Source organism: Gordionus sp. m RMFG-2023, chromosome 4 (assembly GCF_954871325.1).
Source record: "Gordionus sp. m RMFG-2023 chromosome 4, tfGorSpeb1-WG-v2, whole genome shotgun sequence".
Taxonomy (NCBI): Eukaryota; Metazoa; Nematomorpha; class Gordioida; order Chordodea; family Parachordodidae; genus Gordionus; species Gordionus sp. m RMFG-2023.
Genome location: NC_088778.1, coordinates 23,040,967 through 23,113,055, shown reverse-complemented (window position 1 = coordinate 23,113,055; position 72,089 = coordinate 23,040,967). Strand labels below are relative to the sequence as shown.

The following is a 72,089-nucleotide window of genomic DNA, read 5'->3' as shown; positions in this document are numbered from 1 at the left end:
TTTTTAAAGGAAATAGCTAAAAATATATATTCTAAGCATGTTAAATTAAAAATTCAGTGAGAATGTATCATAGATAGGTGACAATTGTCATAATCACTATTTTTGAACTTTTTCAAATTTTTTTAAAGGAAATATCTAAAAATATATATTTTCTAAACATGTTAAATTAAAAATTCAGTGAGGATGTATCATAGATAGGTGACAATTGTCATAATCGCTATTTTTGAACTTTTTAAAATTTTTTAAAGGAAATAACTAAAAATATATATTCTAAACATGTTAAAGTCACCTATCTATGATATATCCTCACTGAATTTTTAATTTAACATGTTTAGAATATATATTTTTAGATATTTCCTTTAAAAAAATTTGAAAAAGTTCAAAAATAGTGATTATGACAATTGTCACCTTTCTATGATACATCCTCACTGAATTTTTTAACAACACTACTCATGCTGAATAAATCCGATAAGCAATACAAGTTTAATAATTTATCTGAGACAAACCAATATAACCAGGTCTTTATTCTACTTCCATTATTACTATATTTAACATATTTAAATTGTGCATTCTTTACCTAGTTAAACTCATTTAATGTTGTTAAAAGTTTCGATTTGAGCTTTTTAAAAACGACAAACCCAATATTTTAGCCAGGAAAATATTCCCCAAGCCTCAAGATTCCATCAATAAATAACACTTACTTTCCTATGAGGCTCTTTTCAGCTGCTAATATATATCGATTATTTTTAAATATAAAAATTATATATATTAGCAACTACTTTATTAATAAAAATAAGCCATAATGGAAAATAATTATAAAAAATTAGTGAAATTTATTGACAATTTAAACAAGAATGGATTAAAATTGCTATAGGATTCAATAGAAAAAAGAAAATTTATGTGGTGACCCAAAAATTTTAAATGCATTTATTAGATAATTGTATAATATAGTTTCTTTCATTTTCTTAAAGTTATGAAGTAGACAATTTAAAATCTTGTAGTTTCATTAATCTTGATTTATATCTTTTTACTATTACATAACCTTAGTTTGTTTCTCCGTAACGGCTAGCAAAGACGGATTTCCATTTAATTTATTAATAATCTCATCATAAAAAAAATCGAGCACATTATTTTCAACGTTCATTTGACAAAAATCAAACGTGTTCACGTTTACGTTCACTTTCAAAAAAACGAACGCGTTCACATTCGTTCAAAATTTAATGATAAATTTTTTTAAAAATATAAATATAAATAAATGTCTTATATTTTTTAACACAATATTAGCCATGTTAAAAAAATAGTTTTAATAATTAATTATAAATACAATATGAAAAGATATTTTTATTTATAAAAAAAAATTTCTTATTAATTTTTAATAGCAATTATTTTTCAAAATTTTCATCTGATAGACAGGAATGTTTGGCAGTTAATAATACATTAGCTATATTAAAAACGGGCTCTACAGGAGTGAGGGGATTGCGTTATTATATACTTAATAAATAACTCTTTTAACGCGGGGAATTTATTAAAAACATTTATTGTTTTACTTCAAAAAATTGAGAAAAATAATCCTCCTCCAATCCATCCTTCGTCAAAAAAAGGATATCTCGAAATTACAGTTCTTGCATTATCATTTCTAGGGTTTTCAATAATTTTTTCAATAACGCTATACTTCAAATTGTGTTCAACAATAAAATATATAACTTTAGAAAGCATGATTGAGGTATTTATTGGATAATAGATTGAAATAGAAACTGAAGAATAATAATCAGAATATATATAAACTTATAAATAAAATAATTTTATTATCACTTTATTACATAATTATAAAATAATAAGACATAAAATTTAAAAGGCAAATGGTTAAAGTTAAATAAAAATTAAGAAAGAATACCTTCCCAAAACCTGTAAAGTTGTATAATATTCACAAAATCTCAATTATATATCTTTTCTTTAATAATAAGCATTTACATAGTCTGTAATCTTAAATAATATAATAATTCTTCTAATTTGAAAATTTTCATTTCATCTAAATATTACAACATCCTTGATTAAAATAATAATGATTAGCTATAATTTCAAAAAAAGACATTAAATAAATACCAAATTATATCAACCATTTTCTATCTTTGTATATAATATATAAAATTTAATGATTTTTACTTAGAACAATCTAAATTAAATTATTAACTGGCTACTTAGTTATATTATATAAAATAATTAATATTACAATCAAATGTCGTTTTAAATTGGAATTTATAAACCGTTATAATACTTTTTGGGCACATTTTGCATTTGGTAAATATAGAAATAGTTCCTTAAATATAGGGTGTTACTGTAAAATATTTATCATATTTGTACCATGGTATTAATTCATCTGATTTTGAATTTTAAGAATCAGATGATGATGATGAAATAATAATTTCCATGCTTATGCTAATCTATTAAATTCAAATATAAACAATAATATTCAAATTAATAAACTATAAAAATGGCGTGTTAAAAAAAATTGAAATGTGAAAAAGGAAAAATAGTAGATTAAAAAAATTTCTTAAAAAAATTCGGATAAATGTTAAATTTTTCAAATAAATTAAAATAAAAAGTGTTTTTACTGAAAGGGGGGATATTTTTTGCCAGATGTTAAAATAAAACAAAATAAAATGATATTATTATATTTTTATTTTAATCATACTTAAACATTAATCTATGCTAAAAAAAATTAAACAACTTTTTAAATAAGTCACACTTAAATAAAATTTATAGTAAAAAATAAATTGATTAATTTTTACAAGTTTTGTCATCACATTTGTTCTTTTGCTAAGTTAAAGATATTTTACTTAGAATAATTCTAAAAATAATGATAAATATTCATCTGTTATTAAATCTTAGTCAAAATCTTTTATTTTTTAAAATTTAATTTTTTTCTCCCACTTTATTTTATCATATTTAAGATATAAATTTGATTCGTACGAGCTGAAAACTCTAAAATTAATAAATACACTTCCCTAACCAATTGCAATCTCTTACTAATTGTATCCGACACAACCGGTTTTTTTGGCAATCATGCCCTAACCTTCTTCAAATCCCTTGGTAAAAAAATTCGCCCCATCACTGGTGACCCACAGGAAGGCTTCTATCTCAGACAGCGCATATCTATTGATATATGCAGATCTAACTGCATTGCCATCCACGGCTCCCTTTCTTGACCTCCTCCCACCCAACATACAATTTATTATACTAATATTTTTTTTATTAAACCGTTTTTTATATAGATTTTAATTTACAAATAATACATGAATATTGATTATATAAAATATGAAATATTGAAATGGTAGTTCACAGGCTCGTACGCAGGAATTTGGTCTGTGGGGGGGGGGGGGGGGGGTAATAAAATTTTTTGAGAAATATTATTGTTTTTTAAAAATAGCAAGCATAAATTTATTAGGACTAAAATATTTCTAATACACAATTTTAAATTAATGTGAATTATAAAAAAATTATATGTATAAACCGGCATATAAAAAACTATGAAATAATGTGAATTAAATAATATTAAACTGATATAACTGGCGGTATATGAAAAACTAAAAAATAAATGTGAATTATAAAATATAAAGTGAATATAACCTGTTACATTATAGGAATTAATAAATTAAAATAAGAATCACTTAAATGTCCCAAAATATAAATTTGAATTGTTTGAGCCTTTAAAATTTATATATAAAGTATAAAAAATTTAAATGTTTGAAGTATAAATTAAATCACAAAAAGTTTCTTAGCAATAATTGTATTTTGTATGTTATATATTTACAATGTAAAATCCAATCTTCGTTGTGATTGAGCTAATTTTTCAATTATCCATCCTTGCTTGTCGTCAAATGCCTATGAATATTCAAAAGATCCAAACCTTTCAATCTACTTTCAGAAGTTGTAATTCTTGGTATGTTTTTCAGAGATCTGCTGGCCCGGCCCCCGGGCCGGATTGTATTTTAATTTATTTAAATATACCCGGGCCAAGCTCAAAAATTTAAAAAAAAACACCCGGGCCGGGCTTGAATTTGTTAAAAAAACACCCAGGGCCTGAAAATTTTTTTAAAAAAAATATCCGGGCCGGGATGTATATTTAAAGCCAATATTTGAAATCGTTATTATTAGCTATAAAAATCAAAAATAGATATAATTTATTTTTAAAAAATCCGGGCCGAGCCTGAAATTTGAAAATTTTTTTAAAAAATAGCGGGCCTGGCCTGAAATTTTTTTTAAAAAAAACCAGGACTGGGCCGAAAATTTTTTAAAACGAAATCCGGGCGTGTCTGCAATTAAAAAAGAGAATGTTCTCTCATTAGTTTACTAATGGGAAGAGTTACTAATATATATAAACTCTTTTAATACATTGGGAATATAATCTAAAATGTGTTTGAAATAATGCAGAGCATCCATAGCATTTTTTGGGACTATATCAACCATAGTTAATCTTATAAACATAGTTATTCAGCTAATAAGGCATCATAAGATGCTTTAACATCTTCATGATAAAAATCTAACAAATATATTTTTTTCTATCACCATCTGAAAAAGATTGGGAAGGCTTTTGTGGAAGTAATATTTGTAGATTGGTAAGTGCTGCATGATGAATTAAAAACCATTCATTTATTTGGGTTATAAATGCATCTGTATCTAAGATATACTCTTCCATTGATCCTATATTAATGTTTTAACGAAGAGCTTGCCTTGCTGCAAGTCGAGGGAGACAAATATGAAACACGTATAGCTCTGCTTTTGCCTCAACAATAACATATAAAATATGAAATTCTTCATCAACATTAATTTTCTTGAGTTCTAATAAAATGCTCTCCGCTATTCTAATCTTCTTAATTAAGTCAATGTCATATTTTTGAAAAGTAATATATAAAATAGTTGTATAATTAACTAATACATTCTAATGAGGAAATAAATTTGGAATATTGAATCCAATAATTTTCTTGCTGAAATATTTCTTTCAGGCCATTTATTTCAGTAATAGCAAATAATCGGCTCTTCTAACTCCATAAAGGCTGTTACTGCTTGATGGCGGAGACTCTATCTCTTGGACAAGGTTGCAATTACTTTCTCTCTGTTGGACAAGAAGTTTCAGAAATAATTATTATATGATTGGATATTTGAAATTGGTAGATAAATATCACGCCACTAAAAATTTGAAAATAATAAGTAAATATTACGCCGGAAAACTTGAAATCAAAAAATTGATAAAATACCTTAGTAGATGAATGTGATAATAAATGTAATTAAATATATATTTAATATGAGATAGGAATAAATATTAACAAATATAAATTAATATCAACAATAATATTTTTGAAAAATATATCCGGCATCTGCATTTTTTGGCTTGGTGGTTTTCCACGATAGCCCAGCTCCAAGTAGTGTTGTATATGATTATAAAAATTTGTAAAATCATGGAATAAATTGATGCATAATTTGATTTATATTGATTATTATATTGTGCTTGGTCTGATGACCTATATTTGGTTTTGAAGACCACGAAAAAATTTCAATGGGTTCAATTGGGTTCAATGGGGGGAAGTACTTAATTCTCTCTTTATAGACATCAATTAGATGACTTTTATGTATTGATGCATTATCCATAACTATAATGGCATCAGGTACACGGGCCAGGCCGTATTTTTATTTTTTAAATAAACCCCGGCCGGCTTAAATTTTTTTAAAAAAAATACCCGAACCGGGCTGTATATTTAAAAATTGAATTTTTTAATCGCCTAAAAATTTAAAATAGGTTTAATATATTAAAAAAATTTTTGGCCGGTCCGAAAACATTTTTTTAATAATACGAGCAGGGCCAGAGAAATTGTTTAACAAATAGTATTAGGCCAAGCCGGATAGTGCAAATGGTCCTCTGCAGGTCTCTGATAATCATTTATATCTTTAACCCTCTTTTATAATTTGAGAAAGTTTTATGAGTATTTATTTTGTCTAGATATTATTTTAAACATTGCTAAACAATACACTTCAATTATGGTAGTTAATATGAAAAAAAAATTTTTTAATATTGGAAAGAAAATTTAATGGCTGGTATTAAGCAGAGTTGTTAAAAGATACTTTCTAAATGGATCTAGATACAGATATATTATTAAAAAGTTATTCTAGACATAGATATAATTTAAAAATGTATCTAGATACAACAATTTTTATTATGCTCTTATATAAGGTTTGCATAAACCTAAATTAGGACTCTATTGTGAAAATTCATGAAACGAGCTAAAAGATTTATTGACTCGATATCACATTTATCAAAATATAACTAAAATAATGATAGATTTTAATATAATATATGAAAATTTATGATTAAATGATTATAAATAATTATTAGATTTCAGTAATAAAATATTTTCAAAATTTTGTAAGGCATCCTAGTTTATCTGTAAAAACATTTTTAGCTACACTAAAAAGTCTTTCTATCGGGGCGTTAAAGGGATTGTGGTGTTATATTATGAATAACAATTTTATAAAAAATACTAAAATCTCGACATTCATTTTTGAAAAAATTATTTAAAATTTATTGAGTATTAAAATTTAAATCATATTAACTATTATATCTGCTGCTGCGGGGTACTGAAAAAAAAATCGGATATTAAATTATTTGTGTATTTTCACAGGTTATTCGTTTGCAATCAGTTGTAGACCTTGATAATTCATCAACTAATATTTGTTGTTTGATGTTTTCCCTTAAAATTTAAAATTACAAATAACATTTATTTTGTATCTATACTCTTAGTTTTACAATGTTGCAAGTTGAGATAATGCTAACTGAAATTTTCGTATTTTGATATGGCAAACATTTTACTAACAGAGATTGTTTTCTTTATTTTGAGATATTATTTTAAAATAAGCTCTCTATAAATTGGCCATGGAAAAACAATGTCTGATCTTGTTGATGCTTCATTGATTATTACTTCTTCCTCTTCGTCACTATTAATATTAATATAAAGTAAATTTTCAAAATCTTAAAATTAGTATAATGAAATAAAATTAACTAATTCCATTGAAAATAAAAATGGCAGATTCCTTGAGATACATTGTAATATCAAAATTTGTCTGGTTTATTGATAAATTCGGACATAATAATATTTAATGAATATTTATATATATATTTTATTATATATAAATTTTAATATTTTAATATTATAGTAGTCTTAATATTTTTTAATATATATTTAAATTATATGCTCATATAAAAAAAAAAAATTTGCATTCAAGTATTTTTATTTATAATAAAAAAAAGGGTTAAACAATATAAAAATGTATCTTAAAAAGTATCTAATAATAGATACATATACCTCTAAAATAATATATAGAAATACAGAAACTTTAAACAAAAATCTATCTAGATTCAGATACCACATTTTATATCTAGATATTTTAACAACGGTATTTAGTATTTATACTAAAAAATCATAATCTTCTTAAGATCCTTATTTTTATATTTCCAAAACTAGTATTTTGTACAAATATTAGGGGTAATGTTGTTAAACCGCTCGATTTGAGCCAATTTTTAAAAACGGCTAACTCAATGTTTTATCCAGAAAATTATTACGCAAGCATAAATATTTTGCTCATAGATTTCAAGATAATGTCTATAAATAAAAACAAAAAATAAAAATTTTTTAAATAGCCATTTCCACTTTTTCGTAATAAGCAGTTATAGAGCTAATTATGGTTTTAGCTTATTCATTTTTTTTGAGATATTTAATATTAAATGAAGTGCATTTTCAAAATTTGGATTTTTAAAGATGGATAGTGTTGTTAAAAATCCAGATTAGGATCAATTTTTTAAAAATGGCCAAATTAAGATTTTAGCAAAAATAATATAAGTAAGCCTCGAGATTTGGCAAAATAGAAATTAATTTGCCATCTATGAGCAAAATCTCCAGGATTACATATTTTGGCTAAAATCTTAAAAGGGACGTTTTAAAAATTCACTAAATCTTGCTTTTAACAACAGTAATGATAGGCATATATCAGAAAGACCGATTTGGAAATTAAAATTTTGAAATTATATTAGTTAGTGAATAATGCAACTACAGGCATGTATATATTTTATCTTGATGCAAGCAATCATTATTGGTATCAAATATCGAAACCAACATTAATACTTAAATTATTGAGGCATCACGACTTATGTTGGCAAAATGCCAAAAATATATAAATATTATGGACAATTTAAAATATATTTATGTAGTTTTTTAGATCCACGGATCAAGAAAACTTTCATACCCTTAATAAAATATCTTACTATGAAAAGTTAATTGTTTTATATGGTATACCGTTATAATCAGTCGGCTGAAGGTTGATAATTTAGAATTGATGTCAACAATTGTTTTTGGTCTGTATATATATTTAATTATAATTATATATTTTTTCATTATACTATAACTATTTCAAGTGTTCTCATATAAAGATATATTAAATTTTAAAAAAAATCATTATCATTTTAGGAACGCATCGTTAGTTCCGATCGTTGACGAGATCGCGGAAATACCTAGCTGACCCAGTCGTCTCAGCCTCGGTTATGTGTTGGATTGGTGGAGAAGTAATTCCGTGCGTTTTCCCTACTTTACCATAATGGCTAAAGATTTTTTATCGCAACTGGTGAGCGTGTCATCTCGAGAGTGGACACTGTAACATTTTGGTATTTTATGGAGACTGAATATGTCCATAGAACATAATGTTTCGGCCCACAAATGTAGTGGTTGAGAGAATTTAAAGCATAAAATAAATAGTATAAATAAACTACTAATACTTTATTTATTAATATAAATACTAATTTCATAATCATAATTAAAATAAGAAATTAAAATTTAAAATTAAAGATTAAAGATTAAAAAAATTAAGTTGGTAAAATCATGATCCCTTTACAATAAAAATATCCTCGATTATATATACTTTTCTCTAATATTCATTTACATAATGTTTAAAAAATAAACTGAAATAATCTTGAACTATATTTAATCTGAATAATAAATCTTTTTTCTTCATTTTTCTTTAACTCATTTGAATATTACAACAGACAGCATTACGAAGAAAAAGAATCTCATGGCCCCAGAAACGGTTAAAAAATGTTGCTTAAATTCATGGAATATGAATATCATGAGTAGGCCTATTCAAAAACGAATTCGAATCGAATAGTGCATTATTCAATTTGAATTCGTACGAATAATAAAATCTACGATTTGTATTCTATTTTAATTTTTTTAATAAAATAAATCATGCTCAAATATATCGATAAATTTTTTTATTACAAATTTGATTTTAAACAGAAAAAATTATAATAATATGTAATCAATAATCTGATAATAAATAATATATAATCAAGTTATAAACAAAATTAAAATATATATTATTAATTTAATTTATAATTTAAGCCAATTTTTAAGGCAAAGAGTTTTTCTTATATTTTCTTCCTTATGTGACATGCGGTTTTTTGACAATAAATTAGTTCCAACTGAGAAAAGCCTTTCACAAGCAGTTGATGTTCCTTGTATAGATAGATAATCCCTTGCCATTTTCGAGAGTATGGGGATCCCATATGCATTTGCCTTCCACCACATTAACGGGTCAGTATCACTCTTTGCTCTTGGTTCACTCAGATAAAAATCTATTTCACACAGTTGAATATTATTTTGTTTAAAAACAATGTCTAGTCTGTTTTGTTGAATTTTATCCTTATTTGTTTGACAGTTATAATTATGAGCTTATAAAATAAAATCATATTTAAATGGTGGTAAATTAAATACCTGTATATCTATTGTAAATCTCTTTAAATTTGTCCATTAACTTGGATATATCAATATCATATTCAACAGATATTGATTTAAAATATTCTACTTTAAGATTGGGATCTAATATTGTGGTTATTATTGCATCATCGGCAATTAAATTATAATAGCCCAACAATTTATCACATGCTATTTGAAACTATTGTTAAAGGATTTATGGAAACCAGGTTTTTCATTTTTTAGATGTTCAAGAATTAAAATATAATAAGGTATAACCAAATTATAAGTAGGATAATTCTCCCCACATACCATATTTTTAGTTTCATATAAAGGCAATAGTATAGCTTTAATTTTTATAAGATCCTCCCATTCTTCCTATATGTTATCAAAGTATTATATTATTACCTAATTATAAATTTTAGTTTACCTCTGATATTTGTTTTTCTTGAAGAATTTTAATGTTAGTTATTACTTCATTAACTAATTTTGTTATAGCAGGCTTTAACAACAAGCCCCTTTCAATCATTTGATAGGTGCTATTCCACCTTATTTCACAATCCAATTGGTTGGATGTAGGAAACTGCATATAATTTTTAATAAATTTAATTTTTGAGGGGAATTACGAATCATTCTAATAATGTTTCTTAGTTTTAGAATTGAAGGGTCTAAAATTTTTAAAATTTCTTTGGATATTAAATTAATTACATGGGCTCGGATGTGCCCTATTTTTATTAAGGGATATTTTAAAGAAAATGTATCAATAAATGTTTTATTATTAGTTGCATTATCTAAAGTTATATAAAAAATTTTATTCTCTAAATTATAATTTTTAATTATTTTGACAAAGGCTTTAAATATATTTTCACCTGAATGTGTTTCATTTATTGAACTGACATCCAAAATTATGTTATTTATTTTAAAATTATCATCTAAAATGGGTTGTTAGCCCTAAAAAAGGAACCTGTGTTGGGCTAGTCCAAATGTCAGATGAAAAATTAATCTGACTTTTATTTTTAGATATTATTTCCTTTACCAATTGTTCTTTTTCTGCAAATGTATTATACATGTGCAATTTAAGAGTATTGGAGCATATTGATTTTACAGAACAATCAAGATCACTTATAAAATTTTTAAAATCATTAGAATTAATAATTTTAAAAGGAATATTATGATTTATAAATTTAATAAATTATCCTTAAAATTAATTTTTTTTGAAGAATTTGGTGTAGACTTTAAAAAAATGTCAATTTTATTATTTTTTTACTAAGGTGTGAATGAACCTATTATAATGATTAATAAGAGGATATGTTGTTTTGCCTTTACATTTTATAATACTCTTGCAATGATTGCAAGCAGCCTTTTCCCTATCTTTAAGGATTTGATATTGATCCCATATGATTGCTCTCTTTTGTGAGGAAATTTTCTCTTCAACAAGCATAATTTCATCAGAAGCACTCTCCTCTAACATAATTAGGCTAGCTAACAATAATTATTGTAGAAATGTAATATATTTTTATGTACTAAATGATTATTCGTATTCAGATAAAACAAATAATTTATTATTCGTATTCGTAATTATTCGATTAGATTCGAATTATTCGAATCGAATATTCGAATTATTTTTGAATAGGCCTAATCATGAGTAATCAATATTGGATATAATTTTTGTTAAATATATATTTTTTTTTGTATAAATAAATATTATAAATAATCTAAATAAAATATTCTACAAGCTTTGGACACTTTAGAAAAATTTTGTAATAAAAAAAAACTCTTTTTATAACTATAAGAAATTTTTAAATTTTTTTCTTTTAAAATAAATTTATTTAAATTTCACACATCAAATTTGAAAATGTGATTAACTTTGAACTAGTTTTGTTGAATTAGTACGCTACTTTTTTCAGTAGCCGTAGCTTTAGCACGTTAAAATAGCTAGAACGGTAGCTTGCTACTATTATAGAGCGTTACTTCTCTATAGTGTTATTAAATGGTTCGATTTGAACCGATACGACTACCTCAATATTTTATCCAGAAGAATATTACGGGAGCCATTTTTCTTATAGATGGTACAATGGACTAGATATATATTAGCGTCATCTATGGCTTAGACATTATTTTTCTCGCTAAATTATTGATATGACCGTTTTTAAAAATCGGCTCAAAACTATCCATATTACAGCATACTTCGCTACATTCAATTTCATATAATAAATACACATACAAGTTATTAAAATATATTTCTAATTAATTCTTAAATCATAATCTTTTTATTTTATTAAATTTTTAAATTAATATTTAGAAATCTGCATAATATTTCGACGATAGAGATTGATATTGAAGATAAATTAAGTACATTATTTCCTTAGAAAATGATGATATGTAATTTAATTTTCATTATATCGCATAAATTTTAATCTCGACAAATATTCAAAGAATTATCTTTATTTTGAAAAATCTGATCATTTTCACGAAGATCTTCATTCATTTCCTCATCAAATTTTTTTTTATCTTTTTCAGAAAATATTCTGGTATGTATGTTGGATAAAGGAATTAAGTTTGCTCTTTCTTTATCAAAATCTTTTCTCAAAAAATAAGTTCTAGCATTCTTCCTTTGTTTCGATCTAATTTTATCCAGAGTCAATCCAATTTAAATAGCAAGTGAATTATTGCGGATAGAATATCATCTTTAGCGATGTGTTTCAATCTATTGAAAATAAAATATAATCAAAATATAAATTGTAAGCAATATTTGAACTGGATACCTTTCATCTATGCCTTCCAGGATTGAATTAATAAGCGGCTTACAAAACTTAAAATTATTTAAAGCCATTTCTTTAAAGTTTTAATATTATATTAGTCATTGTGGGAGTGAGATATCATAAATGTATTCTTTCTTCACTCTCTAAAATTAAAAGAGCCGGAACAATCGGTTCCATAACCTATAAAATCTTATATATACATAACATATTTCATAATTAACACTAACCATACAATATTCATCCATGAACGACTTGTCATTATCTGAAAATCTCTGCAATTTCAATATGTTACAAGAATCGTCAAATTTTTGGCAATTCTCCTTAATAAGACTATCTATTAATTTCAAGGAGTTATAAAAAAAGTTCCATCTTGTTATTAGTTTAATCAGATATCTACCGCTGCACAGTTTGAAGATTGTCCATGTTTATTCCACAAAAGATTACACTTAGAAAATGTAATTTTTGAAATGGTTTTAAAATAAAATCATCACCTGCCTTTTCGATGTCAACACTTGCAATAAAATTTAAAGTGTGGTGCTGAACAGGAATGATGCTTAGGTCAGTATAAAATACTATCATTAGTATTTTGATTTGATCAAATAATGGCAGAGGAACTATTTATCATCCGATTCCTCTCCTACTTAATATACTTTATAAATTTTTAATAAATATATTATAATTTTTTTACTTAAAAGTTTTTATATAATTTCTAGCGTCGGTAATGCCTTTGGTCACTTTATTTTGTATTTTATATGTGGTAAAAATTTCAAAGATTATTTTTGCTAGATAATAAAATGTGTGTTTTTGGTTTAGCCTTTTACAAGCTAAGCTAGCTGAAACCTTCTCAAGAGTGTCTGGTTGTAGCCAGTGTACCGGCACTAAATATGACTTTTTAAAAGACAATATTAATCTATAAAATCTATATTTTATATACCGATGATAAGCTGACAAAGATTCCATAGTTGTACAGACAATTTTTGGGATACACAATAAATCTACTAATTTCTTTGCCATGGTGTCATGTGCTTTGTTAATTTTTAATACGAAGGTAGGCCAAGATATCACATTTTTAGTTGGCTGGAATTTTTCATAATATTAATAAATGCAGTGCTTTCTACAATAGAAAATGGTTGTAATTCTTCAATTACAAATTTAAAACTAATTCATCAACATCTGATTGTACTATCTTTATCTTTGATATAGATGGATTCTGCATCTCATGAGTGTGAGTTGATTGGCTTCAATTTTTTTATAATCTCTTTCATTTTTGAGGAATGTACAGTCTATAATTTTTTAATAAAATTTTTTCCTGAATTTTTTATTAAAAATAACTTAGCTTTTTGATAATTTAAGATAAATCTTTTAAAAATTTAATTGCATTTTTTTAATCCCTCACTAAGCTTATTGTCAAGGAAAACATTAAAAATTGAAATTATGATTGTCAAGGATAATTTTTCAATTCTTATCTTTTTCAGAATTCAGAATCATCATTTAAAAAGGAATCAGGAAAAATATCTAGGTTCAGTTCTCTAAAACAATATTGCCCCATAGTTTTACTCCAGGTATATATTTATTTAAAAATACATATTTATTTAAATAAAGTTTTTTAAAATCCCTATTTTATTCTTTAAATTTTTTATAATTTAAAGTTAAACCAATAGCAAAACTAAAACAAGAAATAGAAGATATTGTTTAAACCCAATATAATATTTTGAACCAATACCGATATTTTGTTAATCTTAGGTTTTTAATGTTGGTTCCCAGCATTATAATTTAATTGCTTATATTTTAATTTCATGATTAAGCTTTTTAAAATATTATGAAAGATACTTCTTTAATGGATATCTTATCCATGTTTTAATATTCTATTAAAAGTAATGATTAAAATAATAATATATCTTATCTTATCTTATCTACGTTGGTCATAGACCTGCCCAAAATGAGCGAACGTGAATTTTATGAAGGCCCACCCTTCATAAAATTATGCCGATTTTTTTCTCAAGGATACCAACAAACCTTGTACCCAGTTGTAGTTTAACTAAATGAGTGGAACTTACCCTTCCCGATATTGTAATTGTAATTTAATAATTAATAATAAAAAGACATATATCTTATCTGTTTTTTTTAGTCTTGAATAGTTAGTTCATGATAAGGAGTGAGTTAAGAATATTTGAATCTATAGACATCAAAATTCCATTTCATTTGTTAGGTTATATTCTTCCAAAAGATGAACCGGAAAATCTTCGCCATTTGGTATAGATAGATTCATATCTGGTTTTCATAATTAAATTTTAATTCATCTTTTTACCATCGTATGCTTTTTTAAGTTTGAACTACAAAGTGTAGATTTTGTACCTTTAATTTTCTTTATTTTCTTTTTAACTTTCACCTTTTCTGTGGTATAAAATATATTTCAAATTGGGGCCAGGGAAGTAAATCATCTTCATCTGAAAAAGTACTATATTCATAATATTCCTAAAATAAATTATATAATAGAATAATAATATTATTATTAACATTTGAATTTTGATTGAATATTAATTAGATTAACATTCGACTGAAAATTTAACAACGAGAATTAAAAAAATAAATAAAGGAATAGTGGTTGATATAAATTAAAAACTCGGCTTAAATCATTTATTAAAAATACATAAAAGTAATTTTATAGTACAAATATGTTTTTAGTTTTTAAATATTTTTTAAGAAAAATTTTAAAGTAGTGGAATAACGTTTTGCGTTACCGCTACTCAAAAAAAAGAAACGCGTTACCATTACTCATTACCTCTAGAAGAAGTTAACGAATGGCGTTCCTCTTCTTCAATAAAGGTAACGAAGTTAGTAACGACTTTACTTCTTTGACGTTACTTTACAGCATTAATAATATTAAATTTTGTTCATGATTGACGTTTTTATTATAAAATGTATATCTTGCATAGAATATACAAAACGAGAACATAAAATCATTCATAGTAATATATTTAAATCATTAACTAATTATTGCCGACAGCTTTTTATCAATTATTTATTTTTTACTTTATCGTATTTACTTTATTATTTCGAAGTTCTTTGATGAATATAGACAGTGGTGTAGCAAAGATTTTTGAGTAGGAGGTGGCCAATATTTCCAATTTTTTTTTTTACATTTGCTTTGGAAACTTTAATTATAATAAATTTCTTATTTAATAACTTTATTTTAATATCTAATATTTATTTGATTAAAATTTGAATAAAAACGCAAGGATTCAACAAAAAATTATAAATTTATTTTATATGAATATTGAGTTTTAATGTGACTTTTATGGCTAAAGAATAGTGCCTGCATGACAAAAAATTATTTAGAAACATACCTCCTCCAAATCATCCACCCAACCCCACCCCCAGACGTGATAAAAAATTTTGACCCCGTAGATATTCTAATTCATGGCGTCATGTTATAACAACTACATGATATTAATTTTAAAAAATATTATAAGAGCCATCATTTATAATCTCCCAACAAATTCTAATTAAAACTATTTCAGGCCTCATCATAATTCTAATTGAAACTATTTCAGGCCTCATAATTCAGGCTAGGGATAACAAAGAATATTTGATGTTGATAATCAACATAGGGGAGACTGTGGTAAAAGAATTGGTGTTTTCCATTTTTACCATAATATTTCGAAAAATTAACAAATTAGTGCAAATTATATATTTTTATATAATCAAATCCCTCATCTACAAAATAAAAAAAGTGCAGCTCTTTCCCTATAATCCTTTAGAAGCTGTGATTAATTATATGAAATTTGATACCATACCCAGAGTAAAGTGGTTAAGCACCATGGTAAAGTGGTTAAAATAAAATTGAACATAACTATATTATTGAACAAAATATTGCAATTTGGACATCTATTCACCACTTTTAATATAAACTAATCAATATAATACCGAATTTACAAGATTATATCAAAAAAATTTTGAATGTTTTTATTTTAGACACATCATGCATTTCAATTATTGTTTTTCTTTGCAACTATTTATAAAATTTTATTCCAAATAACACATAGACTATTTATTAATATTCATTTTTGCACAACAGTATCTTTTTTTATGGTAGACGTTAATATTTAAAAAATTATCTTTTTTTACAGCATAAATCAGAGGGAAAATTTTAACCGTTTTACCCATAGCAACTTTTACCCCAGCTATAAACTTCCGATAAATTTCATTTTATAGCTATAAAAAACATGTATACGAAATAAATATCTATTAATAAATTAGATTCTTTTATCAGATATTTTTATCTTTAATCAACAAATTATGTTTATTTTTACTTTACCCATTCCCCTTTCAAAGAAATTGGCAGACTGCTCCTACATCCTATATCATATAATTGGTGCTAAGGAGTAAAAATGAGAATAATAAAAAGGTGTTTAAATATCACAATATAGATTACACTTGGTAAAAAAATAATATTAATTATATTTAAAAAAAAGGTATTGTATATTAAATAAATAATAATGGTGCTGGTTTAAATATTAGAATTATATCAGAAATAAAGTATTGTGTATAAAAATCTTAAAAAATAAATCAGAATTAGAATGTTTATAAGTAATATCTAAATTTTTAATATTCTCAGCGGGCTTTTAGTCATTTCTGATATAGTTCATATATTTTAGTGTGCCAGCAATGTCTTATTAGCTTATCCATGAAAGATATATTTAAAATAGACTAAATGTCTTAGGGTTTTATATAGTACTTTCAATTTATTAATTAGATTTTTAGAACATTGATGTTGAAATAAGAGCTATAATAGATGAACACCCATGATCTTTCACCATAGAGCCTGTTTCTTAGAAATACCTGTGGATTATGTTTCACACATTAGCCCAAAGGAACTACTTTAACTTTAAAAATTATTTAGATGGCGCGTTGACCTTAGGTAAGAAAAGTTTTTTATGCATATTTATGTCATACATCAATTAGGCGATCAAAGGCGGAGATAAACTTTTGGCAGGCTGCGATAAAAAATGCATTTATAATGTAATAGAAATAAAAAAAAGGATTAACTCTATTAAAAAAAATGATATGACCTCGCGCAAGATCTGAAACATAGGTACCATGCAGTGATTGAATCCGAGTATTGCTGCCTCGGTCCATGCCTATATTCTCTGAGCCATAGCTGACATTAAAAAAAAAATTAAAAAAAAAATACATCATCCATAAAAAATTTGAAAAATTGAATTTATGAAAGATAGGATTTGATAAAAAAAATGGAGAAATATAATTTTTTGCAATATGCATGCAGCATAATTAAAGTAAAATAATTACAATTTAAATAATTTTGCATATAAATATTAAATATTTAAATTTTTATAAAAACAAAATTTTTTTTTGACCCTGACCACTTCTTTAAGAATTAATTTCAAGGTCTGTCTTCATAAAAGTTTATAGGGCTCTTTAGGCCAGATCAGGTCTTTTAACTATCTTTTTTTTGCTATATGTGTTAATAGAATTTTTTCCTTCACCTTTTCCTAATTTTTAAAAAAAAATTAATTATTTATATTTTTTTAGATGAACTCCTTTATTATTTTATTATTTAGTGCACATTTATTTGTCACAGATTTGTCTTATTTTTTTATAAAGAAAAATTTTAATTAATTTTTTCAAAATATAAATTTTATAGATTATTTAAAAAAAATATTTTAAGAAAAAATGATCAGAATAGAAAATATTATCAAGATAATATTGCTTGTATTGCTTTATTTTCATGTGGCTCTAAGTGGAATCTCATCAAAAGTAAAAATATTGAAATAACGCTTAATTTTTGGAAATCAGTTCTTGAAAAATTATTTATTTATTTACCTAAATAAGGATATGATAGTTAGTTATAGAGGATTGATATTATGCTGGAAATTTATTACCTCAAAATTTGGTTTCCAAATTTTTCTTTTTAAATTCACTAGAGCAAATGAGATGGAGAGAAACGAGTAACAAAATTAAATCCAATAAAATAGATAATTTCATTTCAAAATACTCTGCCATTTTGATCACAGTGAAAAAAGCATAAATAATTATGTTTCTTCTAGAAACTAAAAGGCAACTAATTTTTATTTTTTAATATAAAACTTATTCAGATAAATTTATCATTCCAACTTTTGATATCCTTATTATTATTTAAAGAAGTTTCGATATACTTCAACTAGCACAAAAAGATCGTATTTGAATCTCGATATTTCTAAAAATCGCAATGCAAGATAGGAAATATAAAAAATAAATCGCTATCTAGATTCTGCCTTTTTTAAACTACCCCCCCCCCCTCCCCAGATAAAACATTTTTTTTCAATGAGGCATTTTTTATGATGAATCTATGCAAAACATGATTTTACCTTTGATTAGATCACAATGAAATTAATATAGATATTAAAAAAATGAGGAAAATTAAAAATTTTTAAATTTACGTTTCAAAAAAGAATAAAATTTCAATTCAATTTATCAAATATTTAACGCATGTTTAGTAAAAAAACTTGTAAAAGGATCTAAATATGAATCAAGGATTTCCATCATATTCACGATCCTGATTGACGCGCGTATACATGACAGGACTTTTATTAAATGCAACCCTCCTCCCCCTCTCAAAACTATATCTTCCCTTCCCCTAAAAAATTTCACCTCCCATTTACTTTTCATATAACGCTCTATTAGAGTTACTTTTTAGAAAATGAATTCAACTAAAAACCCCCTCATTTACAACAATGCATTATTATATAAATTGTTTGATATGAATATGAATATGAATTTGCTGAGAATGTCTAACCCTTTTAAATTATATTTAAAATGATAGCAGGAAATTTTATTTGGAAAATAATGTCTATGATTGTATGCAATATATAGATAGATTTGTTCAAGGTTTAGCAATATCATTGAATTTTAATAGGTGTATAATAAAAGTATTAATTTTTACAGCAATACATTTTGCCCTATTTCATCTAATTATTTAATAGATAACCTCCCAATAAATTTATCCTAACCCTATCCTACCTCTTAAAGGCCTACCCCCCCCCCCTCAAAAAAATTAAAAGCAAACTGTTCCTACCCTCTCCCCCCCCCCCAGATAACGCAGTTAGTTTTAAGGTATCATCGATCTAATTTGCCGAATCAAATCGTTGTGTCTCACAGGAGAAAATAATTATAATACTTATGTTATATTGGATTTAATTTAGCAACGTGATATTTATTAATATCAAATTAATTTTCCTTACATTGTCGCTGGCATGTAAAAGATATTTTCCAATTGTATCTATAGATACAGATTCATGGACAAAAATATAACCTAGATACAGATACAATTTTTAATCATGTGAAGTTCGGATATTGTCAAAATTGGAAATTTTGTTACAACTTAATTGTGGATAGAATCAAACATATCATTTATTAAGTTTAATATTTTATTAAATAAATATAATATATTATTGTGATTTTAATGATTAAAAGTCTCATATTTTTCACCACTGAAGCATTCCTGTTTAAAAACCTTTTAGCTACACTAAAAATCCATGGTGCACTGGAAGGTAGGGTAGTGTTATACTTTATGAATAACACCGTTTAGGATAATCTTTTAACATAATAAAATCACAACACTTATTTCTATAATCATTCAGTTTGATTGATTAAGATGTATATCCTTATTCATATCCTCATGGTGGAGTGGGGGGGGGGGGGGGGTGTAAAAAGAATAGAAAATTTTTGGATTGTTTTCCCTGCGATTTTCTTGTGCACTTTTAACTGGCCCACTTTGTTAATTCCAAATAAAAATATTAAATTTTATCAATTCAATTATAGATTCATGATAAAGATCGTCTCAATTTGATGTGGGACGAAGATGACGATAGGATAAATGACGAAGACATAGATGGCGGTTTATCGGAAAAGTTAATAATGGAAGTCGAAAAAGGTAACAAGTGTTAATAGTATACACTTAAATTTGTATCTAAAAATTAATTGAATGAGTTTGGAAACGTGGGTTAATTGTTTATATTTATAATATGATAAAATACAATCTAAGCCTTAGAGCTCCCTATAATTATGCCATGTATTTTCGATTTTTTTTTAGTCAAGGTAAAAAATTAATTAATTATTCATTATAATTCTTATAAAACCATATTTCATATTTGCATGAATTTACAATGAATTTTCTATATTTAGGCTATTTAAAAATATCGCGATTTAGAATTTATAAACGTGTCCCATATTAACTTCTCAAGTAAAAAAAAAAGCAAACTATTTCAATATATTAATAATAAATAGCCTGAATCCATATCTAGATACTAACTTTTTGTTTAGAATTAAAATTCGCATATTATATATAAAAAAAATTAAATTAAAATTTAGATATTATAATAAAATCTTTAAATGAGGTCATATGAAAAAATATTATTTTAAAAGGTGTCATAAAAATTGAATAAGACTAGGTTTATAATTGTAATTATGTAATGTAATATTCAAAGATTTATAGCATGATTTTGGTAATATTACCACCGATTTAGACAATGACCTATTTCTAAAAATATTTAGAATAGATATAAATTATATTTATTAAGCATAAGTTTAAAAAAAAAATATGAGCATAATTAGTACATTTATAATGACAATATGATTATTTAAAAATGTTTTTTTTTTGTTTATTCAATAATGATATATTAGCTTCGAAAAATAGCTACGAAAAATATTATTTAGAATAATCCTGCAAGACTTTATATTCAATGATATCTGAGATTCATCCCTTTCATTGGCGTACGCAGCGGGGGGGGGGCAGGGGGACAAATCCTCCCCCAAAGCCAAAAAATGCAGATGCCGGATATATTTTTTAAAAATATTTTTGTTTAGAGTGTTGTGCAGATTTAATTTAAAACATTTCAATATTTTTTAATTCGTTTGTAAATAAGAATTTTAACTTGTAAAAATTGATAAGAATATATCAATATGTTATTTTAACAACTTTTTACAAGTCAAATAATTTTATTTTCAAATAAATTAATAAATATGGAAATGTTTTGAATTAAATTTAAACAGTACTATATTAATTTATATTTGTTAATATTTATTCCTATCTCATATTAAATATATATTTAATTACATTTATTATCACATTCATCACTAAGTTTATCAATTAATTTCGATTTAAAGTTCTCCGGCGTAATATTATCTTATTATTTTCAAATTTTTAGTGACGTAATATTTATCTACCATTTTTAAATTTCTATTCAAATAATAATTATTCTGAAATTGTCCAACAGGGAGAAAGAAATTGCAACCTTGTCCTACGAGATAGAGTCTCCGCCATCAAGCAGTAACAGCTTTTATGGAGTTAGAAAAGCCGATTATTTGCTATTACTGACATATCACAATGGCCTGAAAGAAATTTTTCCTTAGAAGCAAGAAAATTATTGGATTCAATGCTTATTCCAAATTTTTTTTCTCATTAGAATGTACAACTATTTTATGTATTACTTTTCAAAAACATGATGACTTGATTAAGAAGATGAGAATAGCGGAGAGCATTTTATTAGAATTCAAGGAAATTAGGGCTAATGTTTATGAAGAATTTCATATTTTATATTTATTGTTAAGTCAAAAGCAGAGCTCTACGTGTTTAATATTTGTCTCACTTGACTTGCAACAAGGCAAGCTCATAGTTAAAACATTAATATAGGATCAGTAGAAGAGTATATCTTAGATACAAATACATTTATAAACCAAATAAATGAATGGTTTTTAATTCATTATGCTGCACTTACCAATCTGCAAATATTATTTTAATATAGAAAATAAAATATTTGTTGGATTTTTATCATGAAGATGTTAAAGTATCTTATGATGCCTTATTAACTGAATAACTATGTTTATAAGATTAACTATGGTTGATACAGTCCCAAAAAATGCTATGGATGCTCTGCATTATTTCAAACACATTTTAGATTATATTCCCAATGTATTAAAAGGGTTTTAGCAACTCTTCCCAATAGTAAACTAATGAAAGAACATTCTCTTTTTTAAGAAGAATAACAGAGCCCTGCAGAAGTACCATTTGCAGGGCACGACCCGGATTTTTTTTAAAGATTTTGGCTAAGCTCAATTTTCAGGCCCGACCCGGCCTTTTTTAAAATAAAATTTTCAGGCCCGACCAGGATTTTTTAAAAATAAATTATATTTATATTTGATTTTTATAGCTAATAATAACGATTTCAAATATAGGCTGTTTTAAAATATACAGTCCGGCCCGGATATTTTTTTAAAAAAATTTTCAGGCCCGGCCTAGATGTTTTTTTTAAAAAAATTCAGGCTCAGCCCTGGTGTTTTTTTTAAAAAATTTCGGACCCGGCAATACGGTCCGGCCCGGGGCGCGGGCCTGCAGGTCTCTGAAAAACATACCAAGAAGTACAACTTTTGAAAGTAGATTGAAAGGTTTGGATCTTTTGAATATACATAGACATTTGACAACATGCAAGGATGAGATAATTGAAAAAATAGCTCAATCCCAACGAAGATTGGATTTTACATTGTAAATATATAACATACAAAATACAATTATTCCCTAAGCTTTTTGTGAATTTATATTTCTAACATTTAAATTTTTTATACTTTATATATAAATTTTAAAGCTCAAAAAATTCAAATTTCTATTTTGGGTCATTTAAGTGATTCTTTACATATAATTTTTTTATAATTCACATTAATTTAAAATTGTGTATTAGAAATAGTTATTAGTCCTAATAAATGTATGCTTGATATTTTTAAAAACAATAATATTTCTTTATCCCCCCCCCCCCAGACCAAATTCCTGCGCACGCGGCTGATCCCTTTAATTAACATATTTTAATTCATAAAATAAATTTTTAAGCTTCAATTAAATGTGAACTTAGGTAAATATAATATTATTCTAAATTGGTTAAGAAAGAAGGTTCCACAATACATGCTTATAAATGAATTTGTAATGTTTTAAAAGTATATCGAAGATTTATTTTGTCTAAATTAGTTTTTGCCAGAGGGTATACTTTTTTTAAAATCACTGTCTTGTAAATAGATCTGAATGAGTGGAACCTTATAATGATCGCGATATAAATATTCAAGAATAAATTATATCCGTTCAGATGTGTAAGTTTTGTATCATAGATTAACTATATTTATTATCTTCCTTTACCTTTAGAAACTGGGGCATGTCAACCAGGCACGTAGAACCATTTATATCATTAAATTAAAACTTTTTAAAGTGTTAGTTTTTATTAGATCATAAAATTTTATAATTAAGTGTTACCTTTCCAAAAGATTATTAAAATATAATTTTAATTTTTTTTTCAATATGATTTTGTGTGATGTTACTATGTTCAACCTTACCAGTTTTTTTGACCTTTTGAGATATTAGTCAATAAATTTTGTTAATATTAACAGCTTTCATTGGAGTTTTTACAAAATCCGACTAGATGTGCCATCTTCCTATTACAATTTTATAAGCCAGATAGACTTTAGAAAATCTATTATATAGTCATCAATTTGTTAAAATTTATCTTAAATAGGCCAACCTTCTAAAGATATGCGGGACACACTCACAGATACTCTTGTTGATAGTGATGAAGACGATTCTCCTAATATTAACCCATCTGCTTTGTCTAAGCGAGGTATCATTTATACTATATATTCAAGGCAAAGTTTAATACAAATTTTTATTACTGATAAAATAAGAATCAAGAGCAAAAAAATCCGGTTGGTGGAAAGAGCCGACATGGGCACCCAAAACCACGACACGCCCTACATGGACAGAAAGAGTTTGGTACAGCAAGACAACACCCCAACAACCACCAAAATGGCCTCAAAAATGGCAACCTAAGAAATGGGAACCATCTACTAGTCCCCCTTGTCCTTCGTTACCATCATTGTGGATGAGTACCAAAAATCCTTGGGCAGTTAATAGTTGGCCTGCTACAACTACCTCTAATAAGTGGCAACCTGACGAATCATGGAAAACTAAGGCATGTGTTGCTTGGCAAACTAAAAAGTATAAATGGGTTACAACCCAACCTCCAACTACAGAGGACTGGCCTAAGCCGGCATGGACTAAACCAACTTCTTCTAAACCTGTCTGGAACCCCTGGACTGCTCCACCTGCCCCTATTAAATGGCAACCTGATTCATGGAAAGCTGACCCATGGAATGCGTGGAAATCTAAATCCCAACCTCCAACTACAGAAGAAACTTGGCCTAATCAAGTATGGACTAAATCAAATAAAGGGTGGAAACCATCTTCTCCTAAACCTGACTGGAACCCATGGGCTGCTCCACCTGCACCTAATAAATGGCAACCTGATAAATCATGGAAAGCCGAGGAGACTACTGAAGAATCTTGGCCCAAGCAAGTATGGACTAAATCAAGTATGGAGTGGAAACCATCTTCTTCTAAACAGGGTGGGAACCCATGGGCTAATTCACCTACCCCTAATAAATGGCAACCTGATGAGTTATGGAAAGGTAAATCATGGAATACATGGGAGTCTAAAAAGTATAAATGGATTACTACCCAACCTCCAACTACAGAGGAAACTTGGCCCAAACAAGTATGGACTAAACCAAGTATCGTGTGGAAACCATCTCCTTCTAAACCTGATTGGAACCCCTGGGCCACTCCTGCCCCTAATAAATGGCAACCTGAGAACTCATGGAAAGCTGACGCATGGAATGCATGGAAATCCAAAACTCAACCTCCAACTACAGAAGAAACTTGGCCCAGTCAAGTATGGACTAAACCAAGTAAAGGATGGAAGCCACCTCCTACTAAGCCAGACTGGAACCCCTGGGCTGCCCCACCTTCCCCTAATAAATGGCAACCTGATAAATCATGGATGGTTGACGCATGGAATGCATGGAAATCTAAAACTCAACCTCCAACAACAGAAGAAACCTGGCCCAGTCAAGTATGGACTAAACCAAGTAAAGGATGGAAGCCACCTCCCTCTAAGCCAGACTGGAATCCTTGGACTCCTCCCAAACCCCCAAAGCTTGATAACCCATGGCAAAAAAAATCCTGGATTCCGTCAAGTAAAGCACCAGCTCCATGGTGGCCAAAGAGTACCCCTTCAACTGTAGCACCTTGGAGCCCTAATCCATGGAAATATCCTGAAAGTTGGAAATCTAAACCAAGCCCCTCACAACCTGTAAAATCGTGGACTTGGCCAGGATCTTCATCACAAACTTTTGAGCCTGAAGCACCTAAATGGCCTCAAATCCTGCAAATATCAAAATTTTTTTTTAACCACGCTAATTCTAATAAAAAAAAACCATCTTCTGATAAAGTATGGGTAATGTCGGATAGTTGGAACAATGCATGGAAACATCCCCAAACATCTAAAGATGAAGGATCTTCATGGAGTTCTAAGAATAAAAACTGGAAACGAGACTATTTATCATATCTTTTGAATAAAGATAGTAGAAACGAATCGCTTAAAGATGAAGATGATTTTGTAACTCATTTTATAGATCCTGATCTTATACCTTTAGAGGGAGCTTAATTTTTGAATAGCTTTTGTCTTACCATGGATATCAAGTTTTTTTTATTTAATCTTTTTTCTTGGGGGGCGATTAAGAATTTATTAATTATTGTATAAATTAACTGATACCTTAACCATAAAATTTGTTTTCAATACGCAATATATAATACGGTTTGTATACGATATATATATTTATATAAAGAAAATTTATGATGAAAATAATAAATCTTATCATAAACAAAGTGAAATATTTATTCATTTAAATTTATTTCCGGACTTTACCCTGTAACTATGGGACTTGAAATAGGGTACCAGTCTCTTCATTCTGAAATGTTTACATCTCTAATATGTGAAAAAGGAAGGGGAATGTTCAAAATGACTATCTATCCAGTAAATGTGATCTGTATATAAAATAGTTCAAATTATACGATTTAAAATATGAATTTTGTTTTTAAATGCCTAGATAGGATAAGATAAAATTAAAGAAAAATATTTTCTAAAAAAATACAATTCAAAATATTATTTATAAAATAAGAACATGTAAGCATAAAATTATTTATGAATATCTTAGAAATTGAATATTATATAGCTTATCTAGAAGTAAGCCTAGTTATATTAGGGTTTATACTATTTAATTGGTTAATGATAATAAAAATATAACAATTTCTAAACACCGACCAAAATATAATCAATAAGACCATCTATGTTTTAATATATATTAACGGGATGACATGGTAGAGTCCGATCATTTATAGGGGTGTAAAGTAAAGTAAAGAAAGTATCGTCATTAATAAGGGCGTACCTTTTTTGGAGAAAAGGAACGCATTTGTTACCTTCTTCTAGAGGTAACGAGTAACGCGTTATGTGAGTAAAGGTAATACAAAACTTACTTTTACTTTAAATTTTTCTTGAAAAATTGTGTTTAATTTAAATCCCAAATTCATTCATTTTTAATTTAAAATTTCCTTATTAAATTTTCAGTCATGACTTTTAATCTAATTAATATTGAATCAATCAAGATATATTAATTTATATTCTTATTCTCTAATATTAAAATTTATTTTATAAATAATATTATGTCAAACATATTTTTTCATAAGATAATTAAACCCTACCCCGACCCCAATATAAAACATTTTTTACACCAATAAAGAAAATTGTGGGTAAAATGTCTACACTTTGTAAGTGTAAATTGTGTAACAACTCTAATATTTCAACCTCAATGCAGTCTTCAAACTGTACAGCCATTTTTAAGGATGGGAAGATTTCTGATTACATCAATTATAACAAGATGGAACTCTTTTTATGACTCCGTCAAATTAGTAGATAGACTTAATGAGGAGAAACCCACAAATTTGACGAATCTTATGATAAATTCGAATTACAGAGAGCAGATAATAATAAGTCGCTCAAAGATAAAAATTCTATGGCTAGTGTTAATTAGTGCTGTAAACATTTCTAAAAAAAATTGAACGCGTTCGCTCAAAGTTCATTGACAAAAATCGAACGCGTTCAAGTTTACCTTCAAAAAAAAGGAACCGTGCTATAAAATTTTTAAAAAAAATTTCTGTTAATATTTATTAATATTATAAATAAATACCACATATTTTTTTAACACAATATATTAGCCATGTTTAAAATTATTATTTATAGTTACAGTGTGCAAAAAAATATTTTCTTTTTAAAAAATTTTTTTTTATAAATTTTTAATATAAAAATTTATTATATCATATGAAATTTAGTTAAATTTAATATATCATATGAAATTTAGTTATTTATTATATAAATTTATAATACACACATTGCGTTCAACTTTAAAAACTTAATAAAAATTTTAATAATAATAGCGAAATTTCAAATAATCAAAAATAGGTAACTATTATAATATTAAAACTTAAAAAAATAGCTCCATATAATTTAAATTTTTGTAAGCCAATGATTAATGCAACTGCAAGACTTAAATTTTGGCCCTGGATAAAATTAGAGGTCAACGAAGGGAAAAAGCTCGAACATATTTCCAAAATTGAGGAAAGATCTTGGTTTATTTTAAGTTAAAATTCAACAAAACAAACTTGATTCCTTTCTGATATAAAAAAAATAATGAGAATCTGAATGAAGATTCTCTTGAAGATGATCTATTAAGCTATTTTAAAAATAAGGATTATTTTTAATTTTATTAAATTCCTAAAATTAAAATTTTTAATTATTATAATACAATAACAACCACTCATCCTTTGCGCCCAGGTGCGTAGCTAATATCTTCTAAGGGGTGGGGATTAATTTTTTTAATATTGATATGACTTTTTTCGGAGCATTAAAAATTAAAATTTATTAGAACTAATCATCATTAAGAACCAATCATTTCTGAAAATATGATATTCGAAACAAATAATAAAATATTGGATAATACAAAATATTAAAAGCGAATATAATAAAATTAATATTACAGCTATATAAACAGGTATGTAGATCACAATAAAATATAAAATTAAACATTTTAAAATGATTTAAAAAGTTAGTCAAAATATCGTTCATAGAAAATTTAATCTTCTTTGCGTTTGGCCAATTTTTTAATAATATGTTTTGTGTTGTGGATTATTGATAAGTAAAGCTAGTCTGCCGATCAATTTTAAGTAGTCATATTTTGACATTGGTTTTTATTCTCTGTAATAAAGAAAAGATCCTCTCATTTGTGTTTGTACTTAATTTGGTAATCATTGCCAAAACATACAGTAATTTTAATATATTTGAAATAGGTTGTTAAAGGTTCGAATTTTAAAAACTGTCAACCCAATATTTTAGCCAAAAAATGTTATGCAAGTCTCTAGATTTCGCTAATAGATGTCCCAATCTTTCTGCCATCTACGACAAAATCTCCAGGCTTGCATATTATTCTTGGATGAAATATTGGGTTGACAGTTTTTAAAAATCGAACCGTTAACAACACTAATTTAGAAAACTTATAAAATATATTTCATAGTATGCAAGCTTTCATCTATTTCTTGGAGGAATCTACAAAAATGAATCCTTAATACCATTTAAATTCTTAAAATAATTGGCTATCAGATACATTAATATCTAATGAAAGAAATTTAGCTAAATATTTAATTTTTCAATATTAAGATTCGATATATTCTTAAATCAGGAATTATGAGATTTAGTATATTTAAATTGGATAGAGTCACTTGATAAATAACAAATCGTTCTTTGATTTGAGTAAAAATTGAATCCGAAAGTGGAATAATGACCTTCAATAGAATCCACGTTAATATTGGAACGATTTGTTTGTCGGTAAAGTCTAGGCTGGTGGATCTCAAAATCATATAATTTCACTTTCACCTTGACAATTATATAGATCTCGAGAAATTCCGGCCGATATTATCTCTCGGCCTTCTAAGCTGTAAAATATAATAATTTCATGATTCTTATATTTTCAGCCAAATCCATTTTTTAAAAAATTATGCATAAAATTGTAGTGAATAATAAATAATTTATTATTACAATCCATTGAATAAAATAGGCAGTTATATTGAATCTAATAATGTATCAGCTTCAGATAATATATCTGTTTCAGGTGATTCTGATATTCCTCTAAGGGCATACAAGAGAGGCTCTTCCAGATCTAACTTTGTAAAGCTTGATGTCGAAGGCTCCATCTTGTCGTGCAGACTGTTTGCAGTTTATTTTTTCTTGTAGCACAAGAAATCTTAGAATTATATTTAGCTAATTCTGCCTAACATTTTATTCTGGAAATTTTTTAATCACAGTTATTAGTAGTATAAATTAAATAAAATTATTTTTGCTTGATAAATTTTTTTATAATCCGCCAGTATTTAAGGTTTAAAAAATGTAAGAAAATAAACTTTAAATTTTCTTGAGATATATATGCAATAAATATTTAAATTAATTTTACTTTTTGCTAATATTTAGAATAGAATATAACCTATTTGAAATAAAATACTTTGAACTTCACAATTCATAAAGACCTTTTATATTTTGTCAAAAAAATTTGATGGGGTGAGGGGTGGGGGGGGGGGGGTGGTATTTTTCTCTTCTCTCCCCAGCTGGGTACGCGCCTTTCTACGCCAGTTGAACGTGTGTTTATCACGGTAAGCTGTGTTGAGCACTAAGCGCTCTCGTTTATCTGATTATTAAAAATAAATAAGAAATTTTTACAAAATATCTTATCTTATAATATATTATTTTTGTATTATTTTATTTATATTATTTATATAGATAAAATAAAAGATCTTATCTTATATTATTTTTGCATAATTTTATTTATATTATATATTATATAGAGGAATTTTTTTTTTATATAATATTTTATTTTTTAAGTAATAAGTAACGCCTTACTTATTTATATAACCAGTAGCATGCGGTACTTTTTCCGCAAAGTAGCGAATAACGGCAACGCGTTCCTTTTTTCAGACTTATCATAACGCGTTTCTTTTCTGAAGTAACGTTTACAACTATATCATCCCCCAAAGAACGGAATCACCAAATTGGGTTCAGAAAAATAACATGATGTATTCTGGAGTCGAACCCATAACCATCGGATTGGCAAGCGACGAACTTATTGACTAGGCCACAGACGGTTTCCGAAAATTATGATTTTCAAAAATACATCATAGCCATATTTAGCAGTACCTATACAAATGCAAAAGTAAACAAAATAAATAGTTAGGTTTATATTTATAGTTACTCATGATATCGACCTTAGAATGCTTGTAACCATAAAATCTTTCTGTAAATTTATTAGCCAGAACGTTGCTAAAACTGGTTAGATATTGACAGTGACTACTTGAATGTGTAGGATCTATTTGCCTCTATATATCTTTCCGGAGAAAAAAATATTTTAGGATAGACTAAGTATGCTGTCACCATTTATTATCTAGGAAGTTAGCCAAACATATTTATTCCGATTTATTTAATTGTATTCAATAAGTGATCAAGAAATTTTTCTAATAATGTAGTTAGTATCTAGCTAATCCATGATAAATTTTATATTTAGAAAAGTGTTGAAATAACAGTATATTTTTTCCAAACCTACATGCGCTGAGGATAGATTATATTCTACTTAATGAGGGCTAAACTTGTCTTTTGGGAGAGTTTTTATAGAATTTTATTTGCTATTTATGGTTTTATTATAAAATAGATGTTAAATGACCAAATCAGCTTTAGAAAATGAATAGAAATAAGTTATTGATTATCAACCGGCAGGATAAAACCTAGAAAAAATGTAACTATTCTTTCGGGCGAACCGGCTTGAACCCAGGGTAGGTTACCTTATAAGTTGATATATTATTACTCTATATTAATTATATAAGTGTATAAACAAAAACCGTAGAAAACTTAAATATTCATGAATTTATAAGATGAATTTTCTAATGTCTGAATAAACATTAGCACACTAAAGTTTCTTAAGACCAGGTAAATTGGAGCAATGACATATAACCAACCTGACAACAAAATAAAATACAAGGTTAAAATAAGGGGCATTTAGATTAAACTAGGATATTATTTTCTGAGATCTCTCTACTTCTTAAGTGTAAATGAGATCACTGATATGGCTGTGAGAGATAATAGTGAGGAGACGATGAAGATTGATGAAACGATTGGCTTAGAAATTTGAACTACTTTTTATAAAAGAGATGAATAAAGGGGTAATAGGAAAAATCAGACAGATTGTATGTTGATTTTTAGAAAGAAATGCCATTAATATGTCATTCTTTTTTTTTTTAGCTATACGACATAATTTCATCTTCAATTTTAATCAATATCTTCCTACGAGATGATATCAACGTCTCCTTTCTCCCTGTGAATTGATAACATATCAAAATGGTTTCGCTTCAAATGGGCAATGTTATTTTTTAAACTTTAAATTATTTTTTGAGCGGGTTTTAAAATTTGAAAATCTGATCTTACTGAAAATGTATTCCAGATGTTTGGAATAACTATCTTATAAATTGTAGACAATTTTGCCGTTATATTTTAAAAAATTTTCCCAATATTTAGAAACATTGATACTTATTCCTATGGTTAAAGTAGTTAACACATTAAATTTTCATGCCGAATCATTCTTTTAAGCCTATTAGTTTTAGATATTACAACGAAAAAGATCCTGGACATATTACTAATTTTAAGATATTTCAATCAGTATTATGTTATTCGATAGCTTTTTAAGTCGCATAATGTTCTTTTTACAAATAAAATATCATTTTTCAATAAAAAAACATCGATTTAAGCTTTTTTTAAAAAATATATCAAGATCAAGATTTTAGCAGTAGCATCACTAGATATGGGGGGAGGCGCAGAGGCTTGAGTCCCCTGAAAAATTTGAAGAGCCCCCACAAATTTTGAATTTATTTTTATACCACTAAAATAATAAAAAGGGACATCTTGGATAGTGTTCGCAAAAATAAATGGTAATTTAAGATATTAGCTTAATAAGAAGGTAGTTTTAGATAATGTTACCTAAAAAAAGAAGGTAATTTTGAAAATAATTTTTTTGAACCCCGTGAGATTGTAAAGGCTAGTGAGCCCCTGGACTTTAGTTAAAATAATTAATACCTAAGCCCTCAGGTCATTGTTAAATTTGAGAGAAAGGAAGGGAGAAAGGTTTGGCTCAATTCTGGCGAAATCTTATATATTATTATTTTGACCAAAATCTTGATTCAGTCATTTTTTTTAAAAATAAGCTAAATTGATTTTTTTGGCAATAACAAAGTCCTTATTTAAAAACATCTTTATCATAATAACTTAATTAGGACTGAAATATGAAAAGGGCAGATGTTGAAGTTAGGAAAAATATTCTATTTTTTTCAGTATTTCGTTCACAAGCTTCTTTAGTGGGTTGGTTTAGGTTCGGGTAGAAATTCATTTAACGGTACGTTAAAGGTTCGGGTTGGATCCCTGATTTAAACAGTATTTGTACAGTGGAATGGATATTATTTTTAAATTTTGTACACTCGATTAACTAAGTCTATGATAAAAATGCAAGCAAGTGTATGTGACAAAAAATCGGCATCATTATATTTAATGATTTGTCTTTATTTATTATATATAATATAATTGTTTTATAATGGGAAATACATTTTGGTGATATAGGATTGTTGTAATTTTAAGTTTTAAAAAAATTTTGGAATGCTTCATAAATTTATAAATTAAAAATTTTTAAAAAAAATTAAATATAATATTTGAGCGGTTTTAAATGGTTGCAAAATGTAATATAAAACATAAATAAATAAAGGACTCAATTATCTAATCGAAATTATAAAAATAATATGGAATATCAGAACATCCATGTTAATCATAAAATTAGGAAGTATATAAAAAATATATATATAAGGCCTTTAAAAATATGTATAATATTATTTTTTTTAAAAAAATGATTGTTAATTTATTGATTGCAAATATTAAAGTTTTTAAAATTTGATTGAAAAAGAATGATATACTTAGATTGCATATTTGAATTAGTCAATTTTAAATAATCATAAATTATAATCGATAACTTGTGGTAAATCATTTTTAGATTATTATATTTTTTTCCCCCTCAAACATTATACATCAAATCGAAGGACTTGGTCAATATTTCGCTTGATTCTTTTAGTGGATCTACTTCTTCACAAAATACATCAGTAATGCTGGAATCATGATAAAAAGGCATCGGAGCGGATTCGTAAACGCATTGATAATTCTCAATTTTTATTTTCCGTGCAGATATTTGAGAGTCACGAATAAATTTGAGATTCAAATTTTCGTAGATAAAATCTTGATCGTTAGAATTAAAAGAATTATTTTCAGTAGAACCCGAATTACAGTCATCTGCTATAAATCTATTGTCACTATTCGTAATGATTTTGACATTATTCGAAGAAGGGTAAGATGTGGGTGAGTAGTCGTCTTTGTATTCTTGTTTGATTTGAATTGCTGAAGTTTCCACGATAGTGTCAATAGCAGGGAGAGGTGATCCAAACTTTGAGTTGAGGTTATTTAAAGGATATATGGGAACTCTTAGGTTGTTAGTAATTTCGTAAGGAGATATTTTAGCATCGCATTCTGTTTGTGTGTCTAAAGAAGAGAACCTATTAATATTATCAGTTTCCCTGGAACACACCGAACATTCTTCGTTGTAATAATGACTTGAGGTGGTTAGAATGTTGCATAAGATTGAATCTGCTAAATTAATCTTATTACCTAAACTATAATCGTAGTTTTTATTATTGTATTTGGAAAAATTTGAATAATCTTGTGACAAAAATTTGGCGTTGGCACCTGAGCAAAATTGATTTTCAATTAGTGATTTAGAGCTTTCCTGGTAAAAGTTTTGTTGGTGTATAGTATCATGATACAAGATATTATTAGAATTATAGGGTGAATTTTTTATTAGATTTTTGTTAGTGCAATGACCAGAAGAATAAATTTCCATGTAATCACGTAAATTATTGCTGAAATTTTGATCATTTTTGGTTATAGGGATAGATGAGCTGTTATAATATGATGTTTCTAAGTAATTCTGCTTTTTGTGAACTTTCAATTTTGGTAAAGTCATAGTTGGTTTTCCTAAATTATAATAGGAGTTCATATCGAATGACGAATTGACAAGTAATGAATGGTGATACGCAGGATAGTTATCAAAATGATTATCAACTTTATAAAGATCGTTTCCTATGTGATTATTATTATTACCTTTTAGCTTATTGGGCTTAAAGGATTTGTTTTGATTCCCCGAATCCGAATTATTGCATAAGTTGTTGCGTAAATGTAAATTTTTGATCCTATTTTTAGCGAAAGAAGAAGATGCTGATCCAATAAATTTTGAAGGAATGCTAAGAGGCGTTGAACATTTTTGGTTTGTTGAATTAGAAGTATGTACCACGCCATTCAGAGGTTTACGCCTTCTCGGTCTATATTTGTAATCTGGATGCATCACCATATGTAATTGTCTCAATCTTTCGGCTTCGTCGACGAATGGTTTTTTATCGCATGTTGTCAATGACTTCCAAGATTTTCCTTAATAATTATATAGCAATTAATAATATTTTTTAAAAATAGAAGGATTTTTAAAACATTTTATTGATTTAGAAAATATTTTAGGCCTACATTTCGACGTTCTAATTGTAAATGAGTGTGAAAAAGTTCTATTAACCTTCATTTGGCGGCCGAAGTGACTAATACAATAGACTCATGGGCCAATTAAACAAGTCGAATTTGTGTCTGATTAAAATTAAAACTATCCACTCGGAAATTTTTATAGTTTAAAAATATTTTTTATTACATAGTATTAGCCGCTCCTTTCAATAATGTAACGGAGAGAGATGTATTTCATTCATAAAATACAAATGAGAGTATACATTTTAAATTTAAGCGCAATGAAATTTCTCACATTTATTCTTAAGAAAAAAAGTTATTTAATTTTTCCGTATTCAATTCCCCTTTTAGAAATCCTTAATATGATTACAGGTTAATATAATTTCAGATATTTATAGCCGAATCGTCGGTAAAATCAAACTGATAACGTGGGGTCAGGCGCGTAGGCAGGAATTTGGTCTGAGGGGGGGGGGATAATATATTTTTTAAGAAATATTATTGTTTTTTAAAAATATCAAGCATAAATTTATTAGGACTAATAACTATTTCTAATACAAAATTTTAAATTGATGTGAATTATAAAAAAGTTATATGTAAAGAATCACTTAAATGTCCCAAAATAGAAATTTGAATTTTTTGAGCCTTTACACAAAAAGTTTCTTAAGAATAATTGTATTTTGTATGACATATATTTACAATGTAAAATGCAATCTTCGTTGGGATTGAGCTAATTTTTCAATTATCTCATCCTTGCTTGTCGTCAAAAGCCTATGAATATTCAAAAGATCCAAACCTTTCAATCTACTCAGATGTTGTACTTCTTGGTATGTTTTTCAAAGACCTGCAAGCCCGACCCCTGGGCCGGACAGTATTTTAATTTTTTTAAATATAACCGGACCGGGCTTGAAATTTTTTTAAAAAAACACCCAAACCGGGCCTAAATTATTTTTAAAAAACACCCAGGCCGGGCTGTATTTTTTAAAACAGCCTGTATTTGAAATCGTTATTATTAGCTATAAAAATCAAAAATAAATATAATTTATTTTAAAAAAATCCGGGCCGGGCCTGAAAATTTTTTTAAAAAAGCCGAGCCGGGCTTAAAAATTTTATTAAAATAAGCCGGGCCTGGTCTGAAATTTTTTTTAAAAAAACCCAGGCCAGGCCGTAAAAAATCTCTAAAAAAATCCGGGCCTTGCTCTGCAAATGGTACTTCTGCAGGCCTGTTATTCTTCTTAAAAAAGAGAATGTTCTCTCATTAGTTTACTAATGGGAAGAGTTTATAAACCCTTTTAATACATTGAGAATTTAATCTAAAATGTGCTTGAAATAATGCATAGCATCCATAGCATTTTTTGGGACTATATCAACCATAGTTAATCTTATAAACATAGTTATTCAGCTAGTGACATCATAAGATACTTTAACATCTTCATGATAAAAATCTAACAAATATTTTTTTTTCTATCACCATCTGAAAAAGGTTGGGAAGGCTTTTGTGGAAGTAATATTTACAGATTAGTAAGTGCTGCATGATGAATTAAAAATTCATTTATTTGGGTTATAAATGAATCTGTATTTAAGATATACTCTTCTACTGATCCTATATTAATGTTTTAACGATGAGCTTGCCTTGCTACAAGTCGAGGGAGACAAATATTAAACACGTATAGGTCTGCTTTTGACTTAACAATAAAATAAAAAATATGAAATTCTTCACCAACATTAGCCCTAATTTCCTTGAGTTCTGATAAAATGCTCTCCGCTATTCTCATCTTCTTAATCAAGTCAATGTCATCTTTTTGAAAGATAATACTTAAAATAGTTGTATAATTAAATAATACATTCTAATGAGAAATAAAATTTGGAATAAGCATTGAATCCAATAATTTCTTTCAGGTTATTGTGATATTTCAGTAATAGCAAATAATTGGCTCTTCTAACTCCTTAAAAGCTGTTACTGCTTGATGGCAGAGACTCTATCTCGTTGGACAAGGTTGCAATTTCTTTCTCCCTGTTGGTCAAGAAGTTTCAGAAATAATTATTATTTGACTAGAAATTTGAAAATGGTAGATAAATATTAAGCTACTAAAAATTTGAAAATAATAAGTAAATAATCGAAATTAATTGATAAAATAACTTATGAATGTGATAATAAATGTAAAAATATATATTTAATATGAGATACGAATAAATATTAACAAATATAAATTATAAACAATAATATATTTTGAAAAATATATCCGGCATCTGCATTTTTTGGCTTTTGGAAGGGGGGGGGGATTTGTCCCCCTGACCCTTCCACTGCGTACGCACCTGCGTCAGGTTGTGAAGTAGCAATTAGTGTTCAGGTCTAATAACTACCCATAGGCTTATCCAGGATTTTGCTATGGAGAGCGACAATATTATGTGAGGTCTCCCCCCATAAATTTTATTGGAGCTCTCTTTAGGTCCACTTCTTGTAGGTCTTTGGTTATATTATATTTTATAAAAATAATTTCGGGTTTACTTTTTTATAAAAATCTGAATTATAGTCGTTATTTTTAAAACTTATTAACTTTTACCAATATTTCTTTCAAATTCTACTTGATAGTGATATATTGTGTTTTTTTGGGGAGAGAGGGTTGGAGAGGGGGGATATAGGGGGATTTTTATTAGTTAAATGAGATTTTATAGAGAAATAAATGGATATGGATAGTTTAAATTAGGAACGAGGCGCCCAAGAATAGGGGGAGGGACTATATATTAAAAATGAAATGTTAAGGGTTAGCAGGAGTCCCTTTCTATAGATCATGCACATATATAAATATGAAGTGAGCATTACTCTGACGATTGAATTTAATCTGATTAAATAGGATAATTAGTAGAAAATTGAATAGGTACAGATGTGGGCTTAAGAGGCAGAGATTGAAGAAGAACATATGAGACTTAAAGAACAAAACAAAAGTTTCATTGAAAAGAACTAACAAGTGGGATGGATAAAAGACTATATCTCAAATATAATTTCAGAATATATTGAATAATCATGAGACCGAAATTTTAAATATTGGGCTCTCAGCCAAGAATGGTTGGTAATGTTGTTTTTTTTTAAGAAGGGATGTTATCAAAATAAACAGTTTTATTTCCTTGTTAAGACAAAAACGCAACAATTTGGTCTCTAGAATCTAATCGATCATGACTCTTTCAGGTCTATAAAATGGATCTTCGATTTATATATTTTTGATTGTATAGTATACACACCAATATTATAAACAACAAATTTACTGTTAACAATTTAAAGTCAGCTTCAAGTTCCTTGTTAAGTGTCAATTAATATTATAGCATAAAATTTACCTAACTTTTTATAATAACCTTAAGTGGATGTTCATAATTAGAAATAAATTAGGAGGGGTATTAATGCTTCATCGCGTTGTCCCACCCTTCTCAGGTCAATAATTGTTATTGTTGTGCTAGTTATAACCGTGATCTTTATAATAAATTCTTATATAATATAACATACAAGGTTATATAGAAGTAGTGACCACATAAGTAATAATTAATTTTTTAAAAAAATTTATGGAACTTTTAAATTATTTTTTGACATTATGTCAATTTAAAAACTTTTTGCTTTTTTAAAGATTATTTTTTATAATAATAATAATAGCAAATCATTACTTCACCAAAAAGATATAAAATAATGTGAAATAATCATAAATCTAAAAACTGTTAACAGCTTTTTAACGTTTTTATTTTTATTTTTTTTCAAAATGAGGGAATGAATGGCATCACTTTTTCCTTTTAGAACAATGAAGGCAATTTTTTTTTATGAAATGTTATTTTATAATATCGTGATTAATAAACTGCCTGTATTTTTTACAAATGAAAATTAATTATAAAAAAGAGAATTTGCGCAAAATTATGAGATTTTGGTTGAAAGAATTAAGAAATAAATTTTTCAACATAAATACAACATTTTTAATGAGAAAAAAAGGAGAAACACAGAGAGAGAAAGGTGAAACAGAGGCCAAGAAACTGTTAAAGGGTGTTTTAATTTTTTCATAATTTAATAAAAAAATTTATAGTTTTAATTTAAATAATTTATAATATATTTTAAAATAATTAATCATGTTTTCTTTTTTTCAAGCAGCACTCTTGTGTTTAAATGATGAGAAAGAAAAGATTAATAATCAACAAAAACTGTATATTTTTCTTTTTTAAACAAGTTAATAGTATTGCAGTTGCATTTCTATTGTAGATCTCTCTGCCCCCCCCCCCTCCAGCCAATAATATTGATCCCTTCCCTAATAACTAATATACAAGATTATTTAATAATAAAATATAAATTAAATTTGTATACTAAGAGTGTACTCCCTGAGTTACCCACTAAAATTTCAATTATATAATGGCATTGTATTATTATATTATCCTTTTCTAGGAAGGGACAAAAGTGTGCTATTCATGCCAGTTTCAATAATTTAAGATAGTTAAAGCTATATGCCAGGCGCGTACGCAGGAATTTGGTCTGGGGGGGGGGGAGGATAATAAAATTTTTTAAGAAATATTATTGTTTTTAAAAATATCAAGCATAAATTTATTAGGACTAATAACTATTTCTAGGAATAATTTCATTTTGTATGTTATATATTTACCATGTAAAATCCAATCTTCGTTATGATTGAGCTAATTTTTCAATTATCTCATCCTTGCTTGTCGTCAAATACCTATGAATATTCAAAGATCCAAACCTTTTAATCTACTTTCAGATGTTGTACTTCTTGGTATGTTTTTTAGAGACCAGCAAGCCCAACCCCCGGGCCGGACAGTATTTTAATTTTTTTTAAATATACCCAGGCCGGGCCCGAAATTTTTTAAAAAAAACACCCAAGCCGGGCCTGCTTTATATTAAAAAAACACCCAATCCGAGCTGTATTTTTTAAAACAGCCTATATTTGAAATCGTTATTATTAGCTATATAATCAAAAATAAATATAATTTATTTTTAAAAAATCCGGGCGGGCCTGAAAATTTTATTTTAAAAAATGCCGGGCCGGGCCTGAAAATTTTTTAAAAAAAGATGGGCCGGGCTGGAAAATTTTTTAAAAAAAACCCAGGCCGGGCCGTAAGAAATCTTTAAAAAAAATCCAGGCCGTGCCCTGCAAATGGTACTTCTGCAGGTCTCTGTTATTCTTCTTAAAAAAGTTTACTAATGGGAAGAGTTTATAAACTTTTTTAATACATTGGGAATTTAATCTAAAATGTGTTTGAAATAATGCAGAGCATCCATAGCATTTCTTGGGACTATATCAACTATAGTTAATCTTATAAACATAGTTATTCAGCTAGTAAGGCATCATAAGATACTTTAACATCTTCATAATAAAAATCTATCAAATATTTTTTTCTATCACCATCTGAAAAAGGTTAGGAAGGCTTTTGTGGAAGTAATATTTGCAGATTAGTAAGTGCTGCATGATGAATTAAAAATTCATTTACTTGGGTTATAAATGTATCTGTATTTAAGATATACTCTTCTACTGATCCTATATTAATGTTTTAAAGATGAGCTTGCCTTGCTACAAGTCGAGGGAGACAAATATTAAACACATATAGATCTGCTTTTGACTCAACAATAAAATATAAAATATGAAATTCTTCATCAACCCTTGAGTTCTGATAAAATGTTCTCCTCTATTCTCATCTTCTTACAAGTCAATGTCACATTTTTGAAAAGTAATACTTAAAATAGTTGTATAATTAAACAATACATTTTAATGAGAAATAAAATTTGGAATAAGCATTGAATCCAATAATTTTCTTGCTTCTGAGGAAATATTTCTTTCAGGCCATTGTGATATTTCAGTAATAGCAAATAATTGGCTCTTCTAACTCCTTTAAAGCTGTTACTGCTTGATGGCAGAGACTCAATTTTGTTGGACAAAGTTGCAATTTCTTTTTCCCTGTTGGACAAGAAGTTTCAGAAATAATTATTATTTGACTAGAAATTTGAAAATGGTAGATAAATATTACGCCACTAAAAATTTGAAAATAATAAGTAAATATTATGCCGGAAAACTTGAAATCGAAATTAATTGATAAAATAACTTAGTAGATAAATGTGATAATAAATGTAATTAAATATATATTTAATATGAGATACGAATAAATATTAACAAATATAAATTAATATAAACAATAATATTTTTGAAAAATATATCCGGCATCTGCATTTTTTGACTTGAGGGGGGGAGTATGGGGGATTTGTCCCCCTGCCCCCCCCTTCGCTGCGTAGCCAATGAGAGGTAGTAAAATCAGGACTAGTCGGATCAATCAAATTATGCTTACGAATACGATATATTATAATATATTTATTATAATAATATAAAATAAGTATTTATTGGCCATTATTATTTATTAAAATCAATTCTATATGATAAATCAAATTAGTAAAAAATAAAAACTAATTTGTTTAAGGCTTGTTGGCGTAAAAAACACTTTTACTAGAATCAATCCTGAGAAAAAAAGTAAGAACTAATTTAAGTTTATTATTGTATAAGGTTAGGTAGTTGTTTATGCTATATTATGGTATTTTGTAAATTCTAATACAATAATTATTTTCGGACCTATGATAATTTTGACAAAAATTGCTCCCACTCGTCCTTTTCTACCCTTTAGTTGGAGCATTGCACACTTTAGAATATATTTTATAAGTTTTCCAAATATGATAAAATTACTGTATATTTTGGCTATGATACTAGAGATCTGCAAAGTTAGCCCCGGCCCGAGTCCGATCCGGCCTGAACGGGCTTCGGGCCGGGCCTTATATTTTAAAAAATTTTAGGCCGGGCCGGGCTTAATATTTTTAAAAAAATTTCGGGCCGGATCGGGTCGGACCTTGGAAATTTTATTAAACATATCTAAATTTATCAATTTTATATTGAATTTTTTATGTAAAATAAAAATTTTTTGATTTAATTTATTGAAACTAAACGCTATATAACATATGTCTTCTATTTTAAGTAATTATAAAAATTAATTTCTATATTTAAATAAATTCAGGCCTGGCCGGGCCGGTAAATTTTAAAAATAAATTTCGGGTTCGGGCCGGATCGGCAAAACTTTTAAAAATTCGCACCGGGCCGGGCATGAAAAATTAGGCCCGATGCAGATCACTAAATGATACCAATTAGTACAAGCACAAATGAGAGGACCATTTCTTCATTACAGAGATTAAAAACCTTTAACAAAATTATGATATCTTAAAAATGATTGAACAGATTAGCTTTACTCATCATGATCTAGTCTACAATACAGAATAAATTATTAAAAAATTGGCCCAATCGCAGAAGATTAATCTTTATTTATGAATGATATTTTGATTAACTTTTTAAATCATTATAAAAAAAAAATTATTTTATTTTTTATTGTGATTTACATATACTGGTTTATATAGATATAATATTTTTTAACCTTTTTATATTGGCTCTTAATATTTTGATTTTCCAATATAAATTTTTATGATTATTAGTTCTAATAAATTTTTAATGTTCCAAAAAAAATTAATATAAAAAAAATTACCCCCCCCCCCCCCCCCCGTAGAAAATTCCTGGTGATGTCCTATAATTTATATATTAATATTTCTTCTGTTTTTAACATCATTAAATCCATGAATAGGTTTTTATTCCATCTTATTCCCAGCTTTTGCTTCACCAAATATATATTTGTGGGGTTTTTATTTGCGCTAGAATCCCTAGCGTTCTCAAATAAAAGGATGGGCATTTAGCCATGATATTTTGCCCTATTTATACTTTAATATAATAGAAGAATCAGCAAAATTATCATATAAAAATGTGATTATATGACTCATAATTTTTCTATTACAATATATATAAAGAAGACCACCATTGCTTTTCAGCGTCTTCTAGACCCCTCCCCCCTTCCTAATAAAGCTGTTGCCCCATAATTAAATATAAAATGATTAAATAGATAAAAATGTTTTTTTAATTTTCTTAAAATATTATTATATCATATAAGTATGTATGTTGGCTAAAAGGTTATGATTACCCCCTAATATTCAAAACTTTAATGGCATAGTTGCGTCACCCCCCTCCATGTTATAAGGTTCGGTAGCGTCTAATTTATTAATTTTGAACTTTGGGGGTTGATTTAATTAAAAACTCGGTTTAAATTATTAATGAAATTTCAAAATATATATATGCGTTACCCTTATTCAAAAAAAGAAATAAACGTCACTCGTTATCTTTTGGAACAATAACGAATAGCCATCATTTTCCTCAAAAAGGGAAACGATTACTTCATCAATTTATTAAAGTAAACTTTATTTATGCATCATCAGGAAATAACATTATATACGTCAATCATATATATGATATTATTTTCCAAATAAACTGAAATATAAAATGTATGAAATATAATAATATCTTACATAACATTTGTCACATTTCCCCACATCTTAAAACTCCTCAATCAGACCATGTGTAGGCTTAATCCATCGTTGTGATTTCTGCCTCATTGTTGTTTCTAGTCCTCGAGGTAATAAAGATATATCTTGTGGACCCAAATTTTTATCAGTCTTTTCCGTTTAGCGTTCTCTCTCTAAAGGTAGCCCTTCTACATTTCCCAAATTTTCAACTATTTCCGACTCCATATTTTCTCTCCTTTCCCTTACTTCTCCATTTCTTTCGCTATAGCCTGTTTTCGCAGTTGATCAGCATGCTTTCGTATCGTTCTCTCTTTACTTTCTACCGAATAGGAATATCTACCAGTTTTGAATTTTATAATTCCTTCCCCTGAAATAATTTCATTATGTACCCATGATTATGAAACCTCGAATTCCCTCATTTGAATGTTCGTCATGAGCTGCCTTCTGTCGCATAATAGATCGGTCCATCTCATCCTTAACATTTGGATGTAACTAATCTAATCCGGTTGCCGGTAAACGTTCAGTTGATAAGTGCTTGCCCATTCTGTAGATATCTTTTCTAGTGACAAAATATCGACTCTTAAGTGTTCGTATTGCTGTTTCAGCTAACCCATTCTTCTTGGGATGGTAAGGTGTTGAATGTATTAATTAAATACTTTTTTCTAAACAGAATCTTCAAAATTCTCCAGAGACAAAATTTGTCTTGGCGTTTCAAAACGTGAGAACTATTTCCTTAGCACCCTGATCATTATTATAGACGTGGTCTCTCTCATCAACTCGACCTCAAACCATTACTAATACATATGTCCCTCGAAATCTAGATTAATGCCTTCCCATAGCGTATTAGAGATGTTCTACGAATATAAAGGAACTATAATTATATTCTACCGGTTACTTTGACATGGAATACATTGGCGAACATGTTGTTCAATGCCTTTATCGCAATTAGGCCTTAACTGTGCTGAGGAAATCAATATGTGGTCTCTCTCATCAACTCGACCTCAAACCATTACTAATACATAGGTCCCTTGAAATCTAGATTAATGCCTTCCCATAGCGTATTAGAGATGTTCTACGAATATAAAGGAACTATAATTATATTCTACCGGTTACTTTGACATGGAATACATTGGCGAACATGTTGTTCTATGCCTTTATCGCAATTAGGCCTTAACTGTGCTGAGGAAATCAATATTAATTAGAGATCCTAGAGATCTGCAAAAGTAGGCCCAGCCCGTCAGGCATAATATTTTTTAAGAAAATTCGGGCAGGGTCGGGTCGGGCCTTAGAAATATTTTAAAATATATCTAAATTTTTCAATTTTATGTTGAATATTTTATGTAAAATAAACATATATGATTTAATTTATAGAAAGTAGACGCCATATAACATATATCGTTTATTTTGAGTAATTATAAAAATTAATTTCTATATTTAAATAAATTCGGGCCGGGCTGGGCAGGCAATTTTTTTTAGGCCGGGCCAAGCAAAACTTTATAAAAGAAATTTCGGGCCGGGCCGGGCCGGGCTTGAAAAATTAGGCCCGATGCAGATCACTAATATAAACTATCAGGGCAAAATATAAATGGTGTGAAATATAATAATATCGCATTTATTACAGTTTTTTACAGCACTAGTATTTATATTTTCAAAATAAATACTCTTTTAATATCTTCAATCATTTAAATGGTTTCTTACTCGCGTTTTATTAAAAAACAAAGTAAATCGTAAGATTTTTGACTTGATTAGAATTTATTTCATATTAATTATGCCTATATATGTTATGGGCAAAGTGTGGAATCACGCAATATGTGTAATGCTTTTTTTTTCATTAATACGTGAATGGCCAGTATATAAATTATAACCCAAATTTTCATGAAGATTATTTTAAACTTACAGAATAGGTATATTACACATACTTATATACATTTTAGGCAATAATTAGAACTGCAAATTAAAAAAGCACTCATCAAATGATTTCTTTCTTAACTTTAAATAATGTATTTAAAGTTTTTTAAATTTGATTGCTAGAAAACGTTTTTTAAAGTTGAAAAATATTATCTTGCTAGAAAAAGTTTTTAAAAAAATATTATCTTGCTAGAAAGGTATTCCAGTATGTATAGAATAGCACCCTATAAATTTCAAACAATTTTGTAAAATGTTACGTATCCTTGACAATGCACGTATTGCTTAGTTTGTAACATATATAAGCGATGTTATTACCCATATAGACTTTCATATATTTAAATGCTTATAATGTCATATTGAATACAATTTGTAATAATTGTAATTGTTAGCATAAGCGTATAAGGACTAAAGCAAGGGGGTTCTGTTTTACAAATTATTTTTTTTAGCTTATTAAGTTAAATGATATTATTTTTAGAAAGAAAGTGTTCATGTGGCTTTTTTAAAAAAACTGTGTTCTTCAATTCTGATAGATGAGATAAAAATTTTAAGAAAAAATATTTTAGTCGCCGTTATGTTGCTATTTAAAAATAATATATCATTTACCCCCTTTCTCATCTTGTAAGTTTAATTTATTCTTAACTGGATATATTAAGCTTGTTGATATATAAAATTCTAGTACAAAAGCATATAGCATTGGCGTACGCAGCGGGGGAGGGGATAGGGGGACAAATCCCCCCCCCCAAGCCAAAAAATGCAGATGCCGGTTATATTTTTCAAAAATAATATTGTTTATATTAATTTATATTTGTTAATATTTATTCGTATCTCATATTAAATATATATATTTAATTACATTTATTATCACATTAATCTACTAAGTTATTTTATCAGTTAATTTCGATTTCAAGTTTTCCGGCGTAATATTTACTTATTAAAATTTTTAGTGGCGTAATATTTATCTACCATTTTCAAATTTCTAGTCAAATAATTATTATTTCTGAAACTTCTTGTCCAACAGGGAAAAAGAAATTGCAACCTTGTCCAACGAGATAGAGTCTCTGCCATCAAGCAGTAACAGCTTTTAAGGAGTTAGAAGAGCCAATTATTTGCTATTACTGAAATATCACAATAGCCTGAAAGAAATTATTGGATTCAATGCTTATTCCAAATTTTATTTCTCATTAGAATGTATTATTTAATTATACAACTATTTTAAGTATTACCTATCAAAAACATGACATTGACTTGATTAAGAAGATGAGAATAGCGGAGAGCATTTTATCATAACTCAAGGAAATTAGGGCTAATGTTCATGAAGAATTTCATATTTTATTGTTGAGTCAAAAGCAGAGCTATACGTGTTTAATATTTGTCTCCCTCGACTTGTAGCAAGGCAAACTCATCGTTAAAATATTAATATAATATAAGTAGAAGAGTATATCTTAAATACAGATACATTTATAACCCAAATAAATAAATTTTTAATTCATCATGCAGCACTTACTAATCTGCAAATATTACTTCCACAAAATCATTCCCAACCTTTTTCAGATGGTGATAGAAAAAAAAATATTTGTTAGATTTTTATTATGAAGATTTTAAAGTATCTTATGATTCCTTACTAGCTGAATAACTAAGTTTATAAGATTAACAATGGTTGATATAGTCCCAAAAAATGCTATGGATGCTCTGCATTATTTCAAACACATTTTAGATTAAATTCCCAATGTATTAAATAGGTTTATAAACTCTTCCCATTAGTAAACTAATGAGAAAACATTCTCTTTTTTAAGAAGAATAACAGAGGCCTGCAGAAGTACCATTTGCAGGGCACGGCTCGGATTTTTTTTAAAGATTTTTTACAGCCAGGCCTGGGTTTTTTTTAAAAATTTTCAGGCCCGACCTGGCTTTTTTTAAAAAATTTTTAGACCCGACTCTGCTTTTTTTAAAAAAATTTCAAGCCCGGCCCGGCTTTTTTTAAAATAAAATTTTCAGGCCCGGCTTGGGTGTATTTTTTAAAAAAACTCGGGCCCGGCCTGGGTATATTTAAAAAAATTAAAATACTGTCCAGCCCGGGGGCCGGGCCTGCAGGTCTCTGAAAAATATACCAAGAAATACAACATCTGAAAATAGATTGAAAGGTTTGGATCTTTTGAATATTCATAGGCATTTGACGACAAGCAAGGATGAAACTAGATTTTAAAAATGCCTTCAATAGCCTACATCGTACCTCATTTTTAAAATTCTTCTATGAAACATTTCCCTGTTATTCTAAATTTATTGAATCCTCATATGGTTTTCAGACGCCTTTGACATATGGATCTTATCAGATTTTATCCCAAGAGGGCATCCAACAAGGGGATCCATTAGGACCTCTTCTTTTTTGTTTTGGAATCCATCATCTCATCTACCAAATTAAACAAAATTTTAACCTAGATCTTAATCTATGGTATTTAGACGATGGGACCATATGTGGCCCTTCAGCTAATGTACTAAGCGCCTTAAAACACCTGGAAATCAATTCCCAAGCTATCGGCCTGGTATTCAACATAAATAAAACAGAATTATGTTTCTTAAACAATAAGCCACAAAAGTTGGAAGGCTATAAAATCATTGCTCCTGACAGATTAACCTTACTTGGGTCCCCATTAGCTAATGCGACCAAATCGGAAGATTTTCTCAACAAGATTTTTAAAAGCTTTTACAGTATGTAGCACATTCTTAGTCTCCTACCAGCTCATCAATCTTTATTTTTAATTCGCAAATGCCTGTACATACCTAAATTTATGCATATTTTCCGATCATCATCTTTTTTCAAAAACAATGAATTCATATCTAAAATTCAGGATAAATTTAAAATATTTCTGGAAAAAATTTTAAACATAAATTTAAACTCATTCAATTGGTCACTTGCTCAGCTACCTTCTAAACTAGGAGGTTTAGATTTTTTTCCGCTCAATCTTTTATCCTTATCATCATTCGTATCATCTAGATTATCTAACAATTCTATTATTTCTGGCTTCATATGCCCTACCGATCGTTTATTAGACGACGCTATTGACAAATGGAAGGCAAACACACCCATTAACACCGTATTACCATCAATCATCACACACAAAAATTTTTTCACACCTTTAATCTCTAAATACCAGACAGATATATCAGTCAATCCACCTTTAGATTGCATTCAACTCCTTCAATTATCTGACAGACTTGGTGGTCATGAATGGTTAGAATCACTCCCTAGTAGCAACGTTGGTAATCTCTTATCAGATGAACAACTGAGAGTAACCATTGGTCTACGTCTAGGTTGCGATATAGTACAGCCTCATGCCTGCGTCAAATGCAAATCACCCGTTGATTCAAAGGGTAGACATGGCTTAAATTGCATTTTTAGTCAAGGGCGACATCAACGCCACTCAGCTGTAAACCATATAATAAATAGAAGCTTAACAGCTGCACACATTCCTAACAATCTCGAACCATCAAATTTATCTCAAGTAGATGGTTTAAGACCTGATGGTATGACAACCATACCTTGGGCCCTCGGCAAATCACTCATATGGGACTACACGTGTGTTTCATCATTCCCTTCAAACATAAATTTCAATTTAATAACACAGGCTGAAATTAAAAAGATAAACAAATACAAAAATTTTAAAAACTTTTTATTCACTCCAGTTGTGACTTCTACTAACGGGCATTTTTCGCCTTCAACATTTTTGTTTTTAAAAAATCTTGCTAATAAAATACGAATTTTCACAAATGAACCAAGAGAATTCCTTTTTATTCGACAAAAAATTCAAATAGAAATTTTTAGACACAATTATGGTTCCTTTTTGGGGACTCAATTATAGAATTTTATTTTTAATTATATAATTATAATTTATAAATTATAATATTTTTAATTAGGTGTTATGTGAAATGCAAAAATAGGGTTTTAAATTTTATAAAAAATGCCAATTTTATTATTTTTGAATTCTTCATATTTTAATACCATTTAATATTGTGGTATATTTGATTATTACCTAAAAAACACATTTTATCACTAAAAATTTTTAATCAAATATTCATATTATACAATGTTATTACACATAATTAAATTTGAATTTCTAAACCTGTATGGTGTTTAAATAAAACGGCTCAACCGATAAGCCTCTAAGGCCGACGAGCCCTTGTCTCCTCTACAAAAATGAATGTTTCATACCATTTAAATTCTAAAATCAATTGGACTTGAGGGGGCGAGGGAATTTTTTCTCTCTCCCAACCCCCGCTGGATATGCGCCTGAGTTGAGTTTATATTTTTCAAAAAAAAATTATTACGCACCCCCCCCCACCCCACCTGGCTACGCGCCTGATAAATTATCATAAGTTGTTAGGATGTTAATTATGCAAGAGCCAAAACAAAAAAATATAAAGATATGAGTGGTGAGAGTAGTAAGGGTAGATTTATAGTATTTGATTATATAAATAATCGTTTGAATTATATAGAGAAAAAATATAAATAGTAATGATATAACGGAAATAAGCTTCATTTTAGGATAAAGATTGGAACAATATGAAGGAAACATCTGGATAAGATAAAAAAATTTTATAATATATTTCAGAATGAGAAGCATTAAATAAAAATAAATCTAAATACTGATTCAGATTGCCAGAATAGTTGGAATCTAAATACTGATTCAGATTCATACTTATTCAGATTCAGATTGCCAGAATAGTTGGAATTACAAAGGTTGACATCTGATTTAAAAAAACTTCAAAATTTAAGCGTTAGAAGAGCCTTGCGATAAGAAAATTATAGTTAAATAAAAATATTTATTTTTGGTTATATACACTAAGAGATGTTACCAATAATAAGATTTTCCATTCTGATTAGTCTAATTACTAGTGAAGGTCAACGGTCCGGTCCTATCGGTAGGCCGATTGTCGGACCGATCTTTTTCTTGAGGACCATGGTCCGGACCGGTCTTTTTATTTTTTACGGTCCAGACCGCGGTCCGGACCGGTCTTTTATTATTGTTTAAGTTTGCTTTACTATACAATTAATATAATTTTTTTGTATATTTTATTTTATGATATTTTTCTAGAGGACTCATTTTAGATTTTGTTAATTTTTATTTTACAATATGAAAACCATAAGTTTGTCCAAGAAACATTTTACTTATAGTCCCAATAAAAACATAGAGTATGTGTTCACTGCAGTACCAAATTCAATGTATCGTCTGCACCTAGTAACAAAATAATTGTTTATAATTTTTTAAGCAATAAATTAATCAAAATAAGCAATAATATTATTAAAATATTTTAGTTATTATATAGTTCTATTTTTTTTAAAGAAACTGTCTGTATAATTTATTGTAAAAATTACTTAACCTTATTCTTAATAAAATAATTAGGTACCTTAAGCAGACATCTGATAAAACATAAAATATATACTTCTAATGATGAAAATGAAAATATCTCAAAAAACACAATCTACTCTTAATTTAAATATGCCCTCTACAAGCACAAAATCCTTTTTTTCAATACCATTGGATAAATTTTATTGTTTATATAATACTCTTATATTTAATAAAATGATAAAACAAATCAAATTAGGTTAAAAAATATGTTTTTTAAACAAATAAAAAGACCGGTCCTGGACCGGTCTTTTTATTTAGGACCACGGTCTGGATCGATCTTTTTCTCAAGGGCCGTGGTCCGGTCCGGTCCGAGGGTATCGGTCCAGTCCGGACCAAAGACCGGACCGTGACCTTCACTACTAATTACAAACGTAAATTATTCAAAATTCGTTGAATACGAAATAATTCATTATTCGTTTCCTATTCGTTTTCCATTTCGAATTTTAATTTTACCGTGAAATTTTAAATGAATTTTTATTTTTATAAAAAGATATATTTTTTAATATGAATTTTAAAAAAACACAAAAATTTATGGCGAAATCATATGGAATTTACAGGGTAAATTAGTACATCTATGAGATGGTTGCGATTCTGGCAAAGCGCTCAATAAATTATGTATAAAAAATTTGCTAAAAACCCCAAATGAATGAAGCATAGTCCTTAATTGTTAAACCCCTGCAACTATTATATATTAAACACTTAAACTTTATGTCCGTTAATTTTAAATCATGCAATTCGTAATAAATAATTAAAAATTTTATAACTGATTTTAATCTTGAAAACTTATCATTTTTTTTCAAGAAAATATTATGGTCTCTGTCCAAATAATATGATATATTTTCCCGTTTAAATTAAAAGGAACACATATGAAAAATTAAATTAAAAAAAATGACACTTCTGAGAAATGTATCTGAAATTATTTAAAATTTCTCTTTAAAAGTAAATAAAAATAAAATTATATTTTGCAAAATTAAAATGATCTCATTATGAAATATTTTGATTTCTGTGATGTTTATATGTTTAAAATTTATTATTTAGAGATAGAAAAGGATGTGTATATACTACTATATTGGCGATTTATTCATCAAATGACTTAAATATAGATAGGAATCAACTGTACCGCAATTTTATGATTTGCACGCCGATTAAATGACATTGTGCATTAATATAATGACGAATAAGACAATTAGTTGAAGCGTAAACTTCAAAATGATTTGACCCATGTATGTACAAATTAATGAATCTCCAATCTAGTAGTATACCTATATATACATAATTGAAGATAGATCAGTTAATCATGAATTGCAAGCGAACGAAACCTATGTTAAAATTTGTCATATACAAATATTCTACGGTAGGGGTCGTATAACTTTCTATTGTTTTACAAGTTTTGCTTAAATTTTTAAGTTTCTGGTCTAGGAGACAGATTATAAGCTAATTTTTTCATATTTTATTCAATTTCAAATGTGAACATTTTTTTAAAATGAGCAATCTTTCATATTTAATATACCTAATATTTTTTAATTACTAGTCCATGAATATGTAATTTTTTTTTAAAAAATCACATTTTCTACCATATCATTGATTTTTATTTGAATCAAAACCAATAGACCCAACCTGCAAATACAACTCGACTCTAGTCCAGAACGAATCATAAAATGGGAGGATAACGAGGTAGTGGTTAAGAAATAAGGAATGGTGGTCGGGCTAGGTCTAAATTTTGTTCAAAGTCCGTGAGGACTATTTCCCGTTAAAACAATTTACTCTAAATATTACCTAAATTTTAAGAAACTAGATTATAAAAATATAAAAACTGGGTCGGGCAAAATATTTTTTTAAATATCCGCCGGGTTTCGAAATAACAAAAATAAATTAAATCCTGACCTGATCTAAAAATTTGACTTCTACAGGTCTATAATTTATTTTATTTTACTTCGAAAAGTAACTTTTAAATTAATATTATCCTGAATAACAAATTGATGTAATCTGGTTTTAATAATTGGGGAAATTATTTTAATTTGTAAAAAATTTCTACAAATTTTTACCTTGATTTACACTTTAAAAATAGGTTGAAGCCCGGCCATATCGGGGAGGGGGGATTTAATAAGAATAATAAATTCAAGTTTATGTCAATTGATGAGTTGAAAAATGTTGGAAAATAATATAATAGAACTTTTAATATTATTAATTTATATTTAAAACGAAGCCAAAATTATTTTTTTTAAAAAAATACCGTAACCGGATTTGAAAATGACTTTGATATAAAATAAATTTTAGATTTACTTTCACTTTAAATGGATTTATAAAATACTCGTTCATTCTTGAACTTTCTAAATATTTTTTTTACCACTGACTTTCTATTTTATATATGAAAATTTTTAGTAGACATAGTTGAAGCCAAGAACATGTTAGAACAGACAAATTAACTTAGTTATAGATGTTATTTAAATGTTGGGATTTATAAGATAGAGTTTATTTTCAAAATCTTAAGCCTGTGCCTTTTATTCAATATAGTGTTGTTAAACGGCTCTATATGAGCCGATTATTAAAAAAGGTAACTCAATATTTTAGCCAGAAAAATATTCCCTAGACCTCGAGATTTTGATAATATATGTCTAGACTATTGTTCCTTCTAGGAACAAAATAATCAGGCTCGCGTAATATTTTTCTGCGTAATGAGTTAGTCGTTTTTGAAAATCGGCTCAAAACGAGCCGTTTAACAACACTAATTAAATAAAACAAAAAATGATACCAAATAGAACTAAATATTATATTGGATCGATTGAGGGCTTATAAAATAATTAGTATAAATAAAAGGGGAGTATCCTTATTAACATAAATTATACATTTTATAACTATATTATTACTTATTATACTATTATTGATCAATGTCATCACTTTGTAATAAATATGTTGGGAAGTTATATGATATAATTAATAATGGTTTGTTTAGTAAAGTTATTCAAATAAATTGACAATCTAAATGAGGAGAGGGAAATAGATTCGAATATAGATATTTAAATTATGAGAATTACAAGCCAAAAATGAGGTCAGATATTCCTATTAGTTGTGATAAATGTTTGGTGCTATTTTAAATTTCATATATAGGCTATCTCTGACGATGATAATTTAATACTTTCCATACCTCTATCGTCTAACATAACATCGAGATCGAAGGTCCCAAGTCAAAATCCAGAAAATGCCTTCATTTTAAATAGGAAATGCATGAAGATTTTGAATGTTACAGCTAGAGATGCCTGATGATTTTGACCTTCACAGCTATAAATTCGCTATCCTTAGAATGAGATTGGCGTTGATTAATTCTTTGATAATTTAGATTCCTATAGAATCATTCCTTGATGAGGGAAAATACATAAGGGGGGGGGGGGCAAGGCGTGGTAATTCCACCCCCAATTGAAAAGGATGTATTCAAGAATTTAAAACTACTAATTTTTATTGAACATTTATCACAACTGTTAAGAAACCAAAGTTATTCATTATGGAATCTTCATTTAATATATTTAGTATTATGGTGATTAGGAAAGATACTTCTTTTCAAAAGATAAGTATAAGTTTTAGAAATATGTAAAGCTCGGCCCTTCCGGGAAAATTTTTAAAAAACTAAACGGGCAGTGCCGGACTGGAATTTTTTTTTTTTAAATTGTTCATAAAAAAATTTGGGCCGTGTTGCGTGATAACGGTTGAGAGATAAATAAATTTTTAAACGTGGTTATGGAATTGGTAGTTTTATGATAAAATTTGCAATTTATTTAAATCTTTTGATGCAATATTTAGAGAAAACTGCTTTTTTTTTATAAAAGGTGTCATTATAAATAAATAAAAAAGGACTCTATCGCACTAAGATTAAATTTGCCGAGTATGGGAATTAGGATGCTTAGGCGCTTTTTTTTACAAATGCAATGAGGATTCAGTTCATAAAATTAATTATCTTTATAATGTCTGTATAGCTTAAAAAATTTTTTAAATAATATCTTTACCAAATACAAAGTGTGCGTCAATTAAAGTTTTAAATTTTTAACGATTGCTAAGTGTAGGAATGGGGAGTCGCTGAAATTTATTATAACTAACAATAATTAGGGAAAAGGGACAAATATTGTTTGGTCTAATATGAGGCGTCCTAGATTAATATAGCCATTTCAGGCGCTGAGGCGTAAATAAATTACGATATTTGTTTGGTTGGGAGTTTGGATGGAAATTAATTTTGATGTTTTCGAATATAGCATCAAATTATCATAGTTACAACAAAATAAGATAAATTGGCGAGTATTTTCTTTCTCTCATCTAAATGATCAAAAATATGATCTATTTTTTCAATAGCTTTTAATATAGCATGCATAATAGATTTTTTGAGTTTAATATAATAAATTCTCGGTAACCTGAAATATACTAGAGATCTGCACAGACCTATCCGAGTTCGACCCGATTGCTGACATTTTCTTGGATTTGATTGGGCAGAACCTAAATCTTACATATTTTATTCGAGCCGGGTGTCAATCTAGGAATTTTTCTCTCAATGCTTTTTATAATAAATATTTAAAAAAATGATCCATTTTTTTCTATATTTTTTTTTTCAAACTCAGACTTATTTTTGATGAATATCGGATTAGACGTTCAAGGAAGTAGGCAAATTGGTTTGACAAATTTTTTTTTCTCGAATCAGGCTGGGCTTAAAAAAATAAATATGAAGCAGGGCTCAAATAATGGGATGAGCAAGGATCCCATCAGAAAAAATAATAAGGCTGGAGATTGCGACACGAAATAAAATAAAATTAAACACTAAACTGGGGTAAGACATAGAATTATAGTTTTTAACATTTAGTTGAGTTTATATTAAATTCTTAATATTTTCGAATATGTATTAATTTTTTTTTTCAACGAGTGCTGCTCGCTCCTTTTATCAATCTACTCAAATAATAAAAAAAAAATTTAGTCGCGTTCAAATTATATTAAGATTGCAGGAAACTATCTCTTCTTCGGGTTTCAATTAAATTTTGATAGGATGGCAAATTAATAATTATTTCGTCACAAACGGTTAGGAGCGAGGAAAACTTTTTCATCTGATATTATCTATTTCAGTTTTGAATCATAGCAGATCAAAAGCTATGTAGTCCCCCCCCCACCCTCAGAGATAATTAAGTAATGTAATTTAATTACAAAGTTATAGGGTCCTGAGCAGACCTTCTTAAATATTAGATCTTATTGTAAAGAAAAATAAATAATTTATTTAGATTAAATCAATTTTAAAAAGATATATAAAAGATAACAAAAACTATATAAATAAGAATTGTATTGTTTTAGTAATCTCTATATACATTGTAAATTGTACATTAAATAATATATATTAATATTAGTATAAAACATAAAATAATAAATAGTTTAAATTTAAATTTTAGATATCTTATTTATGATTATTTATAGTCCATTAGTCTGCCGGAGTCCTCAATCAATATCATATTATTTATGATGGATTATTTAATAAAGAAATCAGCTAGAAAACCGAATGTAACCTAATAAAGTATCAGGTGCATACGCAAATGTTAACGTTACTCGTTTGTTCTACCTAATTAAGCATGGTAGAAAATTAAATTTTTTAAATGTAATAAGCGTTCTCAGAAGACGCTTTTGGAAGAAATTTTTTATCAAAACTAAACATAAGTGTTCTAAAAAGAACTTTACCTTGCAACGCTACTTACATAAATACTTTGTTTAAAACACTAAAAAAATAAACTCAAAAAAAATTACCCTCAATTTACAAATTATTTTTTTACCGAGCTTAAATTTAAAATTTTGTTTAAACTAATGATGTTAAAAACTCCAATTTAATTTACCTAAATCTCGAAATTTTTTTAAAAAAAGGATTAACTTTTCTACCATCTTTGGCAAATCATGAAGCTTAGGTAGTATTTTTTTTGATAAAAATCTTGAATTAACGTTTTTTAAAAATAGGCAAAATTGAGATTTTTAAAATACATGAATCTAATCTTAACTGGAGCCCTGGAAATTAAAATTTTTTTGGGTCAAGTCCCGTCCAAAATTTGCATTTTTAAACCCCATGTATGACCTGAATTTTTATTTTAGACCAGGATCTGACCTAAATTTTTATCCTATGCCAGCTCCAGGTCCATAATTTTAATTAAAAAATATAAATAAAGAGCATTTTTATGAAGTAAAAATCACGAATTGCTTTGTTCTTATCATAAATAAGTTCATATAATTATTTTCGATCCCGACCCAGTTCAAATAATTTTAAAATTTTTAGGTCTGAGACCGGCTTCGGGCCGAGTTTTAGATTGGCTTGGAGGGCACCATTGTCAAAACTTTGATTTAGACGCTTTTCAGCTAAATCAAGATTTTAATTAAAAAAAATTATATTACCTTAGCCTCAAGATTTTCTCAAAAGAGGGCTAAACCTTTCTTTGCCATCTATATGCAAAATCTCGAGACTTAAGTAGTCTCTTATTTGCTAAAAATCTTGATCTAGTCAATTTTTTAGCCTAAATTGATGGTTTCGAAAATAAAATCTAAATGAAATATTTTTTATCATATATTTGGACTGCCAAGAAAAATACCAAAAATGTTTTAGAAAGAAATCCAAATTCATACCATTTTATTAAGAAAAAAAAAATTTGTTTAAAATTTAAAAAAAAAATTAATACCCAAGATTTTGCTGAGATCGGCATTGTGCAAGTCGGGATTCGCATCGGCCAATACTCGTCGCTCAGTCTTAGCCCATACCATAAAAGCATTCATTGGTCTGCGAATTCTAGTTTCCTTGCTACTACTGATACTAGCTGTGACAGCATGATTATTCGCATTATTGCTAGCAAACGAGGGTCTTGCAATATTATTTAACTTTTTGTTTTTGTCATTGACATGATGAAAAGTATTTTTGCTCCAGTTTGAATGGTTATTGGTTTTGATTTTATCTTCTTCTATGTTATAATAGTTTGCTGTGGCGTGATTGGCGAAATGAACATCGACCAACTTCGACGTGTCTTCCACTCTATTATTCTTGCTATTATCCAAAGTAGAGGAGACTGGCTCATAATCATAGCCATTAAAGTAATTAAAAAGACCCTTATTGAGTTGATCACCTGTGAATGAATCAGATGAGTTTAAGGAAATTATCAGCGGTTTCGATATAAGCTGATTTTCGAAAGTGCAAAATTGAGATGTCATTATCCAAAAATGGAAACTTTTAAAGAAACTGACGATGACCTCAAAATAAAAGATGATACAAGAAGGAATTTGAAGATGGAAGTTGATAGGAAATTATCTTTTATTTTGTGAGGATATTTTTTGTTTTTTTTATACAAATAGGGTAGATATTTTTTTTAATTATAGCATTTAATTTGAATTTATAAAGTTTAAAGTTTAAAATTTATTAAATAAAAATTAGAAATAAATTTTTGTGATTGATATATACTTATTTTATATTTCAATTTTTAGTGGCATTTTATGGAAAAAAATATGTTGTACTTAATAAGAACATAAATATTTAAATAAATTTATTTACTCAAAAAATAAAAAAAAAATTAAAAATTAAAACAAGATTAATGTTGTTTAAATTTTTTTTTTTTAAAAAAAAAAAAATCTCAAAAATATAATTATAAAATTTTTTTTAACAAAAAATAATAATTTTTTACGAAGTGAAAATTTTTTTATTCCCATCTGTGAGAAAAAAGTGAAACTGAAACTATAATTTGATTTTTCAAAAAATTTAAGAGTGGAGGAATCCAGGGGTAGCAATTCATTTAGTAATAAGAAAACTGTATGATGGTTCTGTTTCGATGGTTCTGTTTCTGATATGTTTTTTCAAAGATTTTGAAATTTTGAAATAAATTGCCAAATATGATAATTTCGCATGCACACTTCCTTTGAAGGTCAATTTAGATAACAATTTTTGTTTTAAAAATTTATTTTAAGTAGTTAGATATAATTTAAATCTAAGAGAATAATACCATATTCTTTTATCATCGATATCTTTTATGCCCTCTTATTTCCAGCACCACCACTATACTTCTCCATTAAACAAAACGATGGGGGTGGGGGGTCATTTGAGTGGGGTAAAGATATTTTAATTTGCAAAATTCTGCTTTATTAGCCTAATAAAACTAACATAAAATGTGCGACACCCCTCTTCAAACTCTCTTCTTTTCGTATATTATTTTCCCGAACCCCCCGCCCCCCCCCCTATCCAGTCTCTACATAATTGTATCAACATGTCAAAGCAATAATTTAAAAGCAAAATTTGTTGATAAATTTTTTAAAATTATGACTATAATTCAAAATTTTCAGAAAACCAATATTTTTCATAAACAGTTATAAAACCCCCACAAAAAAAATTAAATAGTAAGATGAAAGTTTGATGAAGGCTGGATTTTATGTTATTTTTTCAATTTAATTAATTTATTTAAAGCGTGTTTTTTTTAATTAAAAAAAACAGATTTTGCCGGAAATGCATTTCAATTTCTACAATGCCGTCTCTAGACGCTCTGCACTTTAGCAAAAATTTAATTTCCACCTCTTATAAGACTCTAGAAATATTTTTTTAGTTATAATTAAGTTCCTGTTCGAAAACTTGAAATGCATAAAATCGAAAAAGATTTCATATTCTCGAAAATAATATTGATATATTATAGGAAAGGAATAATTGTTATTTTTTAAAAATATCTCTAAAAATAGAGATTGTTTAGATAATCTTAATCCTAATAAATATTCTTGATTTCAAACGAATTTTAAAAAAAACTCAATTGAAATATAAAATTTTACCTTTTCTAACATCTATCAAAATCCTTATCAATATTATTTTCGAAATTTCTACAAAATATAAATAATGTTCCCGATTTTTGGCCTTTTTTGGATTTTATGTTTTCAATCTCATATGGCACAAGTAGTGTTGCTAAAAAGGTTCGACTAAGATTTTAGCCAAAATAATATTATGTAATCCTAGAGATTTTGTTCATAGATGGCAGACAGGTTTGGACCTCTATTTGCAAACTCGAGGCTTATATAATATCAATTTAATTAAATCTTAATTGGACCGTATTTAAAAATAGGATAGTTTAACAACACAAGGCACAATTCATTTTATCAAAAAAAAATAATTTTTACTTATTCTATTCCAAATTTATAAATTTTCTTAACTTACATATATATTTTTTATAAATATCTTTTTTGTGTCACCGCAATTTTTGTGTTATTTTTTGCCATCTATAGGCAATATCTAACTAGGGTAAGGCGTGGGGGCAGCATTGTATTTATAAAATACCTACCATAAAGATTTCAAATAAATTTATAATGAACTTTTAGAGAAATCCTAATTTATATTAATTTCTTCCCAAAATATCTTTCAATATAAATTAATATTTCTCCAAAGTTTAGTTACTGAATTAAGTTGTTTAAAATTTATTAACAATTCACCTAATTGGAAATCTGAAAATATTATAAAATCTCAATTAAATTATTAATATTTTTTACAATTATACAAATATCTTATATGATTTTAAACAATACACTGAGCTCGGTTGAACCCTGGTTCAAATAATATTCCGGGTTTGGTTCAGGGTTTTGAAATTTTCTTAAACGGGGTTCAGGTTCGGTTCAGATTTTTTTCCCCAAAACTCGGATTTTCTTCACCGGGTTCGGTTCGAATCCCTGAAGTGGTAAAATATTTCTCGTCTTTATGTCCCTGGGTGTTTGTTTTTAGGACAATTCTGTCCGGGTTTTTAATTCCTTTTCACATAAATGTATGCCTCATCCCTCTCTCAAGGTCCGTGAAGTTGCCCCCCCCCCCCCGACTTTTAAATTTTCAATGATTTATCAGGATAAAAATTAATTTGAAGCATCATAAGGAAGAGAAAAAGATTCTCTATCTTTGTACGCTAAGAATTTTTTTTTGTCTATGCAAGCAATGAATGTGCTGAAAAGGAAAAAAATATTATTAATTATTAACGACCAAATATTTAATACATCATTTTTTATCAGGTTTTGCTACAAAAAAAAAGATTTTGATTTATAGTGAAACTAAAATGGTTTAATTTTCAATAAAAATGAAATAAAATGTCTAGAAAAAAAAGTTTAATTTCCAAACTCAATCATATTCAAAATAAAGTGAAAGCCTGGGTGGCAAGGGTATACCGTAAAAATTTTGGGACTCCTCGAAAAAAAATAAAAAAATTTATGAGGCTATTCTTCATAATTTAAGGCTTGGTAAAAGTTTTAAATCCACTCCCCGCGTTGCAGGGGTGGCAGGGATTTCTGTTGCGGCTCTTTTAGGTATGAGGTTACTGATTAATGGTTATGCTTCATTGAAAGAGAGTCAATATCATTTTGATAAGAACTTAATATAATTTTGATAATTGGACAGACAAAGGGCAAAATAGGATGGTTGCGATTACTATGAGGAGTCTTCTTAGATGTTTAACCGCAAACATAATATTTTGGTAAGCAGTTAGTAGATTTTGAGCTACAGTGGCGTAACAATTTTTCTGAGCACTCCTACAAAATTTTTCTTTGGTGTTATTTTATTTTTATTGCATATATCAATAACATTAAATATGTTTTTGTATTATATATTTTCACTTATTTAATAAATATTTATAAAAATCTTGCCATAAAAAGATTTGAAATTAAATAGTGCGCTATAATTTTGCTTTTATAGATTCCACTGATATTCTATTCCTCTCATTTGTCCATTGACTATTGATTAAAGGAAATATTCCTTCAACATTAGCATTATGAGCTGGTATAGCAAAAATAAAGCTTGCTATAATTATCAGTTCACTGTGTTGCTCAAAAATTGGAAAAGAAATATTAAACCCATTTCTGGTGGAGAAAAAGTTTTATATACTTTCACATTTTATTTTAGCGGTAATAAATAATTTAAAGTTGCAGAATTGATCAAATTACTTTGATTCATTTAACTAAATATTTTTATTTTTCAAGAAATTGATAGAGTTCTCCCACTTTGGAACATTTTTTGGATTTTTTACCCCATTTTAATATTTGACTCAAATATTGATTTTACTTTTAATCGGAAAAATTTTTATTTTTTCTTTCAGCTAACAAATATTTTAATGAGTATCTATATCTGCGTCAAAATTTATTTTAGATGATGCAATTGTATATAGATCCATTGGAAAAATATCTTTTAATAAGTATGCTATATGAATAGATGGTTTATATATTTTTCCGAATAAAAATTTTATTAATTCGCAGTTTTGTGTTTGAGAAGGCGTAGGTTTAAAATTTAAAAATATGCCATATTTTGAAATAAAGATTTAATTTTTGATAAATTATAAAATTTTTAAATGTTTTCAAAAACGAGAAAAAGATTAAAATTTTGTAATAAATGATTAATGTAGAAATGAACAGTTACATTGACGAGAACATATTGAATTCTTACGAATAATTGCGAATAACACAAATACGAATAATTTCTAATATTTTCGAATAATCTTGAATATTATAATTTGGAATATTTTTGAAAATTTCGAGTAATTAAAGATAAACTACTAATAATTCGATGGAATATAAATGGTGGCGACTATTCTATGATTTTTTCCCCATCATACTGAATTTTCGAAATGATTATTTATAAAGTATACCAGAGCGAAAAATTATTCTTAAACCCTAAATACTAAATATGTTTATTTTTAAAAGCAATTTGAGCCTCAGATTCCTCAGTATACATTCCTTTATAGGTTGGTGGCTTGACAAATTGGAATGGGATTATGATAGGGCAAAGCATTTCTGGATTTTTATAATTTTATTCCTTTAAATTATAAAAATTTTCAAATCTTAAAAACTCTAAACATAAAACATTCGAGCCAGAGTTGAGCCACCTAAAAATAAAATAATAAAATGGGTTCAGGGTTCTAACTTCCACCAGAATCTAAATAAAAAGGAAGTTAATTGTAATTAAAAAATTAAGGAATTCTACATAAATAAGTTCATTTCATTTACAGCCATACATTTATAATTTATCATCTACTATTTTTATTAATTCATATTTTAAATTTGAATTAGGCGTATTTATTGCCTTAGTCAAATAGTGCAATATTAAAATTGTGCAAAATAATTTAAAGGATAGGTATTCTACAGTGTATTTCCGGAAAAATTAGAAAATTTAAATTTAAAAACATGCTAAATAAATGATTTAAAGTTGGCAAACAGCACATTCATTTGTTTAAAAAGTTTTAATAATCTCATTCTGCCAAAAATATTTTCCGGTATGTGTAACATATGATATAATAAACTTCTGAATCATTTTTTCATTTATACACTCCCATACGAGAATTGACTCTAAGATCTAAATCGATTAGAAAATTGGCCACGGAAGATTAACACTCGGAAAAATTTAGCTCCAGGAAGATCGACTTCCCCAGGAATAATGCCCACTACTGCAAAGGCACCTGTTATACTAGCCTTCAAAAAGTTTAAACTCAATCCGCCCTCCCCTTTCAAAAAAATAATTTAAAAGTCTTCGTTTTTTAATTTTATTAAATTAATAAAAATTAGAACAATTAAACCACCGCCAAGTAGTGTTGTTAAACAACTCGTTTTGAGCCGATTTTTAAAAATGGCTAACTCAATATTTTATCCAGAAAAATATTACGCAAGCCTGAAGATTTTGCTCATAGATGGAACAATGGTCTAGACATATATTTTCGAAATTTCGAAGGTTAGGCAATATTTTTCTGGCTAAATAATTGAGTTAGCCGTTTTAAAAAATCGGTTCAAAACGAGCCATTTAACAACACTACCGCCAAGAGATTGATATTTTTATACATCATATTACAACTCTCATTCATATAACTAATTTATTCACATAATATTCCTTTTTCTATCAAGCTAAAACTAACATGATCCATATGATTTCTAAAATAAGTCACATGTTGCTGAAAAAGGACTGATTTTAAGAAAGGATGCTATAATATAAACTTTGTATATTATCATATAATTTAATTAATATTAAAACCAATGGCCTGCAGAGGTCAAAATTTTAAGCCCGATCTTCAAGAAACTTATCATATTTGACCCCCAGCTCGGATTTTTAAAAGTGTTCCTTATTTATTATAGCTGTATTTTATAAAAATTTTAAAGAGAAATTAAAAATATAAGCTCAAAATGAATGTTAGACCATTCTTTATATTTGGCCCCACCTCGAGTTTGTTATCTTTAAATCCAGCCCTGAATTTTAAAATTTTAATTTTACGGCGCACTTCGGGCTGGGTCAGAATATTGTCGGAACTTACAGATCTCAGATTGAAATGAAAGTTTCATCTATAATTTTCTCTCACAGTTTAATTTTCAATATATTTTCTGGTTATTATTATTTATTTCTTTATGCCAAATCATCATGTATATACATCCCATCGTTCCAACATGGTTTGCTCACTCTGATTTAACATATTGTATTAAGAATGAGGCCCTAGTTAGATAGATGTTTGAATCTCACGATTGGAAAACAGATTGTCTCAATCTTAACGCCAACTATTTGTCATTTCTTCAAATATCTTGACATAATACCAGGTGCAATAGATTGAAATCTAGCATTCTCCTTTTAATTAATTAATTGCATTATTTGGCCAAAATAACTAAAATATTATTATTCTATTTTGACTGCACCTATCGCAATCCATATTTGAAGGATCTTAAACTATATTTTATGACCTTTTGCTTAAATAATTTTTGCGTTTTTTTTGAAATTTTGGGTTTTTATTATTCTTTCCCCAAAAATCAAGAAATTTTCACCTACATAATAAAATATGGCTACGTATAAAAATTTTAAAGATTTGTCTTTTCCAAAATATATAATTCTTCCTTCAAGCAAAAACTATTATCTGAGAGAAGAGAAAATATAGAATTTTCTGATCCGCAATTTTAATATTATAAATTAATTTCAAATCGTCCATAAATTTTGCAAATGATCAGGAATTAATTAATGTAGTTTTATAAATTTTCAGTTATTTTAATTTTCCAACTCCCTTCCCTCGTTTAGAGAAGAAAAATAGAATAGATTAGGTCAGACCGGAAAAACGGGTTTAATTCAGAGCATAGATTGTAATGGTCATATAATATATTTTTTTAAATAAACAAAAAAAAATATTAAAAAGAGCTGTAGTTGACCTTGCCTTGTTTCTAATTTGGCCTGACATTAATCAACATATTTTTTTCTTATGTATAGATGCACCCTCATTGCTTCATATATCAATATTAAAAAACCCTCTACAAAAAATCAATCTTCTGAACAAATTGAGATCTCACGATAAAAAATTATGTGCAGATGTTTTTTTTATAAGAATTTTATTTTAAAATAAAATTGACAAATGGTTCTTTAAAATATATAAATTTCCATTTATGTTTTAGGAAGTGAAATTTTTTTTATATCTAACTTATCCTTCTAAGATTTAAAATTTTTTTTGATCGTCTAGAGATGATAAAGAAGGGCAAAAATTCTAAATTCTTGAGGTAAAATAAATTTTTAAAAATTTGTAGAGGATTAGATAGTGATAGGGGCCTTGCTGGATATATTTTATGAGCCTTCAGCATTCCCATTTTATTTATATACACAAGCGTTACGTTTAATTTTATTCCTTTATTTCGCCTCAACTCTGTTAATAATTCTTTAGCTCTAGATATGTAGAATTATTTATTGGTGGTTGCATAAGAGAATTAGCAAATTTTAAAATTTTTATAAATATTATTTTAATTTAATAATATTCCCCAACATTCCGCTCTCCTCCACAAAAAATGAATATACAATATAGTTCCAAGTATTCAGCGAAACGTTTATCGTAAACACTTTTTTTTTTGCTAAACTTTTATCGCTTATGTTTCTTATAGCGAATGAATTTTACAGCCAAGCTATCGAGTCCACATTGGTAAATACTAATCCGCGAAGTCTATATCGCCACTAATCAAATATCTCAATAGTGGAATCTTATCGCGAACTCTTTCAAGCGAATGCATAATAGCAAAACTTTTGTCGCGAATCCAATAATAAAAAAAATTATATCGAAGTTACTCTCGCGAAACCCAAATTGCCAAGACAATATAGCGATTTATTACAGCGAAATCTATATCGCGAAAGCAATAGCGTGAAAGCAATATCGTGAAAGCAATAGCGTGAAAGCAATAGCGTGAAAGCAATAGCGTGAAAGCAATAGCGTGAAAGCAATAGCGTGAAAGCAATAGCGTGAAAGCAATAGCGTGAAAGCAATAGCGTGAAAGCAATAGCGTGAAAGCAATACCGTGTACTTCGGTATATTTTATTTTAAAACATTTATTTTTAAGATAATATTAATTAAATAATATTTTTAAAAAATAGAATAGATTCGATAATATTTTAATATTTTTTCACTTTAATAAATAAAAATTTATCATTGAATATAATTTCTTAGGCTTTTACTGTCTAAGCCTTTTCCTGGGAGTCTACGCATTAAGAGCCCAGATTAAGAATATATAATCATTAGTTAACCTAGCTCCCTACTAATAAAAATGATACCTGGGTTAGAGGTCTGAAATGGCGCGTTTTAGCCAACAAGCCTGCCAACTTTGTTTTAACAGTTTTAATCCGCCTTCCCGCCCTCCAACCCAATGTTTAAAAATTATTTTAATGGATGGTTGGCTCCTTATTTATTTATCTTAATACATTTTTAAATTAAATATATAAAATATGTAATATCTTGAAATAAAAAATGTTAATAAATAAGAGTCTGTTCAATGTTTATTGCTTATTTATTGATTCTCCTGTCTTGGGTCAGTAAACAAAAATCGAGTTTTATTTATAAAGCATAAATATTATAATACATATATTTGGCACTATTGGGGAATAAATATCATCAAATAACATCAATTTACTTTGAAAACAAAAAATTAAAACAATTATAAACTGGAATACAAATGATTTATTTCCAAGATATCCCTAACTCTCTCTCTATACAGAAACAGTTACAAATTTATTTTAAATTTTTTTTAATCGCAACTTTGCCTATTTTTAATTATTGAAATAAGGAAAGAAAATGGGAGTGGTCAAAATTATATCAATGTGTATTATATGAAAAAAAATATTTGGAAGGCATGCAATGTTTCAAATATATCATATTAGAAGTTATTATATAATTTACATTTTAGGTTTATATTTTTCGGAAGAAATTTATAAGTAATTTTTCCATCACATCAAATATTGGTAACATTTAATTAAGCCAACACTTGTTTATATAATAAACAAAACTTATGATTTAAGAACTTATGTTGGTAGATATATATTGAATAGCAAATATATTCGCGATAAAATACTCACTATAAAGGGTTCGCAATAAATGTTTCTCTATAGTGGGTGCGAGATCAAAGTTTTGAGCATTTCACTCAAAAGTGTCTCAGTTAAGGTTTCGTGGGAATATATTTGGGATAGTGGGTTCGCGATATTGTTTTCGCTGTATATGTATCTTTAAAAAAATTCGCGTAATAGGTTTCACGATATTATTTTTACTTTAAAATTTCTTCACGATAAACATTCACCGCAAAAGTTTTACTAAAATGTGTTTCGCGACAAAAATTTCGCGAATTGACCTAATACAATACAATATGTCATTATAATAAAAAAAAATTTTAAAAGATAATTGAAAGTTAATAATTTTTTTAAAACAATGGAAAACATTTTTTTGTTTCAAGCGTAAACCAAATTATTAAAATTTTAGATAAGCCAAACCGGCTAAAGGCTTCCCAATAAAATTTATTCGGGAAGAGTTATCCAAAAGTTCTAACTCCTTTATCAGTTATGTAAATTAATGATTAAAAATTAAAAACTTGCAGAGCAGACTATTTTGTAAAGGATTTATTCGAATAGCTTAAAATATTTATTTAGCTAAGATATTTATTTTTTAAAATTAAAAAAAAATGTTAAATTTGATAATAAAAGTTATTCTAATATATAAAAAATAAATTATACTTAATAATTAATATTTTTTTATTACTAGTAGTAGTAAGATACTGTTTTAATTCAAACTAAATTGGCAATTTTTTTTAAATATATTAACCAATATTTCGCCATGTTCTGATTTACAACAGATTCCTCGCAATTTATCTTTTCTTTTAAATTCTAAAATAAAAATAATAAATTCAATTTGTTAGATAATATAAATTATAAGATATATGAATAACATAGGGTTAGCCAAAGACAACTGTGTCAAAGATATGGATGTTTTATATATTTAACTTGTTCATTTAAACAATACCAGAGATATGGGAAGGTTGAAATTTCAGGCCAAACCCGCATTTTTTTTTAAAAAAAAAAAATATATTTTGAATAATTTTTATCCAAATTGTTTTAACTGGAATATTGAAAATATGAGCAGTATAAATGAATATTAAATGGGTTTTCCAACTGTTTAGATGGATATAATTTAAAAATTTTTTTTTTAGATAGTCCTGGCTCCCATAAGTTTATATCAGACCTGAAGTTATTCGAAAAAATAAATCGTTTAGATCAGAAAAATATTTTAGTTATTATAATATTATATGTTTACAATTAAATTTGAAAAAGTATTGAAAAGGCCTTTGCCCTTCCACAGCGACGCCAGTGGTTATGTAAGTACTAAAATATGAAATTATCTTTTATACATTTATATTAATTATTTTTGCTATTTCTATTAATTAACAAGTGTATTTAATCTTATAAGATTATGGCCGTCAGAAATTTTAGCCATTTTTTAAAAAATTCCTTTTTGTAAATCAATTTTTAATTTCTCAATTTTTTTAACAACATTTTAAAGTTATAATGAACTCATACTATCATGGGGAAAGCTCAATTTTTTAATACTAACAAGTTTAAAATATACCTTTTTAAAAAAACCTCCCTATTTTTGTAAAATAAAATTATAAAAAATGTAATAAATTATATAAAAATGATCAATTTAAAAAAAAAAATTTTTAAAAAATGATCATTAAATTTTAATAAAATTTTCAATTTATAAGTCAATAAAAACTTTATCGCCAAGTTGGGTTGTAACTATAAATTTATAATTTCCTAAAAAATATAATAGTAAAGTAACTTCGTTTATTTAAAAAGTAACGAATAAAGCGTTTTTGAGTAATAAGGGAAAACGTAACTTTAAAAAAATTTCTTAAATATGGTAAAAAATGTATTTTAGAATTTTACTTTTATTATAATTTAAGTTGTGTTTTATATTTCTTTTAACCTATCGTAATCTTGGTAGGTAACTGCGACATTTTAAATCAAATAGCGCTTGCTTTGAAATAATCAGGATTTCTTACCACACTAGAACCTTCTAATTATTTTCCTTAAAATCATAATATCGATACAAATTTATCATCATTGCTAAATATTCAGCAGACTCATAAAACCGACCCTTATTAAATACCCTAATTTAGCGAAGAATCTTTTAACAGATATAGCTCCTCTCATTAAAAAGAACCTGAGAGAGCGATTATAGGCTTTTATTTTAATACAAAGAATAGCAATCTTCAGGATAAATCACTTATGCGTTTTCATCGATTACTGCAGATAACTTGACCATTTTGTCCTTTCTTTTCTTGTTAAATTGCTAATATCTGATTCTTACTTTTTAAAATTTTTAAAATTTTTAAGATTGAGTTTTAGAAAAATTTATCAATAATGATAAACAATTATATAATAAATAATTGATTGTCGAGAAAAAAAAATTCATATCGGATGCTATATTACATATAATTAATAGATTCAATGAAAGGTTTTATTGCTAAAAAATGAATGAGAATAAAAATAAACGTTTTAATTTGAAAACTCCCATTCGATACCATATAAACATATTTGCTAATTACATCGAAAGTTCGAGAGAAAAATCTTTCAAATTCGCCGATCTGGTCATAACAACTGCATCTGGTCCATACTTTTGCCACAAATTGGTTTTAGCATGTTTTAGTAAATTATTCTACGAATACCTGTCACAAAATGCAGATATAGATATATCCCTCATTGATATGGATACGCCTGGGTTCAATTATATACGAGGAGCTTTGTTCGAAAAAATTCTAGATTTTTTGTATACCGGAAAATTGGAAATACATAACTCATTGACAGAAGATTTGGGAAAATTGGGTCGGAATCTATGTATAGAACTTTTAGATAAATATTTAACGAGCCCCAACACATATGCAACCAAACCTTCGACAAATTTTATGATACTGGGGTGAAAAAAGAATATTGTTAATTTTTATTAAAAGTTTATATACAAATGATATATATTATAAAGACATTAAAAATTATTAAAACAAATTAACAATTTAAGATTGTTTGGTTTGATTCATTTTATTTGATATTTATTGGTCTTAAAGAAATTATATATTTGTTATTATATCTAATGTTATAAAATGATAATTCATAAGAGAATATATAGTATATACATAAAGCATTATTCAAATTTTATAGTATATTGATTTGGTTTTCAGGTTTGCAATTGTCGGCCTGCATGCAGCATTTAACCATAATATTTTCGAACCATGTTTTGTGCACTTGTTTTATTTTTGCCACCCATTCTTTCTAAAATGAATAAAAATATTAATAATTTTATTGTCTCATGTTCCTTCTGTAGAATGTTAGTATTAATGTGTTTTTCGACAATTTGTTATACTTTTAACTTTAAAAAGAATTAGAAAATTAAATATTACAGTAAATGTTATTTGTAGGATCTCTAATTCTGTAAATTAAAAATTTTGTCATTAAGATTACCCATAATTCATTTTTAATTTATAAACATTTATGGAATAATTTATATAAATTAAAAATGATTCAAAATTATATTGCAAAATTGTTTGAAATTCATATAGTAGATATTATTTTACCCATGCCTGAATATATTTTCAATTAAGTTAGATTTTTAAGTTAAAGAATTCAATCAGGAAATGAGAAAAAGTTTAAAAATTAACAAAGTGGGAAAAAAATAACTGCTCACTTAATTTTATCCAGAAAAATATTTAGCAAACCTTAAAAGATTTTGCTCATAGATGGTACAAAGGTATGAACATCTATTAACAAAATCTCGTGGCTCAGGCAATATTTTTCTGGCTAAAATAATGAGTTAGCCGTTTTTAAACTGCCACTCAATTCGAGCGGTTTAACACCGGAAAAAATGCATTGATGCCAACTATATAAAACAATACAAACACATTACATTAAATAATTTATGTTATTAAATGATCATGCCTTGCTTTCCCCATTTTCAGCTTGAAGTAAATAGGAGGCTACGATTTCATTATGTTTTGATAGATGTGTTATTATGAAGATGTTTCTGATTCCTATAACTTAATTAAAAAATATATTATAGTGTATAAAATTATATTTGATAAGAAAATCCGAATAATGGTATTTGTCCAATTGCCTTCGAGATAACTATAACTTTATGGCAAATTCATCTATTTTAAAGATGGCACCATTTTATCGTTTGATTAATTTAAGTTTGGTATCAGTGTCACACTACATTCTACCAAATTGACCCTTCAATGCCTTTATTTCATTTGACGACTTATTCTTCCCAAAATTATGATATCCATATTCTATTCAAAATTATAAGATTAACTAATTTACTATTTGTATTTGTATGATCGGGACAATTGCACTATTCGCATTAGCATGAAACTAATTATATTCATGTTAATCAGATAATTATTTTAATAAGATTAGTTAAAAATAAATTTAACTAAATCTTTTTAGGATAGATAGTTTTATTTAATATAGTTTTGTTATAACTAACTGATATAATCAAAGAAAATTACGAAAAATGGTTAAATTCAAATGAGATGAACAATTAATTTTTTTTGACTCTTTATGCTGCGATTGATTAAATAAATTTTCGGAACGGTTCCTGATTTAAAAAATTATTGATGGGCACAACAAAATGTTTTACACATTGCACCCCCTAAAGTGCTTTTGAAAATTTTCTATCATTGAGTCATAAATACTAGTAAAGATAAAAATATATATATACATTTCAGGGCCCTCTATTAATTGCATCATTAAAATATAGAGGGGGAGGGGTAACAACTAAGAAGTAGTGTTGTTAAACAGCCCGATTTGGGTCGATTTTTAAAAAGGGATTAAAATTTTAACCAAATAATATTATGTAATCCAGGAGATTTTACTCATAGGTGGTGGCAGAAAGGTTTGGACTTCT

At 27.3% G+C, this 72,089-nt stretch overlaps 4 protein-coding genes across 6 annotated transcripts in view; 1 reads left to right on the top strand and 3 right to left on the bottom strand.

Moving 5' to 3' along the window:
* Positions 1 to 9,428: 9,428 nt before the first annotated feature.
* LOC135928735 (uncharacterized) lies at positions 9,429 to 11,262 on the bottom strand. The gene is made up of 6 exons (XM_065465191.1): positions 11,130 to 11,262; positions 10,756 to 10,841; positions 10,222 to 10,374; positions 10,071 to 10,169; positions 9,813 to 9,993; positions 9,429 to 9,769 (listed from the first exon to the last, which is right to left on the bottom strand). The coding sequence occupies exons 1-6, from the start codon at positions 11,260 to 11,262 to the stop codon at positions 9,429 to 9,431; spliced, it is 993 nt and encodes a 330-aa protein (XP_065321263.1).
* Positions 11,263 to 15,354: 4,092 nt separating this feature from the next.
* LOC135928734 (foot protein 1 variant 1-like) lies at positions 15,355 to 26,091 on the top strand. Its single transcript, XM_065465190.1, has 4 exons — positions 15,355 to 15,387; positions 20,375 to 20,486; positions 24,106 to 24,207; positions 24,272 to 26,091. Exons 1-4 carry the CDS (start codon positions 15,355 to 15,357, stop codon positions 26,089 to 26,091), a joined length of 2,067 nt encoding a protein of 688 aa, XP_065321262.1.
* Positions 26,092 to 33,140: 7,049 nt separating this feature from the next.
* Positions 33,141 to 58,388, bottom strand: LOC135928163 (GATA zinc finger domain-containing protein 14-like). The gene is made up of 2 exons (XM_065464530.1): positions 57,570 to 58,388; positions 33,141 to 35,085 (listed from the first exon to the last, which is right to left on the bottom strand). Exons 1-2 carry the CDS (start codon positions 58,090 to 58,092, stop codon positions 33,626 to 33,628), a joined length of 1,983 nt encoding a protein of 660 aa, XP_065320602.1. The 5' UTR covers positions 58,093 to 58,388; the 3' UTR covers positions 33,141 to 33,625.
* An 11,830-nt stretch (positions 58,389 to 70,218) lies between these two features.
* LOC135928045 (pleckstrin homology domain-containing family G member 7-like) overlaps positions 70,219 to 72,089 on the bottom strand; it is a 23,528-nt gene continuing 21,657 nt past the window's right edge. For 2 of the 3 annotated variants that reach the window (XM_065464367.1, XM_065464369.1), the window contains 2 exons: positions 71,123 to 71,220; positions 70,219 to 70,459 (listed from right to left, as the gene is read on the bottom strand). In XM_065464367.1, the coding sequence (XP_065320439.1) occupies positions 70,343 to 70,459; positions 71,123 to 71,220 (215 nt within the window). In that variant the 3' untranslated portion in view covers positions 70,219 to 70,342. Of the gene's footprint in view, positions 70,460 to 71,122; positions 71,221 to 72,089 lie in introns of those variants that run through there. The other variant, XM_065464368.1, reaches the window with a different exon arrangement.

What these genes read in the sequence shown, in the direction of transcription:
- LOC135928734 (XM_065465190.1), top strand. Translation starts at nt 15,355, where the DNA reads ATGGCGTTCCTCTTCTTCAATAAAGGTAACGAA. An exon ending in AATAATGGAAGTCGAAAAAG is followed by an intron (nt 20,487 to 24,105) that starts GTAACAAGTGTT and finishes TATCTTAAATAG; the next exon opens with GCCAACCTTCTAAAGATATG. An exon ending in ATCTGCTTTGTCTAAGCGAG is followed by an intron (nt 24,208 to 24,271) that starts GTATCATTTATA and finishes TGATAAAATAAG; the next exon opens with AATCAAGAGCAAAAAAATCC.
- LOC135928735 (XM_065465191.1), bottom strand. Translation starts at nt 11,262, where the DNA reads ATGTTAGAGGAGAGTGCTTCTGATGAAATTATGCTTGTTGAAGAGAAA. An exon ending in TTTGGACTAGCCCAACACAG is followed by an intron (nt 10,375 to 10,755) that starts GTTCCTTTTTTA and finishes AATTATATGCAG; the next exon opens with TTTCCTACATCCAACCAATT. An exon ending in GATTTACAATAGATATACAG is followed by an intron (nt 9,770 to 9,812) that starts GTATTTAATTTA and finishes TTATTTTATAAG; the next exon opens with CTCATAATTATAACTGTCAA.
- LOC135928163 (XM_065464530.1), bottom strand. Translation starts at nt 58,092, where the DNA reads ATGACATCTCAATTTTGCACTTTCGAAAATCAGCTTATATCGAAACCG. An exon ending in CGATCTCAGCAAAATCTTGG is followed by an intron (nt 35,086 to 57,569) that starts GTATTAATTTTT and finishes ATAATTATTAAG; the next exon opens with GAAAATCTTGGAAGTCATTG.